The following is a 72,089-nucleotide window of genomic DNA, read 5'->3' as shown; positions in this document are numbered from 1 at the left end:
ACTTTCTTGTTAAGAAAGGTTCAATCTTTAAGTTCTAGAATCTTATCTTGTAGTTTCTTGTTAGTTAAGTCAATTTTAAATTTTAAATCTTTTATCTTTTATCTTATCTTTTTCAAAATTTTATCTTTTTCAAAATTTGATTTCAAAAATATCTTATCCAACTTCTTATCTTCTTACCTTTTCAAAATTTGATTTCAAATCTTTTTCAATCAACTAACTAACTTTTTGTTTATTTCTTATCTTTTTCAAAAACTACCTAACTACTTTTCCCTCTCTAATTTTCGAAAATTCTCCCTCTCTTTTTCAAAAATTCTTTTTGTTTTAAATTTTAATTTTAATTATATTTTGTCTTTGATTTTCGAAAATTACTAACCTCTTTTTCAAAAAAAAATTATTATTTTCGAAATCTCTCTTCTCTTCTCTTTTTCTATTTAATTAATTAATTACTAAACACTTCTCTTTACCTCTCTTCATCTACGAATCCGAACTTCTTATATCTCTTGTGTTTGGATTCTTCCACCCCTTTCTCTTTCTACTGACATAAGGAATCTCTATACTGTGACATAGAGATTCCTCTTCTTTTCTTGTTTTCTCCTCTTTCATATGAGCAGGAACAGGGAAAAAGGCACTCTTGTTGAAATTGATCCAGAACCTGAAAGGACTCTGAAGAGAAAATTAAGAGAAGCTAAATTACAACAATCCAGAAATAACCTTTCAGAAATTTTCGAACAAGAGAAGGAGATGGCAGCCGAAAATAATAATAATAATGCAAGGAGAATGCTTGGTGACTTCACAAAGCCAACGTCCAAGTTTGATGGAAGAAGCATCTCCATTCCTGCCATTGGAGCCAATAACTTTGAGCTTAAGCCTCAACTAGTTGCATTAATGCAACAAAACTGCAAGTTTTATGGACTTCCATCTGAAGATCCTTATCAGTTTTTAACTGAGTTCTTGCAGATCTGTGAGACTGTAAAGACGAATGGAGTTGATCCTGAAGTCTACAGACTCATGCTTTTCCCTTTTGCTGTAAGAGACAGAGCTAGAATATGGTTGGATTCACAACCTAAGGATAGCCTGGACTCATGGGATAAGTTGGTCACTGCCTTCTTGGATAAATTCTTTCCTCTTCAAAAGCTGAGCAAGCTGAGAGTGGATGTTCAAACCTTCAAACAAAAAGATGGTGAATCCATCTATGAAGCTTGGGAAAGATACAAGCAGTTGACTAAAAGATGTCCATCTGACATGTTTTCAGAATGGACCATATTAGATATATTCTATTATGGTCTCTCTGAATTTTCGAAAATGTCATTGGATCATTCTGCAGGTGGATCTATTCACCTGAAGAAAACGCCTGAAGAGGCTCAAGAACTCATTGACATGGTTGCAAACAACCAGTTCATGTATACCTCTGAGAGAAATTCGGTGAATAATGGGATACCTCAGAAGAAAAGAGTTCTTGAAATTGATGCTCTAAATGCCATATTGGCTCAGAACAAAGTGTTGACTCAACAGGTCAACATGATCTCTCAAAATTTGAATGGATTGCAACATGCATCCAACAGTACTAGAGAGGCAGCTTCTGAAGAAGCTTATGATCCTGAGAACCCTGCCATGGCAGAGGTTAATTACATGGGTGAACCATATGGAAACACCTATAACCCATCATGGAGAAATCATCCAAATTTCTCCTGGAAGGATCAACAAAAGCCTCAACAAGGCTTTAACAATGGTGGACGCAATAGGCAGAGCAATAGTAAGCCATATCCATCATCTTCTCAGCAACAGACAGAGAATTCAGAACAAAATACTTCTAATTTAGCCAATATTGTCTCTGATCTGTCAAAAGCCACTTTCAGTTTCATGAATGAAACAAGATCCTCCATCAGAAATTTGGAGGCACAAGTGGGCCAGCTGAGTAAGAAAGTTATTGAAACTCCTCCCAGTATTCTCCCAAGCAATACAGAAGAGAATCCAAAAGGAGAGTGCAAGGCCATTGATGTGATCAAAGTGGCCAAATGCACAAGGGAGGAGGAGGACGAAAATCCTAGTGAGGAAGACCTCCTGGGACGTCCCTCAAGCAAGAAGGAGTTTCCTATTAAGGATCCAAAGGAATCTGAGGCTCATATAGAGACCATAGAGATTCCATTAAATCTCCTTCTGCCATTCATGAGCTCTGAAGACTATTCTTCCTCTAAAGAGGATGAAGATGTGACTGGAGAGCAAGTTGCTCAATATTTAGGAGCTATCATGAAGCTGAACGCCAAGTTGTTTGGTAATGAGATTTGGGAAAGTGAACCTCCCTTGCTCATTAATGAACTGGATACTTGGATTCAGAAAACTCTACCTCAAAAGAAACAAGATCCTGGCAAATTCCTAATACCTTGTACCATAGGCACCATGAGCTTTGAAAAAGCTCTATGTGATCTGGGGTCAGGGATAAACCTTATGCCACTCTCTGTAATGGAGAAGCTGGGGATCATTGAGGTACAACCTGCCTTGTTCTCATTACAACTGGCAGATAAGTCATTGAGACAAGCTTATGGGATAGTAGAGGACGTGCTAGTAAAGGTTGAAGGCCTTTACATCCCTGCTGATTTCATAATCTTAGATACTAGGAAGGAAGAGGATGATTGCATCATCCTTGGAAGACCTTTCCTAGCCACAGCAGAAGCTGTGATAGATGTCAACAGAGGTGAGTTAATCCTTCAATTGAATGGGGGCTACCTTGTGTTTAAGGCACATGGCCATCCCTCTGTGACAAAAGAGAGTAAGCATGAAGAGCTTCTCTCAGTTCAAGGTCAAGAAGAGCCCACACAGTCAAACTCTAAGTTTGGTATTAAGACCCCATATCCAAACTCTAAGTTTGGTGTTGGGACTACACACTAACATTGACCTGATCACCTTGTGGCTCCTGAGAGCCACTGTCAAGCTATTGACATTAAAGAAGCGCTTGTTGGGAGGCAACCCAATTTTATTTATCTAATTTTTATTTTATTATTATTTTGTGTTTTATTAGGTACATGATCATGAGGAGTCACGAAAAAAATCAAAAAAATTAAAAACAGAGTCAAAAACAGAAGAAAAAAAATTTTCACCCTGGAGGACGCACAGGCTGGCGTTCAACGCTAGTAAGATGCATCTGGCTGGCGTTCAACGCCAGAACAGAGCACCATTCTGGCGCTGAACGCCAGAAACAAGCAACATCCTGGCGCTGAACGCCAGGAATGTGCCTAGAGGAGAAAAGTTGGCGCTGAACGCCAGTAACAAGCATGAAACTGGCGTTCAACACCAGAAACATGCATTACATGGGCGTTGAACGCCCAGAACGTGCACCAATGGGCGTTTAAACGCCAGAATGATGCACGAAGGCATTTTACATGCCTATTTGGTGCAGGGATGGAATTCCTTGACACCTCAGGATCTGTGGACCCCACAGGATCACCTCAGGATCTGTGGACCCCACAGGATCCCCACCTACCATATTCCCACCTTACCTCTTAATCCTATTTTTGTGATTTGTATCCCCCATGTCACAAATCCCAGCACTCCTCACATCAACCCACTCTTCCCCATAAACCCCACCTACCTTCATAAAATTCAAAACCTCTTTCCCACCCAATCCCACCCATATAGCCGAATCTATCTCCCCCCACTCACCTCCATTTTCTTCTTCTTCTTCTTCCTCTCTTCTTTCTTCTCTTGCTCGAGGGCGAGCAATATTTTAAGTTTGGTGTGGTAAAAGCATAGCTTTTTTACTTTTCCATTACCATTAATGGCACCTAAAGGCCAGAGAAACCTCAAAGGGAAGACAAAAAGCTTCCACCTCTGAGTCTTGGGAGATGGAAAGACTCATATAAAGCAGTCTTAGCTCAGTGGTAGAACTTGTGGCTGCAAATCAAGAGATCCCTGAGATACCTCAGGGGATAAGTTGTCCTCCACACAATTATTGGAACAATTAAGGGTGGAACATCATGAGCACTCCATCATTCTCCAAGAAATAAGAGAAGATCAAAGAGCAATGAGGGAGGAGCAACAAAGGCAAGGAAGGGACATAGAAGAGATTAAAGGACATTGTTGGTCCTTCAAGAAGAAGGCGCCACTAAAGGTGGATTCATTCCTTGTTCTTTATTTCTTTCTGTTTTCGGTTTTTAATATTGTGTTTATCTATATTTTGTGTCTCTACTTCATGATCATTAGTATGTAACCATGCCTTAAAGATATGAATAAAATCCATTAATCCTTCACCTCTCTTAAATGAAAAATGTTTTAATTCAAAAGAACAAGAAGTACATGAATTTCGAAATTATCACTGAATTTAATTTAATTCTATTGATGTGGTGACAATACTTTTTGTTTTCTGAATGAATGCTTGAACAGTGCATACTTTTGATCTTGTTGTTTATGAGTGTTAAAATTGTTGGCTCTTGAAAGAATGATGAACAAAGAGAAATGTTATTGATGATTTGAAAAAAATCATGAAATTGATTCTTGAAGCAAGAGAAAGCAGTGAAAAAGGAAGCTTGCGAAAAAAAAATGGCGAAAAAAAATATAGAAAGAAAAAGAAGGAGCAGTAGAAAAAGCCAATAGCCCTTAAAACCAAAAGGCAAGGGTAAAAAGGATCCAAGGCTTTGAGCATCAATGGATAGGAGGGCCTAAGGAAATAAAATCCAGGCCTAAGCGGCTAAATCAAGCTGTCCCTAACCATGTGCTTGTGTCATGAAGGTCCAAGTGAAAAGCTTGAGACTGGGTGGTTAAAGTCGTCATCCAAAGCAAAAGAGTGTGCTTAAGAGCTCTGGACACCACTAACTGGGGACCCTAGCAAAGCTGAGTCACAATCTGAAAAGGTTCACCCAGTTATGTGTCTGTGGCATTTGTGTATCCGGTGGTAATACTGGAAAACAAAATGCTTAGGGCCACGGCCAAGACTCATAAGTAGCTGTGTTCAAGAATCAAACATGCTTAACTAGGAAAGTCAATAACACTATCCAAAATTCTGAGTTCCCAGAGACGCCAATCACTCTGAACTACAAGGGAAAAAGTGAGATGCCAAAACTATTCAGAAGCAAAAAGCTACAAGCCCCACTCATCTAATTAAATTAATATTCATTGATATTCTGGACTTTATAGTATATTCTCTTCTTTTATCCTATTTGATTTTTAGTTGCTTGGGGACAAGCAACAATTTAAGTTTGGTGTTGTGATGAGCGGATAATTTATACGCTTTTTGGCATTGTTTTTAGGTAGTTTTTAGTAAGTTTGAGCTACTTTTAGGGATGTTTTTATTAGTTTTTATGTTAAATTTACATTTTTGGACTTTACTATGAGTTTGTGTGTTTTTCTGTGATTTCAGGTAAATTCTGGCTGAAATTGAGGGACTTGAGCAAAACTCTGAAGAAGGCTGACAAAAGGACTGCTGATGCTGTTGGAATCTGACGTCTCTGCACTCGAAATGGATTTTCTGGAGCTACAAAACTCCAATTGGCGCGCTCTCAACGGCGTTGAAAAGTAGACATCCAGGGCTTTCCAGCAATATATAATAGTCCATACTTTATTTGGAGATTGATGACGTAACATGGCGTTGAACGCCAAGTACATGCTGCTGTCTGGAGTTAAACGCCAGAAAAACGTCATGATCCGGAGTTGAACGCCCAAAACACATCATAACTCGGAGTTCAACTCCAAGAAAAGCCTCAGCTCGTGGATTGATCAAGCTCAACCCAAACATACACCAAGTGGGCCCCGGAAGTGGATTTATGCATCAATTACTTACTCATGTAAACCCTAGGAGCTAGTTTATTATAAATAGAACATTTATCTATTGTATTAGACATCTTTTGATCACTTTGAGTCTTTTGATCATTCGGTCACTTGATCATGGAGAGGGCTGGCCATTCGGCCATGCCTGAACCTTTTACTTATGTATTTTCAACGGTGGAGTTTCTGCACACCATAGATTAAGGGTGTGGAGCTCTGCTGTACCTCAAGTATTAATGCAATTCTATTGTCTTTTATTCAATTCTCTCTTATTCTTATTCCAAGATATTCATTCGTACCCAAGAACATGATGAATGTGATGATAAGTAACCCTCATTATCATTCTCACTTATGAACGCACGTGATTGACAACCACTTCCGTTCTACATGCAACAGAGCTTGAATGTGTATCTCTTGGATTCCCCAACAGAATCTTCGTGGTATAAGTTAGATAGATGGCGGCATTCATGAGGATCCGGAAAGTCTAAACCTTGTCTGTGGTATTCCGAGTAGGATCCTGGGATTGAATGACTGTGACGAGCTTCAAACTCCTGAAGGCTGGGCGTGATGACAAGCGCAAAAGAATCAAGGGATTCTATTCCAACCTGATTGAGAACCGACAGATGATTAGCCGTGCTGTGACAGAGCATAGGAACGTTTTCACTGAGAGGATGGGATGTAGCCATTGACAACGGTGATGCCCTACATACAGCTTGCCATGGAAAGGAGTAAGGAGGATTGAGTTGAAGCAGTGGGAGATCAGGCGTCCTTGAGCCATACAGTATCTTCATTTGCTTATCTGAAATTCCCACCAATGAAGCTGCATGAGTACTCTATCCCTTTTATTATATATTTTCTTATTTCTATTTTCAAAAACCCATAAACCAATTTAATCTGCCTAACTGAGATTTACAAGGTGACCATAGCTTGCTTCATACCAACAATCTCTGTGGGATCGACCCTTACTCACGTAAGGTTTATTACTTGGACGACCCAGTACACTTGCTGGTTAGTTGAACGGAGTTGTGAATTCAACTGGTGCCACAATAATAATTTCATACAAGTACAAAAGAATAGTGATCACAATTTCGTCCACCACAGAGCGCGTTGAACATTTTCACTGAGAGGACAGGACTGTAGCCATTGACAATGGTGATGCCCAACATACAGCTTGCCATGGAAAGGAGTAAGAAGGATTGGATGAAGATAGTAGGAAAGCAGAGAGACGGAAGGGACAAAGCATCTCCATACGCTTATCTAAAATTCTCACCAATGAATTGCATAAGTATCTCTATCTTTATTTTATGCTTTATTCATAAATCATTCATAACCATTTGAATCCTCCTGACTGAGATTTACAAGATGACCATAGCTTGCTTCATACCAACAATCTCCGTGGGATCGACCCTTACTCGCGTAAGGTTTATTACTTGGACGACTCAGTGCACTTACTGGTTAGTTGTGCGAAGTTGTGATAAAGAGTTGAGATTGCAATTGAGCGTACCATGTTGATGGCACTATTGATGCTCACAATTTCGTGCACCAGTGTGCTAGCGCCATCAATAAAATGACATTCCCATCATGTGCGTGCGCACAAGGTTGTGCGTATGCACAGCTTGCAAGACTTCCTTGGTCATGTGGGTGCATAGAGCGTGCTAGCGCTCCCAGCAGTAGCCCTGTTCCCGTGTGTGCATACGCACAATGCTGTGCATCCACATAGGTTCAAAATTCCACGAGTTGTGCGTGGGCACAAGGCTGTGCGTGCGCACACAAATCAGAAATCACAAATTCTGCAGAAGTTGCAGAATTCATATTTTTGTCCCAAACTTCCAATGATCATACCTACTTCCACAAAATTCAGATTTTCACCAATTTTAAACCATTTTAAAGCTTATGATATTATCTTTCATTTGATATAAAAATCTTCAAATTCGAAAAATAATAGCTCAAGATATGATCCGTCGAAGTTCATCAAAATTTTAGTTTTACCAAAACTCATAAACTCCCAAGTTTTAAAACATACACTCCCAATTCTCATTTAAAACCAATCAAAACTCACCCTTCTAACATCAATCATTTCCAAACCCTCGTTCAATCATCAACCCACCAATTCCACCAAATTTAACCAAATCTCAATTTAACAAATCTCACATCAAAATCAACATTTCATATCTCAATCTCCAAATAAATATTCAATTCATCAATCACCATATATATATATATATATAGCCTCAACCATATCATCAATCAAGTATATTAATCCATATCACATACAACATTACATGCTTTTCCAACCATTACAACCACTCACAATCATTTTCACCATCATTCATACATATTTAACTCAATCCAAATTATCCATCAACTACATCAACATTCCAAAATCCTATCATAGGGTCACTAGCCTACGTTTTTACAACCACATTACATTCTAAATACAAGAAATCGAAACTATACCTTGGCCGATTCCCGTTCCACCCGTAACACTCTCAAATTTCACTTTTCCTCAACTTCCAATGTCTCAAGCCCTCACCAACAGATTTCCATGCACAAAGCTCCTTTTCAAGCTTTCCAAAACCACCAATCAAGCTTCAATATGCATATACACACTTTCTAAACCACAATTATCATAGCCAAACACAATAACTGAATACCCAATACCTTAAATTCAATATTTTCACTAGGGTTTGAGATCTCTTACCTTAACTAAGGATCAAGAAAGAAAGACCAAGCCTTCTCTTCAAGTTAATTTGATCCTATAACACAAAAGAGCTCACAACTTCAATATTTTTGCCCAAAATTTTCGAAACTAAGGGCTGGGAATTCAAAGGAGAAAATGTGGCTTACCTCAAGATTGATTGTATGGGTTTTGTAGAGCTCGACCCCGCGGTTGCATGGCCATAAACAGTGCGTCAATCGAAACTCCGGATCAAAAGTTATGATCACTTGAAGTTGGAACAAGGGTTTATGTTAATCCCCCCTTCTCCCTTCTAATTTCCAGCGTGTGTGGTGTCTTAGTGGGGGAGGAAGGGCTGTTCCCTTCATTTAGTTTGGCATTGGGCTGAACCTAGGGCCCAATATGGGTCTGGTTGGCACGGTTTAGCCCGTTCGGTCCAATCTTGGACCGATTTCTTTAAAATTGGTGTCAAAATTCTCGTTTTAAGTTTCTCTATCACATTAAACCATAAAAAATTCATTTCTCATTTTCTAGAATATATTTTAATTTATGGGTTAATTGGTCATTAATTAACCAGGTTTTACATTTATCCTAAGAATTAGAGTATATTGGAAGATAACTCATTTTCTAATTGAATTTTCGTTGAATCTTGGAAAAGTTAAATCACTTGAATAACAGCTTGAAATCAATTCTTCATAATTCTCTAATTACTTGGACTTAACGTGATACGTGATATATAATAATCTTATCTTTGGGTTCCTAGGGTTTGTGTAGCTCATAAACTAGGATTGGACTTAAACTTCTAATTTAAATTAAGTGACCAAGAAATTGGCGGTTGGTTTGGTTAGAAGATATTAAATTGCTAAGGAATTAAGGTTTAATCAATTAGGGTTTGCCATGAATTGAACCTTTGCATAATTAAACTGAGTGATAAGAATTATTAATCCGAAAAGATAGCATCTCCAAATCTTTAACTATTTTCTTATAGTATTTTCACTAACTGTTTATTACTTGTTTTTTTGAATTCTTTGATTCATTGCTTTATGATACTTAGAACATAAAACACTCAATTTAGTTTGTCTGACTAGTCTAATCATTCAATCATTGTTGCTTAATCCATTAATCCTCATTGGATCGACACTCACTCACCTGAATTATTACTTGGTACGACCCAGTGCACTTGTCGGTAAGTTTGTCTTATTCGAAATTCGCCAATGTCCTACCACCTTTCCCACTCCCAACCAACAATCAAAAGAGCATGTGAGAGAATGCCCTACCACCTTCCTCACTTCCAACCAAAATTTCATTTCAATCAATAACAATCATTATCATCATCAAAAATTCATCATTAATATAATCCTAATCATCACTAATCAACCTCAATATTTCTCAATTTCAATCATATTCACAATCAAACATTAATTAGGATCAATTAAGTTTCCTTTTTCTTTAACCAAGTTCTTAACAAATTTCAACTTTATTCTTGAATTTCGGGTCTTTCCAAAGTCTCGAAAATCATTCCATTTCGCCAATCGAATCTAAATACTCCAAATTCACTAAATCTTTTCAAAATATAACCTCTTTAATTAGCATTAATAAAACGAAACGCATTTCCAAATTTACTAAGTTCCCAAAACTAATTTCACATCATTTTCAAGCTTAAAACTTTTTCTCAAAGACTCAAAAAATTATTTATTCTTAAATACACACTTACATTACTTTATTTTTCATTAAAATCCTCAAAATATTACTTTTAAATTCATATTAATTCAATAAAACTCAATTTGGTTCAATTAAATACCTAAGTCATAATTCTTTTTATAATTAACCAAACCAAAGTAAGTTAAATCTTTAATTCACTTCTATTACTTTAGTTTTCTCTAAAATTTCTAAAAAACACATTCCTTAAACCAAAATTAATAAAACAAAACTTATTTTTATTCAATCAAGTATCCAAAACTAATTTTAACTTCATTTCTTTCGTTCAATACTTCCCCCAAAAGAGACTAACAAATCATTTCATTTTACTAAATCAAATTCCAATGATTTAAATTTACTTAAATACTTATAAAATTTTTGGCAGCATCTCCTCTAAAATTCGGACCTTACCACCCTTCAAGGGTTCCAACCAAACCAACATCTCTCATCAACCGCCTCAATATCAAACAGTTTTTCAAATATACATATAAATAAGATCATCCAAAACACTCAACAATTTTCAATACAAACCAATCAAACAAATCAATAATCCAAACACTCAAAAAATCATGTCAATCACAAGCAACCTAATGTTTCATTTACTTCTTAATCCAAACTCAGTTAACCACTTCCATTCATCCAAACATCTCAAGGTAATCCATAAAATTCACTTAATCACAAAAATATAATTTTCATATCAATATCGAGTTATAACAATTCTTGGATATAAAACGGGTTTAAGAAAAAGTCCCTACCTCGAATAGTCGAAACTCCTAAGCCACAAAATGCGTCAAGACCCTTAGTCTTCTGACCTGCAACATCGCCAGCTACAACCACAGCTCCATACTACTTTCGCAACAACAGCAACAACTTTAATCGCGACATGCAATAACCAGAACTTGACCCTACCTGACCAAAACCTCAGAATTTTTAACAAACTTATAATGAAACACTCTTATACTATTGGTGAGGGTTTTAAGGCAAGAATGACTTACTGTGGCTAAAGAGAAATAAGACAATAGAGCGGCAGTAGTTCTGACTATGTTTTTCGGGGACCAAAATGGCAGCAAGGAGCCCCAACAGTGATAAAGCAACAACAACAATGGCATACCAACTCCTTTCACTGCCCTTTCACACATGCAGTAGTAACGACTTTCTCCGATGACAGCCCAAGCAGTGATGACGGCGACGGAAATAACAGCAACAACAGCAACTAGCGCGACGAGGAACAACGACGACAGCTTGGCAGCGGCCATGACAGTAGCAGTGGAGCTTCATCATGTTTCTCTCTCTTCACATGTTCTTCGATGTCCCTCTTAGTGACGGCAACACCCCTCGGACGGCGACGGACACGAACATAGGCGACTGGCTTTCTTCAACGACAACGACGGGCATGACAGTGGCACGAGCTCGCAGCAGTGACGTTCGGGCTCCCTATCTCTCTCCTCAATGTTGTGCTCTTTCTCCCTCTCCTCGATTCACATCGACGGTGATGGCTGATGACAAGTCATCATATACCCATTTTTCAAGCTAATTTCATTTGTTTTGTTAGTCTTTATGCACTTTCTTGCATCTTAAGTAAGTGATTTGGAGTGAAAATGCATAACTTCTTTAAATCAAGCAACCACCATGAAATTAATGTTAACTCATGAGGTTTAAGCTAATTTTAATTGAATTTTAATTGATTTATAAGCCTTATGAATTTAGTGATACTTGGAGTGGTTGTTTTGGTTTATTTTAGGTGAAGAAAAGAATAAAAGAGAAAAGCGTGGCCTAAAGAAAGCGTGACCCAAGGAGAAGGAAGCGTGGTCAAAGGAAGGAAAAGTGTGCCGCATGCAATGGGGGAGGCAAGCATTGCCCTCCACAAGGGCACACTGCCCTCTAGGAGGGCAACATAAGGGAACAAAGCAAAGAAGGCAACTCTGCCCTGCCCACTACAAGGGCAGAGCACAAATTTGTGCCTTGGAATCAAGAAGAAGAAAATGTTGCCCTGCCCTCCACAAGGGCAGTATCGGGCTCACCAAGGAAGAAAATCAAAGGAAAAATGCCTATGATGCTTGCCACAAGAGTTGAACACGGGACCATGAGGAAGCAAGGAACTAAGGTCCATTACCGTGCCAAGAAACCAAGGAAAATGATTGAGCGTGTGTTTCTGCCCGGATTCGAACGCGGGACTTCATTTTGGAAACACTGCCCTGCCCTCCGCGAGGGCAGGGCAGCATTTTGTTGGTGCATGAATCTGGCGCACCAAGGGACATTTCTGGCGCACCAAATCACTACCCTGGCAGCACCAGCGCGCACCACAGCACGATCCTGGCAGCACCATATTTTTCTGCCCTGCCCTCCGCGAGGGCAGGGCAGCATCTTGTGCACCAAGGCACCATTCTGGCGCACCATGGTATGAATCTGGCAGCACCAAGCAGCGCACCAAGCACCCATCTGGCGCACCAATTTTTCCTGCCCTGCCCTCCGCGCGGGCAGGGCAGCATTCTGCGCACCAGACCGCACCAAGCCGCACCAAGCAAGCACCAACACGCACCAAATCCTGCCCTGCCCTCCACAAGAGCAGGGCAGCCTCTTGGGAGCTATTATTTTTGGGCCGAAAATTCAATTAAAATTCCAATTCAATTCATTTCTTCACCAAATCAAAAGCCCATCCAAATCCCAAAATCCAAGAATAGAAAGTGTATAAATAGGAGCTAGTTTGATGTAATTAGAACCTTTTGCTTTGCTTTTGAATTTTGCACTTTCTTTGAGCTTTGAATTTTCTTTTTGCACTTTGGAACTTCTCTTGGTGTCTTCACTGAGATTTCAGAGAATTAGGGAGGAGAATTGATCTCTCTTCTTCCTCGTTCTTGCTTGGGTCTTTTTAATTTCTTTGTTTTGATTCTTGGGTGTTAAGAATTGAGGAAATTCTGTCTCAATCTCCACTCAAGAACTCTTTAGTTTCTTTTCTGCATAATTGAATCAATTTACATTCTCTTTACTGCTTCTTCTTCAATTCCTTGTCAATTGCTTTGTGAACTTGGATCTGGGAAGGCAAATAGAGATCTAGACTTTGCTTTCTAGTCTCTTGAGACCTGAGATCCCAATTTACTTTTGGTTCTTCTGTGAACCTTGCTGCACTTTAATTTCAATTTCTGTTTGAATTCTCATTGCTTCCAATTCAATTTTTGCTCTATTAATTGTGGCAATTCAATTTCTCTTTGTTTAGATTCTGCAATCTCAGTCCTCAAACCCCTTTTATATTCAAGCAATTTACATTTCTTGCCATTTAAGTTACTGCAATCTACATTTCTTGCACTTTAAGTTTCTGTCATTTACTTTCTTGTTCTTTAAGATTCAGCAAGTTTACTTTCCTGTTCTTTAATTTACTGCAATTTCCCCTTCTCCCTTTACATTCCAAGCAATTTATCTTCTGTTAAATATAACCCACTCAACCAAAACTTGATTCGCTTGACTAAATCAACCACTAAACTAAAATTGCTCAATCTTCAATCCCTGTGGGATCGACCTCACTCATGTGAGTTATTATTACTTGATGCGACCCGGTACACTTGCCGGTGAGTTTTGTGTTGGATCATTTTCCACACATCAAGTTTTTGGCGCCGTTGCCGGGGATTGAAATAGATTGACAACGATTAAGTGAAGTGGAGGTCTAGATTAAGCACTTTTTCTTTTCTGTTCTTTTAATTTTGACTAACACACTAACTGTTTGAATTTTTGCTTAAACTAACTAAAACTTCATTCTAACTATAGATTGAAGTTTCATTGGTTTTCTGGATCTGTGTGTTTATTGTTGTGTGTTTGTATGTCAGGTACAGGAAGATCTTCCCCTGTCCTCTCTGAAATTGACCAAAGAACTCTTCGAAGAATAAGAAGAGCTGAAAGAGGGAAGAATGTTATTGGAGAGGAAGAATCTGAGGAGGAATTCCAAGAAATGGAAGGAGATCTCAATCAACTAGGAGAAGGAGCCAACAATAACCAACAACAACGAAGAGTCTTGGCTTCATACACATTTGCAAATGCTAGACACTGTGGAAGTAGCATTCTCCCTCCGAATGTCAATGCTAACAATTTTGAACTAAAGCCACAACTCATCACTTTAGTTCAAAACAACTGCTCTTTTGGAGGAGGACCATTGGAGGACCCAAATCAACATTTATCTACCTTCTTGAGAATCTGTGACACGGTGAAAACCAATGGTGTACCTCCTGATAGCTACAAGTTGTTGCTCTTTCCATTTTCTCTCAGAGATAAAGCTACCCAATGGCTAGAGACCTTTCCAAAAGAAAGCATCAACACTTGGGATGACTTGGTAAGCAAGTTTCTTGCCAAATTTTATCCCCCTCAGAGAATCCTAAGATTGAAGACTGAGGTGCAGACATTCACTCAAATGGAGGCTGAAAACTTATATGAAGCATGGGAAAGATATAAGGCACTATTGAGGAAATGTCCACCAGAGATGTTCACTGAGTGGGACAAGTTGCAGAACTTCTATGAGGGACTCACTCTTAAAGCTCAAGAAGCACTTGATCATTTAGCTGGAGGCTCTTTGCAACTCATGAAAACCACAGAGGAAGCTCAAAACCTCATTGATATGGTGGCCAATAACCAATATTTCTTTGCTCATCAAAGACAACGCCAACCATCACAAAGAAGAGGAGTAATGGAGTTAGAAGGAGTGGATTCAATTCTAGCTCAGAACAAGATAATGCAGCAGCAGATTCAACAACAGTTTGAACAAATGGCCAAAAGAATTGATGGCTTGCAAGTTGCATCAGTGAGCGCCACAAGCCAACCACCAACTACTTGGGTGCAAAGTGAAGAAACTCAAGAGGAGCAACAGCAAGAGCAAGTCCAATACATGCACAACCAAAATCCTGGAACAAATGAAGTCTATGGTGATACTTACAATCCATCTTGGAAGAACCATCCCAACCTCAGATGGGGAGACAATCATAATCAAAACCAACAACCATGGCAAAGAAACACAAGTCAGAATAATTGGAAAAGCACAAACCACAACCCCCAGCCAAACACTAACCAAAATACATACAGAAAACCACAAAATAACTACCCCAACTCTAACCATTATCCACCCAATAACCACCCAACAAATCAAAACATCTATCATCATCCATCAACACCCCAAAGCCAACCAATCTCACAAGATTCCCAGAGGATCACCAATCTAGAGCTGCTCATGGAGAAAATGATGAAGAACCAAGAATTGACAACAAAGAACCAAGAAGCTTCCATGAAGAACTTAGAAAGGCAAATTGGGCAAATCTCCAAACAGTTTTCTGTTGAGAAACCATCAAGTTCACTACCTAGTGACACCATTCCCAACCCAAAGGAAGAATGCAAGGTCATGCAACTAAGAAGTGGAAAAGTGTTATTGGATGGTAACCAAGGAGCAACCAAGAACAATGACAATGAGCCAACAAAGAATAATGAAGCCATCAACAAGGACATGTTAAGCAAGAATGTCCCAGAAAAACTCACAGAGGAAGACAACAAACCACAAAATTTGAAGAAAGGGAAGCAAATCAAGGAAGAACCAATTCCAAGACAACATCAAGTGGAGAAGAGCTTAACACCACCACTGCCTTATCCACAGAGATTTCACAAAGAGACAAAGGATCAACATTTCCACAAATTTCTTGAGACTTTAAAGAAGCTGGAAATCAACATACCTCTAGCTGAGGCTTTGGAACAAATGCCTCTGTATGCCAAGTTCTTGAAAGAGCTCATCAACAAGAAAAGAAGTTGGAATGAAAAGGAAACTGTAATGCTTAGTGAAGAATGCAGTGCACTCACTAAAGAGGGACTCCCTCCCAAGCTTGAAGATCCTGGAGGTTTCTTCCTACCATGCACTATTGGAAATCTATTCATCAACAAGGGAATGTGTGATTTAGGAGCAAGCATAAATCTAATCCCATCTTCTTTAGTGAAAAAGCTTGGCATAGAGGAGGTGAAGCCAATACAGATGTCCTTGGAGTTGGTGGATCAATCAGTGGTATATCCTAAAGGGCTGATTGAGAACCTTTTAGTTAAGGTTGACAAGTTCATCTATCCTGCAGATTTTGTGGTCCTGGATTCTTCAGAAAATGGAAATGACTCCATAATACTTGGTCGACCATTTTTGGCCACTGCTAGAGCCATTGTGGATATAGAGCAGGGAGAGTTAACCCTCAGGATGCATGAGGAGAGCATCACTCTGAAAGTCTTTCCAGAATTACACAGGAATGAAGAAATAAGCAAAACAAGTGGTGACTTCCTTCCAAAGCAAGCAACCAACAAGGCAGTAGAACAGAAAAACAAGCTTGTACAAGGAGAAAAAGGAGTTCAAAAGGAAGCAGGAGTGATAAACAAGAAGGAAGGTATCACAACCCAAGTCACTGACAAGAAAGAAAGATCAACAAGAAAGAAAAAGATGAAGAGCAAGAACAAGGCTCACAAAGGGTGGAAGAACAAGAAAATTCCAACTGAGGGATTTTCCAAAGGTGACAAAGTACAATTAGTATACCAACAGCTAGGAACAGAAGATTATTACACTGTCAACCAAATACTTTCTCTTGAGCATATGGAAATTGAGCATCAAGGCACACAGAGAAAGCTTACAGTGAGAGGTGACAAGTTGAGACATCACCAACATCAACCACCCTAAAGGGAGTTCAATGTCAAGCTAGTGACAATAAAAGAGCGCTTCATGGGAGGCAACCCATGATCTAAGATTTCGGTCCTCTCTTTCATTTAATAAGCTATGATTCCTCTGAATATGATTTTGAACTTTCATGCCTGATAAATGCATACATTGTTTTGAAGCACATGTCAAACTTCTAAGTTTGGTGTACCTTAAGGCACACCCAAGTTCATTTTTCAAAAAAAAGGGATTATTCTTAAAACATATGCATAACTCTTTTGATGAAGCATGTGACCAAACACTAAGTTTGGTGTCTGCATGTGTAACAATGTTCAGAAGATCATTTCCCACTCATGGACTCAAAACCATACAAAAAAAGGGATCATACATCAAAATTTTTTTAAAATGCATCAATTGTGAAGAACGGTTTGCAATGTTAAGTCGTCCCCTCAATAAAAGATAAGTTTGGTGTTTAAATTTTCGCATTTTTTTATATAGGGACACAATTGATCACAAAAAAATTCAAATAACTATTAAACAAACCAAAACAATTTTTTTTTATTGCAAATAAATTGCCAACGACTATATTAATGTTCTAAGCTAGCTGTTTTGGTTCAGGTAGGAGAAAAAGATTAAGACAAAAGCTAGGAGGGGCCACGGCTAGGAGAAGCTATGTGAGGATGGTCACATGTGCCTAGAAGAATGCGCTCATGGGGAAGCAGAATTTGTATGCATGCATGCATCATTGAACGCCTAAATGCATGCAGCCAATGGGAGGAGGATCCTCGTCAAGCCTCAACAATGCATGCAGACCGTCCATTCCATGAATCCTCTAGATGAACAACTCAATCTCAACCCTTCATGAGCACTAACGAGTTCCTTCTTCATTCATTGTGGTTTTGTTGGAAAGCTTGAAGACTTTGCCTATTAATAGTCGTTGCACTAAACGGTTCACACACTCATTCAAGCTACTTTCATATGAAAACCATAATCCCCTCTACTTCCAAAACCAACATAATCTCCTTATCCCACACAACAGAACCGAACCAAAACTCATCCCAAACACAACACACACTTCCTCTATTCTCACTTTTCCTTTCTTTTCACCTCAATTCCAATGGCCTCCTCAAGTTCAAAAAGAAGGCCGGGAAAGGAACCTATAGTGGCCGAACCCCCATCCTTTGATGCAACCAAATTTAGATCCTAATTCCATGAAGGGAGATATCATAGGTTCATGGAGGCAAAGAATGTCATCTATGAGAAAGGTCTTGATTTGAAGGAAGGATAATACCCCATCATGAGGCAAATTACTAGAGAAAGAAGGTGGGAACTCTTGTGTGCTCCTCTTGTTGACATCAGTGCAGTCATGATCAGGGAGTTCTATGCAAATGCTGTAAAAGAAAACAAAGATAGTCCCCCCTACACAAGTTATGTCAGAGGAGTTGAAGTGAGCTTCAGTCCAGCAGCCATCACTAGGGCTCTAAAGTTGAGAACCATAACTTATGCAGAGCCTAGTTATGAGGCTAGATTGCAAATGGAAAACAATCCTGATGAGATCTTGCAAGGGTTATGTGTGGAAAATACAGATTGGGAAAGAGATTCAAAGGGAGTTCCAAGCCACTTGAGAAGGATAAATCTTACTCCTGTAGCCAAGGGATGGTATGAAATAGTGAGAAGATCTATCCTTCCTACTGGAAACGCCTCTTGGGTCACAATCAAACGGGCACTCTTGACGTACTGCATCTTACATGGAGGTGAAATCAACCTTGCACAACTCATAGCCGACAGTATTCAAGATATGGCCAATAGCACAAGCAAATCAAGTAGTCTTGGACATCCAAGTACCATCCTCAGACTATGTGAGAGAGCTAAAGTGATCTTTGAAGATGAGGACACGACAAAAGTGAAGAAAGGGAAAGGAATTACCAAGAAGAGCATGGAGGGAATGAATGAAGAAGAAGATCAAGAAGGGGTAGTAGCTCCTAGACAAAGGAGATCACAAAGAGAGGAAGGACGAAATCAAGCTCATGATGCCATAGACATGAGCCAATTACAAAGATCAATTGAAGAACTATCTCAGCAACTCATGCAGGCTCAACAAGGCCAAAATCAGGGGGGCCAAGAGAAATATCTAGAGCCCCATCCAGAATTTATGGAGCAATTTTTGAAAGAAAAAGAGGAACGAGAAGCTTGGCAGCATCAAATGGAGGAGAAACAAGAGAGATGGCAATAACAAATGATGACTCAGCAGCAAGAATTTCAAGCACAGATTCTTGAAGGACAAAAAGAGCAATACAAAGAATTCAAAGAATCATATGATAAGCTGTATTTTAGTCAAGCTAAAGCAGGGGAATATAGTCACAACCTGTATCAATGGAAGAATGTTCATCACAACATGGGAAAAGTTAGATACGCACAAAGAATGGAGAATGATGAAAACATGCAAGCAAGGTTGGAGTACTTGACCCACAATTTGCCAACACTCAATCCTGAGATCAAGCCATTTGAGCAATGCCCTGAATTTTTAGCCAAGCAACAAGCAAGATATCATCAATATACTGAGGCAACCTTTAAAAGATTGGAAGATGTTGGGCTCTCAGGACTCTTAGATTCTGTTTGGGGTAGAAGATGTCCTGGTGAAGAGATCCGAGATTATTCCAAGATAGGGAAGAGAAAGAAGAAGAAGGGAGAATCAAGCAGTAGCCATGACCATTAGAAGGTGGCAAAGTTCTTTCATATTTCCTCTTTCATGTCTTTAATAAGGAGATGCATGTCTGAAACATGATATGCCTCCATCATTTATTTCTTTTACTTCATGCAATTTTTGTTCTTTGTTTTTCATTTTAGTTAGTTAATAAATAGCTAGAAAAATGCTAAATCTGCATAATGCTTGTTATCCATCACTTAGCTTTAAATTTGTTTTGTTTCCCATATGCTTAAATAAAAGAGATTTGTTTGAATTGAAAAGTGAAATATCCAATGCTGCATAAGTAAGAATGGAAGTTAGTGGTGGTATATGTGTTTGATTAAATGCATAACTCATGAAATAATTGTTGCATAATATCATTCTCATTCAAGTGTGAGTTAGCTTGCTGTTACAAGGACTCTTATCAATAATGAAAAAGCCCTTGGTAACGAAAACAGAAAGAAAAGGAAGAAGAAAAAGCCAAAATGGCAAAGAAAAACAAATAATAAAGGTTGGACACCAATAGCTTGGACCCTAGGACATATGCTTGTGGTGTTCTTATACTAAGATATGCTTGGATGAGTAAATTCTAAGGGGTATTTTAAAACCCGGTCACTTAGATCAACTGATTTGGGATGGCCAATTGAAAATCCACAATAAAGAGCAACTTAGATACAGAACATTTAGTTATCCAAAGAGATGCTGGGCATCAATGATCCTAGGAAGAATTAGTGAGCAATGTGTCTGTGGTGGAAAGATGTTGAGCAAAAGAAAAGAAAATAAAGCCAAAGGCTAATACTGCAACATTTGACACCAAACCTCCAAAAGAATAATAAGCTTGTTAAGTATTGTGAGCCAAGAAAAGTTAGCAAGGGAGGAATTAAAAAGTGAGTCTTATAACAGCAAGTTTAGCAAGCCTTTGAGGAAAGATGTACATTATGTAACAGTAACAATAAGTGAGTTGTCATTGTCTGCATAAAGACTCCATAAATCAAGTTCTGCTATATGCCTAATAAGGATATGTGTTCTTTTCTTATTCATATCATTTACTCTTAGTTTTGATGCTTGCTTGGGGACAAGCAAGACTTAAGTTTGGTGTTGTGATGACAAGTCATCATATACCCATTTTTCAAGCTAATTTCATTTGTTTTGTTAGTCTTTATGCACTTTCTTGCATCTTAAGTAAGTGATTTGGAGTGAAAATGCATAACTTCTTTAAATCAAGCAACCACCATGAAATTAATGTTAACTCATGAGGTTTAAGCTAATTTTAATTGAATTTTAATTGATTTATAAGCCTTATGAATTTAGTGATACTTGGAGTGGTTGTTTTGGTTTATTTTAGGTGAAGAAAAGAATAAAAGAGAAAAGCGTGGCCTAAAGAAAGCGTGACCCAAGGAGAAGGAAGCGTGGTCAAAGGAAGGAAAAGTGTGCCGCATGCAATGGGGGAGGCAAGCATTGCCCTCCACAAGGGCACACTGCCCTCTAGGAGGGCAACATAAGGGAACAAATCAAAGAAGGCAACTCTGCCCTGCCCACTACAAGGGCAGAGCACAAATTTGTGCCTTGGAATCAAGAAGAAGAAAATGTTGCCCTGCCCTCCACAAGGGCAGTATCGGGCTCACCAAGGAAGAAAATCAAAGGAAAAATGCCTATGATGCTTGCCACAAGAGTTGAACACGGGACCATGAGGAAGCAAGGAACTAAGGTCCATTACCGTGCCAAGAAACCAAGGAAAATGATTGAGCGTGTGTTTCTGCCCGGATTCGAACGCGGGACTTCATTTTGGAAACACTGCCCTGCCCTCCGCGAGGGCAGGGCAGCATTTTGTTGGTGTATGAATCTGGCGCACCAAGGGACATTTCTGGCGCACCAAATCACTACCCTGGCAGCACCAGCGCGCACCACAGCACGATCCTAGCAGCACCATATTTTTCTGCCCTGCCCTCCGCGAGGGCAGGGCAGCATCTTGGGCACCAAGGCACCATTCTGGCGCACCATGGTATGAATCTGGCAGCACCAAGCAGCGCACCAAGCACCCATCTGGCGCACCAATTTTTCCTGCCCTGCCCTCCGCGCGGGCAGGGCAGCGTTCTGCGCACCAGACCGCACCAAGCCGCACCAAGCCGCACCAAGCAAGCACCAACACGCACCAAATCCTGCCCTGCCCTCCACAAGGGCAGGGCAGCCTCCTGGGAGCTATTATGTTTTGGCCGAAAATTCAATTAAAATTCCAATTCAATTCATTTCTTCACCAAATCAAAAGCCCATCCAAATCCCAAAATCCAAGAATAGAAAGTGTATAAATAGGAGCTAGTTTGATGTAATTAGAACCTTTTGCTTTGCTTTTGAATTTTGCACTTTCTTTGAGCTTTGAATTTTCTTTTTGCACTTTGGAACTTCTCTTGGTGTCTTCACTGAGATTTCAGAGAATTAGGGAGGAGAATTGATCTCTCTTCTTCCTCGTTCTTACTTGGGTCTTTTTAATTTCTTTGTTTTGATTCTTGGGTGTTAAGAATTGAGAAAATTCTGTCTCAATCTCCATTCAAGAACTCTTTAGTTTCTTTTCTGCATAATTGAATCAATTTACATTCTCTTTACTGCTTCTTCTTCAATTCCTTGTCAATTGCTTTGTGAACTTGGATCTGGGAAGGCAAATAGAGATCTAGACTTTGCTTTCTAGTCTCTTGAGACCTGAGATCCCAATTTACTTTTGGTTCTTCTGTGAACCTTGCTGCACTTTAATTTCAATTTCTGTTTGAATTCTCATTGCTTCCAATTCAATTTCTGCTCTATTAATTGTAACAATTCAATTTCTCTTTGTTTAGATTCTGCAATCCCAGTCCTCAAACCCCTTTTATATTCAAGCAATTTACATTTCTTGCCATTTAAGTTACTGCAATCTACATTTCTTGCACTTTAAGTTTCTGTCATTTGCTTTCTTGTTCTTTAAGATTCAGCAAGTTTACTTTCCTGTTCTTTAATTTACTGCAATTTCCCCTTCTCCCTTTACATTCCAAGCAATTTATCTTCTGTTAAATACAACCCACTCAACCAAAACTTGATTCGCTTGACTAAATTAACCACTAAACTAAAATTGCTCAATCCTTCAATCCCTGTGGGATCGACCTCACTCATGTGAGTTATTATTACTTGATGCGACCCGGTACACTTGCCGGTGAGTTTTGTGTTGGATCGTTTTCCACACATCAATGGTGGCACCCAACTCCACCAGTGCCATCCTTCCCCTCTCCTCCCCCTTTCTTCCCTCGCGGTCTCCCTCTTCTCTCTTTTCCTCTCTTTTCTTTCTTCTTTCTTTCTTTTCTTTTTCTTTCCGTGGGTGTGGGGGTGACGGTAGTAAGTCAGGGAGTATGTGTGAGGTAGTGTGTTGTGTAAATTAGAATTTTATTTTGGAAATTTTAGAGTTTAGTAAAGTAGGAATTTTAATGAAGTAATAATTTAAAACCAAATTTAACCCAATATAATAATTAGCTTTGAAAATACTACTTATTTTTCAACTTATTACAAATTATTTTTTTCATAAAATAAGGTTCAAAAATCTAAATATTCAAATTAAAGCATACAAAATTCTCATTATTTTTCAGTTACTAAAATTTTAAATTTTGAATACGAAAAATTGTCCAATTAATATAAAAATCTTTGAAAATATAATCTTGAGTAAATATAATAAATCGAAAATAACTTATTATTTAATTTCTAAAGATTTAGAGTCTTACACAGAAGATGGTTATTATAATGGATAATATGTATGAAATAAAGTGACATTATATCATGACATGCAATGCTAATATATATATTAAAAAATAAGATATGACATATAAAAAGGTAGTATAAAATCCGTACTTCCAGTGAAGTTTCTATATATATTCCAATGCAATCAGACATGATTCGTTAGCGCAAAAAGATGTGTTCCATGACTAGACTTTGTGTATGTTTTGATGTAGGTATGAATTTTTGACTGGATAGAAAGAAAATCTCCATATTCCATAGTTTGCATGGTTCAGAGAGGATATCTTTTTGAACAATATACGAGTTAAATTTGTGAATAGTTTGGCAAGGGGTTTAGAGTGAGAGTAAGAGATAATGGTTTTTCTTATAATGAAGTGGAAAAGTATATATATGAATGACAATTTATAAAGATAATAGAAGATAGAGAAGATAGATTACTTAAATATTTTGTATAAAAAAAGGAAATAGAATGATAAAGAAATGACTCAAATAGCTCTTAGTTATGTACAGACTATGTTAGAAAAATCTAACTCGTGTTTAGGTGAAATCTCCAATATGAATTGTCACTTTGCAAGTCTTATAGAGTTTTCTATATTTTGAATTTGGAAATAGCTATTAGACACAAATTTATAGATAATTGAGTTATCTTTAAAACGAATTTTGAACAAAGGCAATTGGATAACCACATCTTGAGATATTCGTAAAATACTATTAGTATATCAGGCTCGTTGGTTAGAGTACGATTTTCTACTATGAACTTGTAACAGATTTATCTACCTGTTTCGAGGGTTACCTAAAACTATAGGTCAATCTCGAATGAGATCTTTTGTACTAATCGAAGATGACGTGTCCGGCTTGTGCATGGTGGCCGAAGCTGTCGTGTCCGACTTGTTGGACTTGGTGGAGGTGTTGATCCTTTGTCACCGGAGGGTGGTGGTACCTGCAAGGGACTCTGATGCTTAAGTTAGAAAGGGTATTAAGCAGGGTTTTAGTAGGATCAGAGTATGAGTTATACTTGGGTGCTCCAGTGTATTTATAATGGCGCGGAGTGACCTTCTTAGATAAGATAAGTTAGTTATCTTATCTTATCTTTATCTTTTGAGTGAGGTCATCTTATCTTCAAGAGAACCACCTTTCTATCTGTAGGCTTGGGCTGCCTTAGGTTTTGGGGCGCGGTCCTCCATTTGGGCCCTTTTCGGACTTTTCTGGTGATTTGACCGACCTCTTTGAGAAGAGGTCGGATTTGTCCTTACCTGAAGAGGTCGGTCGACTTATCAGTAGAACATCCCGGGTCGGACAGCTCGACCCAGGGTATGAACACTACCTAATTTAATTTAAATTTGATTTTTCATTAAACTTAAAGAATAAAGCTAGTTTTAATATCTTTTCATGTAAATATAGAATTATTTATGACCATATCTTAAAAGGTTATTTATTGTCGGTTAGAAATTCACTAAAACTAGCATTTTTATATTTTTTAGATAGGTTAGTTTTGTAAGTGCATTATCTTCTAGTATTTTACTATAAAGTTAGAATTCAAATTATTATAAATTTAATTAATTAAATAATAAACATAACTAAAAAACAGAGACGTTACATTATTGATAAAATAGTCCCTAAATAATTTTAAAATACCACAAAAAGAATCAATAAACATTATATTTTTTGTAGGTAACAAAATTTTAATTTTTTTATCAAAATAAATATTAAGAAGGTGCAAAAAAAATTAGAAAAAAACTTGATCTCTAAATTTTTCTTTTTATTTTTTAATAAAAATGGTGATTCGCAATAAAAATTTTCTAAAACCATTTACTTGAAAAAAAATTATCAAATATTTAGGATGAATATATTTTATTTTTCTAATAATGGCTGCAAAAATTTGTATCAAACTTTGATCTCTAAAGTCTTTCTTAGAATATATATTTAATATCTAGTTCTTTTTGTCGTGTTTTTAAATCTTTCGAGACTGACTTATTTATCGTTAACATCTTTTAGAGTTCATTTTATCAGTGATACGAACTTTCGAATACTATTTTAATAGTTTACTCTAATTTATTATGTATAATAGTATTATGTAAAATTGTTTATGGTTTTATTATATATTAGTACATGTATAGTTATTATATTATTAGTATATATTTAATTGCACATGGATCAATTAGTTATACTTTGGTTGTATTATGACTGAAAAATGACAAATATTCTATTATTTGATTTGATAAAATTATTAGTTGTGTAATAATTGAAAAATGAGTGATGAATTACTTGTTTTCGATAAAAAAAAAAAGTAGAATGGTAGAAATATCTAAGTATTAGGAGATATTTTATATGCCAAAATTTTTTAACAATTTTGAATAAAGGTGGGTACATCTTGTGAAATTGTAATTAATGGTATATGTTGCTTTTAATTCTTATAGGGATGCCAAAACGATAACAACACGTTAATAACAAGACTTAAGAACATTTTCATATAGAGAAAGTATGAAGAATCAATAAATTTAGTGTACAATGTGTATAATAGGAGTAAAATTAAAATGAACATCAAATAATAATTAAGTTAATTAATTTCAAAATTCAAATTTTGAAAAAATAAAAAAAATCATCGTATAAAAGGAATCTGTTCTCCCTGTTTAGTATCCAATCCCTCTTCCTCAAACCCTAATCCCTTTCCGTCAAACCCCCAACGCCATGCCGCCTTACTCCTAACAACCCGACCGCCACAGCCACCGCCATTAACGCAGAAGGGGCGCGAAGGACAGCAACATGCCACCACGCCGCCACGCCATCATTCGGCAACTAGTCGCCCTTCTGCCATGATGGAAAAAACCGCAGCCACTGCCGTTCATGAACTCTTGTGTCCTTCCAATCGCGATTCGCGGAGCCGCCACCACTGCGTCGCCCTTCCACTCGCAATTCGCAATTCACCGCCGCAGCCGTCTTCCCCTTGCGATTGTATCTTCGTCAGTCACTGCCGCATTCAAAATGATCATCATTTCTCCCTTTTTTTCGTCATAATTTTATGAAATTTTATGAAGCACTAAATTGGATGTTCATTCTCTGTTTTTAAAGAAGATTTCAAAAAAAAAGCCACTTAGCAACTACTAATGAGTTATTTCCTTAAAAGAGCCTAGATGTTGTCCATCCTAATTCCAAGCGCTGTTGCTATTTTACAAAAAGTTATTACAGGTATGTGAAGGAAACAGGATCCCTTGTGGCGGTTTAATAGGTATTGATAAAGTAACAAATTTAACTCCCCTAGAACTAGTTGATGCCAATGACAGATCTTGTATTACAATTGCGTATAGAGAAGATTAGTGGCACCCTGCAAGGAATAGCTGAAAATCACCGGGTTCTAATGAGAGCCAGTATTTTAGTGATCATTTTTGACATTTGGAAGTACTTACAGTTTGTATGAGGATTCTTCTGATGCTTTCACGATCAAATGGATGATCTAGCTTAGACATGGATGCTAGCCTCAAAAAGTGATCAAGGTGTTGATGCTTTTTATTTATCTTAATATACCTCTGTTTTAAGTTTGATGCTTTTTATTTTGATTGCCTTATATTAGTCATTCTTGATTTACCTTAATAAAATTAGTTTCATAGGGCATTATACAAGGGATAAAGTCTGTGACATATATTTATATGTATTTTAAACGAAAGGCATATTAAGAGTAATATAGTTATGTAATTGTTATAAATCCTGGGTAGATAACTATATTTTTAATTCACTGCTCTTAAATCAAAACCTTATTAGCTTTCATTAAGGTGAATGTAAGTACAGATACCAGGAGAGCAACCTTGGATTTAAGTCAACGACTGGGAGGGACGTTGCATTGGTGAACAAGAACTGTGACTTTGTGAAAGACGAACACTCAATGCCGCCGGTGTGGTGGCAGGACATGAACAAGGGCTTGGTCAGGGGTTCGGATGGTCTATGGAGACGGCCGGAGCGCCCAAGGCATGTCGACCACCCGGATTATATTGATCACCATCTTAACTAACTAGGCCTTGTTCAATCCCAACCTTGAGTCAAGCTCTTCACTCCCTCTTTCTATGTCGGTTGAGACAATGACATAAATAGTAGTGTTAATGACATTTAGGTTTGTAAAACAAATACTAAATTGTATTTTTCTTTAGCCATTTAAACTAAGTCGGATGTTCATTTTACTATAATTGCAGATGGTTCTTTTCATTCTAAAGTAGATGGTTATTTTGGGTATACCATTTGTCTTTTACTTGATTTTTTGCATTTTGTTTGCACATGCCTCGCAAGTTTTTTTATTATATAGGTTGAATTAGATTTAGTTTAATTTGATTGAATTCAAGTTGGGTTTTAGTTACGCCATTTAAACATGATGCACGAGTGGTATTTTTGGTCAATTGCTTAGTTGTTTCTTATCAACTAATGTGGATGTTCATTTTACTGTGTATGCGAATTGTTCTTTTCTTTCTAAAGTGAATCTTTATTTTGGGTATATCGTTTGTCCTTTACTTAATTTTCTAGTTTTTGCATACCCATGCTCCACATGTTTCTTTTGTTTTATGGTTTGGGAATTAGAGATTAAAATACGATTCTTGTAAGCATTAATATTAACTTAATAGACAAATAAAGTCTTAATTTAAAATTAAAAGAAATTTTTTTTACATAAAATTTACACGAGATATATAATTTATAGTTTAGAGAAATACTAGAAAGTCAGCAGTTAGTCATCAATATTTAAAAGTGTGTGTTAAAATAAGAAGAATCTTCAAGAAATGCTGCATCTTGATGACAGTATTAAGCTCTTCAAGACTAAGCTAAGGAAGCTTGTCAGGAGCTCTCTACTTGTAATCTTTCTCCAATATTTTGGCTTCTAGAGATTATACCTATGATCCTTCTTTCTCTTCCTTTCTCTTTAATTTTGTAACCTATCCGATAGCTGATGTGCACTAGAAAATAGGAACACAGCTCAATTTTCAGGCATATCAATTACTAGTTGTAACAAGAGCTCATTAACCCAAAGCTTTAGAATATAATCAACAATCTATGGAGAAAATTTTTAACCTCAAAAAAGCATAACTAAATTATTACTTTCACTATAACCAATAACACAAAGTAAAACTCAATTCCAACGCAGAATAAAATGAACATCCGCATACATAGTAAAATGAACATCCTCTTTAGTTGATAATAAACATCTAACAAATTAGCCTAAATTTCATCCGTGCACCATGTTTAAATAGCCTAACTCAAACCTAATTTCAATTCAAGAAAACATAAACTAAGTTTAATCCAATTTTTCTCCATTATTCTAAAACCACTTAACAAAAGAAACTAGTGGAGCATGTACATGCAGAATTCAGCAAATCAAGCAAAAGATAAATACTATAAGTAAAATAAATATTCACTTTTTGAATAAACAAACTATCTGCATACATAGTAAAATGAACATCTGCTTTAATTGATACTAAATATCTAATAAAATTATTACATTCTTAATTAAAATCCAACACCACCATCAACAACAACAACTTATTCGCTACGTTCTAATACAGTCAAACTCCAACCATGCTATTCTCAGTTATGAACAAAGAACTAACTCAGCAACTACCTATTCAGCGGTCACAGCGTTGATGGGTTGGGAAGGTAGGGAGGCAGACGCAGGAACCGAACCCCGGGATGGGTATCGGCCTACGAGAGAGTGGGGACCAAGGTAGCTGCGATGCGAGACAGGGACGATGAAGAAGGCGTTCGGCGGATCACACAGGAGACCCGCTACCAAAAACGGGAGCCGTCCGAGCTGTTGGCTGCCAGCGACGGGGACGGACAGATGCCAGAGGGGGGTGAACTGAGGTCGAAGGTGTGGGTGGTTAGATGTGTCTTCGATGCTTCTGAGGTAGGAGGGTTAATGAAGAACGATAGGAGGGGGGAGGGATGCCCGCTGGAGAAGGAAAAGGATTTGTGTGAAAATCAATCTGAAAGGGTTTGGATGTTTGGTTTGGTAAAAAAACTGAACGGGTGTTTTTAAAATTAAGGATAATTTGTGGGGTTGATTTTTTTTATTGGGTTAAATAACTAGTCTATTGTACACATTGTTAAGATTCATTTCTCGTTGTCTTTTTAGCAAAATTCATTGATATATTGATGACATTAATTTATATAAAATTTGTAGAGTTAACTTGTGGTTGACTTTGTTAAAATAATATTCGTTAAAATATTAAATGTTTGAATTATTTATCTTATTATATATTATAAAATATATTTGGTCAATAAATTAATTAATATATTAATTAATAAAAAATAAATAAAATTTGACAAATTATATGTGTAATTTATATTAAAAAAAATTATTGTAAAATAAAGGTTATGTTTTTATAGCTATGAATAAAAAATATTACAAAATTAAGTTATATTCTATAACAAAATTTTATGACACAATAAATCATATTATTACAAAAAATAATTTACAAGTAAAAAATTATTATAAATTTACTTTACACTAATACACAAATGGTTTTTAATTTTTCAACTAAGAGTTTCTTATTTTTTTAAAGAAAAATCTATATGTGATGCTAGTGAAGATTTTAAACATAATTTAATTATAAATATAATTCACCATCTTAATTAGTTTTGATAATATGAACACCAAAAAATAATAATAATTTATATTTAACATGAATCTTGAACTGAAACTAAATATTTTATATTTGACATGGGAACAATCATAACATTTGCATTTCAATCTTAAGAAAAGAAATCAATTTATAACAATTTATACGCTTAACAACTCATACGGAAGACTAATAATAAGCAAACATAAAACCGTAATGACTATATATATTATGGTGGAGCGAAGTGCAAGGAGAACCAAGCACAACCTGGGAAGAAACCAATGGCAAGTATTCACCCCAAAAGGTGTATAAAAGGGAAGGGGCAAGGCACTAACCAAATCAGAAGAAGAAAAACATTCATCTATCTCTTAGCTTCTTCCCACTATCAATAAGGCAAGGAGGGAGATACTCACAAAAGAGTTGATCTTTCCTTGCCTGTAAGAGAATAATATATAATAAAAGAGGGGAAAAAATCACCAAAAGAGAGAAATATATATCTTTAGAAATGGCTCGTGCAGCTATTTCAGTGGTGATGCTTTGCCTCTTTGCAGCAACTGTGATTGCTGAAGATCCATATGTCTACTACACATGGAATGTCTCTTATGGCACCATTTCTCCATTCGGTGCTCCAAAACAAGCTATCCTCATCAACGACCAATTCCCTGGCCCTGAAATCAACTGCTCCAGCAACAACAACATCGTTGTCAATGTCTTCAACAACCTCGACGAGCCACTCCTCTTCACCTGGCACGGAATCCAACACAGGAAGAACTCATGGCAAGAAGGTACCCCAGGTACCATGTGCCCCATCCTTCCTGGCACCAACTTCACCTACAAGTTCCAGGTCAAGGACCAAATTGGTACCTACTTCTACTACCCAAGCCTTGGCCTCCACAGAACCGCTGGTGGTATTGGTGGTCTCAGAATCTTCAGCAGGTTGTTGATCCCAGTTCCGTACCCAGATCCCGAGGCTGAGCACTGGTTCCTCATTGGTGACTACTACGCCAAGAGCCACACGGCCTTGAAGCAGATCCTTGACAATGGCGGCTCCCTCGGAATGCCTAATGGTGTCCTTATCAACGGTGAAAATGTCAAACATTTGCATGGAGACAACAAACCACAATTCACAATGAAGCCTGGAAAGACCTACAAATTGAGAATCTGCAACGTTGGTAGCAAAGACTCATTGAACTTCAGAATCCAAGGTCATCCCATGACACTTGTTGAGACTGAAGGCTCACACACCGTCCAGAACGCCTACGAGTCTCTCGACGTCCACGTCGGACAGTGCTTCACCGTTCTCATCACCGCCAACCAGGAGCCAAGGGAATACGCCGTTATTGCCTCAACTCGCTTCACTCCTTACATCCTTGAGGGAAAAGCCATCATTAGCTACGAAGGAGCCAAGAAACACGCTTCATTGTTCCTTCCACTTGCTCCCATCACCTGGTTCTGGTCTCTCAACCAGTTCAGGACATTCAGGTGGAACCTTACCGCTAGCGCTGCCAGGCCTAACCCTCAGGGATCTTACCACTACGGTCAGATCAACATCACTCGCACTATCAAGATCGTTAACTCTGTTGCCAGGGATGATAGTGGCAAGCTCAGGTATGCCATCAATGGCGTTTCCCATGTTGATCCCGAGACTCCACTCAAGCTCGCTCAGTACTACGGTGTTGCTGACAAGGTCTTCCAGTACAACCTCATCAGCGACAGCCCCGATGAATACATCAACAAGATCACCGTCGCCCCTAATGTCCTCAACGCCACCTTCAGGGATTTCGTTGAGATCGTCTTTGAGAACCCCACCGTGTCCGTCCAGTCCTACAACCTTGACGGTTACTCATTCTTCCTTGTCGGGTAAGTATCACTCAATCGGCTAATAATACATGTATTTTATATACAAATACATCAAATTCAGATTTCCTGACGAATAAATTACATATTTCTTGTGTAGCATGGAGGAAGGAAGGTGGAGCCCAGACAAGAGGGAGAGCTACAATCTTCTTGATGCTGTGAGCAGGCACACCGTGCAAGTGTTCCCTAACTCATGGTCCGCCATTTTGTTGACATTCGACAACGCCGGAATGTGGAACTTGAGGTCTGAGAATGCCGAAAACCGCTACTTGGGACAACAGATGTACGTTAGCGTTTTGTCACCAGAAAAGTCCTTGAGGGATGAGTACAACCTTCCCCTCACCCAGCAAGTCTGCGGTATCGTAAAGGATATGCCAGTTCCAGCTCCAGTTTATCACTAAGCTATTATTTCTTACCATTACATTATACTAGGTGTACACTAAATTTTAGTGTACAAAATAAAATTTTTTGTATTTCTTTATTGTGCCAAAAAAAACTCTATTTGAATGAAATTTTAGTTGAAAATTCAACAAGTTCATGTGAATTTTTTAATATTGCACTGACAATGAAAATATTTAGACAGTATATGCATTTGAACATAATTTTTAAAGAGTTTTAGTAATTTTTAGAATTATCTATTAATTCAATATCCAAAAAATTCTGTCGTGCGCGAAAAAAATCTCTAAAAAATATTATCTGTAACATTCTAATATTTTAAAACTAGGTTTAACTCTTGTTTAAATTATATTTGTTGTTGATATTTAAAATTAATAAAAGTTTTTTTTTAAAGTAACTTTTATATAAAATAATATATAATAGTCGATAACTAGTTTTTATTAGAATCGTTGCATATTAGTTGAAAAATTGATAAAATTAATTTGTAGTTAAATTTGTGGAACTAACTTTGATATTTTTTATTTTAAAATAATATTCGCTAAAATATAAAATGTCTGAATTAGTTATATATATTATAAAATATTGATTTAGCTAATAAATTAATTAATATATCAATTAATCAAAAATAAATAAAATTTGACAAATTTATATATATATAATCCGTATTAAAAAAATTTGTTACAAAATAAACGTTATTTTTATAACTAAAGGAATAAAAAATATTATAAAATTACGTTATATTTTGTGATAAATTTCATGACATAATAAATTATATTATTATAAAAAAATATTTTACAACCAAAAAATTATTATAAATTTGTAATAAATTTTAGTTTTTATATTAATAAATATTATTGCATCGTAATAATTTTATTTTTTTATTATAATCACTTTTTGTATCGTCGTATACCGTAATTACTCCGTAATAATCTTAATTTTGTTATAAAATTGTCTTCGAGTGTATTAGAGTTACAAACTGTTACTTTAGAAGCGTGATATCATTCTTTTTGGTCTAAGCCCTTCTTCAGCTGTGAAAATTTTTCATTGCTTCATAGAAATTGCCAAAAGAAGTATCCATGGAGAGTTGGAGACATCAGAACCTATAACAGTTATTATAATAAAATAACCATTAAAAGGCTGCTATCCTGACATCAAATGCTTAGCTAAAATACCCTCAATAGTCAATATCATTGTCTACATAAATTTTCATCAATCTTGCCAATAACTTCCCAGCGTTCATACGATATTGACCTGTATTTCTTGCGTCAAAATTACATCTTCATCCATATAATTACTAGCATCATTTATATTTTAGTCCATTGTATGTCTTTGATCTCACTTAGATAGCTTTGGCTTGTAGAGTGTGAAATTAAAATTTGAGGATTGAAATTTATTATGTTTGGTAGTCAAGTATTATATTTAATAATTAAAAAATTTTAGTTTTGTAATACAAAATTTAGTTCTTTTAGTAAAAATATAAAAATAGAGAACTGAAATATTTTGAAACATAAACTAAAACTTTAATAATACTATAATTCAGTATTATGTTTAGTGGTCAAAGATTAAAATTAAAATTTCAATCTTGTGATACAAAATTTCAATTCTTTTAATAGCTTCAAAAAATGCAAACATAGAGGACTAAAATTTTTTAAGACGAAAACTAAAACTTTAATAATATCAGTATACGTTTTAGTGTACTGTATGAGATAATACATAAATATTAGGGGTGGACGAGTGGCAAACAGACTAGTCCGTCCTATTCCGTCCCGTTCTGCCAAAAGCCCTCCCTACGGCCCGCCTAATAAGGCGGTCCCAAATTTTTACCTCGTCCCACCTAATGGCGGATCGTCAGGCCAAGCCCGCCAATTTTTATGTTTTTTATTTTTTTAAACCATTAAATATTAAAAAATATATAATTTTTCAAATATTTCAATTAACTTATAATTTCTAAAAACAAAAAAAATTATAATTTTTAAATTCACAAATATTAAAATTTTTATAATTCTAAATATCTAATAAATATAAATATTAACCAAGTTTTTGGAAGCAAAATAATAGAATGGAGGGCCTGCTAGGTAAGTCTGCTCCGTCCCGCCGAAACCTGTCAAAATTTATGGGTTAGGCAGTGTTAGTTAGGCACACTTTTTTATTATGGCGGTATCAAATTTCTAAATTGACCTGCCTTTGGCTAATTGCACGGGCCGACTCAGCAGATTTTGGCCCGTTTGCCATACCTAACAAAAAATAATTGAAGTTTTTGTTTAAAGAAAATTAATCAGAAAATATATATAATAATTACCATTCTAAATATTTTACGAAGTTATAATTAAAATAAAAATTTGACGATTTTTAATGTTAAAAATATAAAAAAATAATTAGTATTTATCTTAACTAATTTGAGTTAGTTGAGTGGTTATTTCATTCCTCTGCTTAAATAAGTATTAAAGATTCGAATCCCACGTTGTGTATGTAGCAATTTATTGGCTAGCGACAGACCCTTAATAAATGGAGCTTCAATTTGTGGTGGATTAATTATCTTGACGATTTGAGTGGTTATTTCATTCCTCTTCTTCTCCATTTGTACAGAAGGAGATCCTTGAGTTTTAAACACAAGGTAGTCCTCATTCACTTGAAGGACCAACTCTCCTCTGTCAATATCAATCACAGCTTTTGCTGTGGCTAGGAAGGTCTGCCAAGGATGATGGATTCATCCTTATTCTTCCCAGTGTCCAGGATTATGAAGTCAGCAGGGATGTAAAGGCCTTCAACCTTCATTAAGACATCCTCTACAAGTCCATAAGCCTATTTCCTTAAATTGTCTGCCATTTTCAGTGAGATTCTTGCAGCTTGTACCTCGAAGATACCTAGTTTCTCCATTACAGAGAGTGGCATGAGGTTTACACTTGACCCTAGGTCACACAGAGCCTTCTCAAAGGTCATGGTGCCAATGGTGCAAGGTATTAAGAATCTTTTGAGATCTGGTTTCTTTTGAGGTATCTTTAGCTGAGCCAAGGTATTTAGTTCATTAATGAACAATGGAGGTTCATCCTCCCACATCTCATTGCCAAATAACTTAGCATTCAGCTTCATGATTGCTCCAAGGTACTTAGCAACTTGCTCTTCAGTAATATCTTCATCCTCTTCAGAGGAAGAATACTCATTAGAGCTCATGAATGGCAAAAGTAGGTTCAATGAAATCTCTATGGTCTCTGTATGAGTCTCAAATTCCTTTGGTTCCTCAGAGGGGAACTCCCTAGTGGTCAGTGGACGTCCCATGAGGTCTTCCTCACTGGGGATCACTACCTTTCCCTCCTCCACAGGTTCGGCCATGTTGGACGTGGTTATGGCCTTGCACTCTCTCTTGGAATTTTCTTCTATATTGCTTGGGAGAGTGCTAGGAGGAGTTTCTGTAACTCTCTTAATCAGCTAACCCACTTGTGCCTCCAAATTTCTAATGGAGGATCTTGTTTCATTTATGAAACTTAGTGTGGTCTTAGATAGATCAGAGACTATGGTTGCTAAGCTAGAGCGATTCTGCTCAGAGTTCTCTATTTGTTGCTGAGAATATGATGGAAAAGGCTTGCTATTGCTAAACCTATTTCTTCCACCATTATTGTTGTTGAAGCCTTGTTGAGGCTTCGGTTAATCCTTCCATGAGAAATTTGGGTGATTTCTCCATGAAGAATTGTAGGTGTTTCCATAGAGTTCTCCCATGTAATTCGCCTCTTCCATTGCAAGATTCTCAGGGTCATAAGCTTCTCCTTTAGAGGAGGCTTCTTTAGCACTGCCAGATGCAGCTTGTAATCTAGTCAAATTCTGAGAAATTATATTGACATGTTGAGCTAATATTTTGTTCTGAGCCAATATGGCATTTAGAGTATCAATCTCAAGAATTCCTTTCTTCTGAGTTGTCCCATTATTCACATGATTTCTTTCAGAAGTGTACATAAACTGGTTATTTGCAACCATTTCAATGAGTTTCTGAGCTTCTGCAGGCATTTTCTTCAGATAAATAGATCCACCTGCAGAATGGTCCAATGACATCTTGGATAACTTAGACAGACCATCATAGAAGATACCTATAATGCTCCATTCTGAAAGCATGTCAGAAGGACACCTTCTGATCAATTGCTTGTATCTTTCCCAAGCTTCATAGAGGGATTCACCTTCCTTCTGTTTGAAGGTTTGAACTTCCACTCTAAGCTTACTCATCTTTTGAAGTGGAAAGAATTTAGCTAAGAAGGCATTGACCAGCTTTTTCCAAGAGTTCAGGCTATCTCTAGGTTGTGAGTTCAACCATATACTAGCTCTGTCTCTTACAGCAAAGAGGAAAAGCATAAGTCTGTAGACCTCAGGATCAACTCCATTGGTCTTAACAGTGTCACAGATTTACAAAAATTCAGCCAAGAACTAATGAGGATCTTCCAATGGAAGTCCATGAAACTTGCAATTCTGTTGCATGAGAGAAACTAATTGAGGCTTAAGCTCAAAGTTGTTTGCTCCAATGGCAGGAATAGAGATGCTTCTCCCATGGAAGTTGGGAGTAGGTGCAGTAAAGTCACCAAGCACCTTCCTTGCATTATTGGCATTGTTGTTATTTTCGGCTGCCATGTCTTCTTCTTTTTCAAAAATTTCTGTCAGGTCCTCTCCAGAGAGTTGTGCTTTAGCTTCTCTTAGCTTCCTCTTCAGAGTCCTTTTAGGTTCCGGATCAGCTTTAACAAGAATACCTTTATCTTTGTTCCTACTCATATGAAAGAGAAGAAAACAAAGAAAGTATGGAATTATCTATGTCACATATAGAGATTCCTTGATATGTCAGAGGAAAAGAAGAATAGAAGGATGAGGTAGAGAATTCAAACTTATTAAGAGGGAGAGAGTCTGAATTGCTAATAGAGGAGAAGTGTTAGTCTTTAAATAGAAAGAGATGAGTGAGGGAGTTTCGAAAATTAAAAAGATTTTTGAAAAAGTGGTTAGTGATTTTTGAAAAAGATAAGAAATAGTGATTAGTTGAAAAAGATTTAAAAATAATTTTAAAAAGATAAGAAGTTAGAGAAAGAAAGTTTGAAATCAAATTAAAAGAGATATGATTGAAAAAATTTGATTTTAAAAAGATATGATTTTGAAAAGATGTGATTGAAAAGATATGATTGAAGAAAATTTGATTTTTAAAAAGATATGATTGAAAAGATATGGTTGAAAAAGATTTGATTTTTAAAATTGATGACTTGACTAACAAAAAATTAAAAGATATGATTCTAAAATTCAAATATGGAACCTTTCTTAATAAGAAAGTAACAAACTTGAAATTTTTGAATCACAACATGAATTGTTAGCAAGGATTTTTGAAAAAAATTAAAAAATGAAAAAGATTTGATTTTGAAAAAGATATGATTGATATGAGAAGATATGAAAAAGATAAGATTTTGAAAAATCAGTTTTAAAACTTGAAAAATTGAAAAAGATATGATTTGAAAACAAAATTTCCTCCTTGGTGCTATCCTGGCGTTAAACGCCCAGAATGGTATCCATTCTGGCGTTTAACGCCCACTTGTCTACCTTTTGGGCGTTAAACGCCCAGCCAGGTACCCTGGCTGGCGTTTAAACGCCAGAATTCCTTCTTCACTAGGCGTTTTGAACGCCCAGCTTTTTCTCTGTGATTCATCTGCTGTATGTTCTGGATCTTCAATTCTCTATATTATTGACTTGAAAAGACATAATTTTGAAATTTTTTTTGCATTTTTAATGATGAGAAAGGAAAACAACAAAATGAAACTAATCATGAAAAACTAAGATCAAATAAACAATGCATGCAAGAACACTTTGAATGTCAAGATGAACATCAAGAACGTATTTTTTTGAAAATTTTTAAGAAAAGAAAGACATGCAAGACACTAAACTTAGAAATTTTCATACTAGAGACACTAATAAATTCAGAATGCGCATGAGAAACAACAAGAGACACCAAATAAGAGAATTTAAAGATCAGACAAAGAAAATCATCAAGAACAACTTGAAGATCATGAGGAACACCATGCATAAGTTTTCAAAAATTTGCAAGAAAAAAGAAAACATGCAATTGACACCAAACTTAAAAATTGACACTAGACTCAAACAAGAAGCACAAAATATTTTTGATTTTATGATTTTTTTGTATTTTTTCGAAAATTATTTTTGGAAAAGAAAAATAAGAAACTAAAAATTTTTAATAAGAATTCCAGGAATCATGCAATGTTAGTCTAAATCTTCAGTCTAAAAAGATTAGACATGGTCAGCCAAGCTTCAGTAAGACATTGCATACAACAGCCAAATTGATGGGAATCAACTAGCTCCTGTGATGATAAAAGCATCATCTGAAACTCTAGAATTCATTCTTAAAAATTCTAAAGAAGAAAATAAAAAGAAAAATACCTAATCTAAGCAACAAGATGAACCGTCAGTTGTCTAAACTCGAACAATCCCCAGCAACGGCGCCAAAAACTTGGTACACAAAATCGTGATACAAAACTTCGTGCAGCTGACCAGCAAGTGCACTGGGTCGTCCAAGTAATACCTTACGTGAGTAAGGGTCGATCCCACGGAGATTGTCGGCTTGAAGCAAGCTATGGTCATCTTGTAAATCTCAGTCAGGCAGATTAAAATGGATGTGGGGTTTTGATAATTGAAAAATGAAATAGAACAGAAAATAGGATAGAAATACTTATGCAATCCATTGGTGGGAATTCCAGATAAGCGTATGAAGATGCTTTGTTCCCTCTGAGCCTCTGCTTTCCTATTGCCTTCATCCAATCATTCATACTCCTTTCCATGGAAAGTTGTATGTAGGTGGATCACCATTGTCAATGGCTACCATCCATCCTCTTAGTGAAAATGGTTCTCTACAGTTTCCCGCATGGCTAATCATCTGTCGGTTCTCGATCATGTCGAAATAAGATCCATTGATCATTTTGCACACTGTCGCTACGCCCAACACTCGTGAGTTTGAAGCTTGTCACAGTCATCCTATTCCAAATCCTACTCGGAATACCACAGATAAGGTTTAGACTTTCCGGATCTCAAGAATGCTGCCCATGTGATTCTAGCTTATACCACGAAGACTCTGATTGCACGGAATCGAAGCTCTATTGTAAGGAGAGGCAACCATGCATCGTGAACCAGGAGGCCAAGAGATACACGCTCAAGCTCTCGCAGATAGAACGGAGGTGGTTGTCAGGCACGCGTTCATAAGGGAGGATAATGATGAGTATCACGGATCATCACATTCACCAGGTTGAAGTACGAGTGAATATCTTAGAACAAGAATAAGCTTGAATTGAATAGAAAACAGTAGTAATTGCATTGATTCATGAGGAACATCAGAGCTCCACACCTTAATCTATGGTGTGTAGAAACTCCACCGTTAAAAATATATAAGAGCAAGGTCTAGGTCTGGCCGAGTGGCCATGCCTCCCAAATAACATGAAACAATAGAAAGGGTTCAAAGACCTGATCCCAAGATCAAAGATGATCAAAAGAATGAAAATACAATAGTAAAAGTAACCTAGGGTTTACAGAAATAAGTAAATGGTACAGAAATCCACTTCTGGGGCCCACTTGGTGTGTGCTTGGGCTTAGCATTGAAGCTTTCACGTGCATAGGCTTCTCTTGGAGTTAAACTCTAGCTCTGGTGCCAGTTTGGGCGTTTAACTCTAGCTTTTATGCCAGTTTGGGCGTTTTACTCTAGAATTTTTATGCTGACTTGGAATGCCAATTTGGGCCATCAAATCTCAGGCAAAGTATAAACTATTATATGTTGCTGGAAAACCCAAGATGTCTACTTTCCAACGCAATTGAAAATGCACAAATTGGGCTTCTAAAGCTCTAGAAAATCTATTTAAAGTGCAGGGAGGTCAGAATCTAACAACATCTGCAGTCCTTTTTCAACCTCTAAATAAGATTTTTGCTCAGGTCCCTCAATTTCAGCCAGAAAATACCTGAAATCACAGAAAAACACACAAACTCATAGTAAAGCCCAAAAATGAGTTTTCATAAAAAATAAAAATTATATACTAAAAACTAACTAAATCATACTAAAAACTACCTAAAAACAATGTCAAAAAGCGTATAAATTATCCGCTCATCACAAGCCCATGATGATGTTAAACTACAAGGGAGAGGAAAAGCAATTCTCTTCTGAGGAAATCTCCTCCATGGTTCTCATGAAGATGAAGGAGATTGTAGAAGATTACCTAGGCTCCACCATCAAGAATGCCATGGTCACTGTCCCTGCTTACTTCAATGACTCCCAACGTCAAGCTACAAAAGATGCCGACATCATCTCTGGCCTCAATGTCATGCATATCATCAATGAGCCTACTGCTACCGCCATTGCTTATGGCCTCGACAAGAAAGCTGAAAGCAGCGGCGAGAAGAATGTTTTAATCTAGTGTTGTAGTGGGTTCAGATTAAAGAGTGGTGTGGTAGTGGTGATGACTGATGATGCAGGGGATTACTGGTGAGGATGGGGAGAATTTTTTTGTTTAAGGGTAAAATTGTCCAAAAAAGGTTATTTATGGACAAAAGGATGATTTTATAACGTTTTATAACGTTGAGGATGATTTTAATAACAAAAAAAGGTCGGAGACGAATTTCATTTTCACCCCAAACTTTAGGGACGAAAAAATACTTAACCCTATTTTTTATTATTATTTAAGAAGTTATTCATAATTATTTTATTATGTAACTTACTTAATTATAACTTTTATTATTGCTTCTCTACCAAAAAAATCAGTTTATACTATTTATATATTTTTTAATACTAATAAATAAATAGATATTTTTACTTTTATATGTATTGTTTTAGATGATGGTTTAAGTTATTTATTTTGTATGTTAAATAATATAAATGATATTTTGTATATTAAATTCATATATTTACCCATATTAAGAGAAAAATTATGCAACAAATTATACATTATAAATAAAGATTCTACCTATGAATGAGTAGGGAAAGGCAAGACTCATGCAATGCAACCTATGAATGTGAATGCAACTACATGCTAAAATGATTCTACCTACTTGGTGAAAAAGTAAATAAATCTTTCAAGAATAAATATGAACTGGATTTCACTAATTCAAATAACAAAATACAATATAAATAACTTGCAAGAAGAAGATAGCTCATAAAAGTTGGAAACATAGAATTAAGCACTGGACCCTTATTAGTAGTGTATATCATTCTAACTCTCAAGTGTCTAGGGTCAATTCTCTCAATTCTCTACTAATCTTTCTTTCTATAGCTTGCTCTTCATCTAACAATCAACGAAAATTTAATGCACCAATACACAAATCAAGAGGTCTTCTAAGGGTTGTAATGGGATTAGGGTCAAGGTAGGATTGTATTTGGCCAAGTGGACTAAAATCTGAATCCTTAATTAACATAAACTTTTCACCTAACTCAAGACAATCCATTTAATTAAAATACAAAATCTAACTTCCCATCAACTGTGTTTACTACATATTTATGCATTCTAAGTTTTGAGTACAGCTCATATGCATTGGTTTCACTAATTTATTTTGGGGCATTTTGTCCCCTTTTATTACTTGCTTTTTTTTATTCTTCTCAATGCATATGATTAAGGTTTTGAATGCATAAACATGTTCTTAACATTTTTCATATTTTCACACAAAGTCTAACATACTCAATTCTCAAACCAAACGTTTCCAAACCCACTTTTCCCCACACTTAATTCATGAGCATTCTCACTAGTCTAAGCTAATCAAGGATTCAAATTAGGGACATTATTGTTTTTCGCTTAGAGTTAGTGATGAGCTAAAGTAAAGAACAAGGGGTAAAATAGGCTCAACATGGGTTTACAAAGGATAATAAAAGGTAAGGGCATAAGGGTATGTAAGCTCAGTGAAACAAGGCCTCAATCATATAAGTGCATGCATACATCAAATAGTGGAAATATAGAATTAAGCAAGACAAAGATCACAATTTTAGAGAGAGAAATACACACCAAAAATAAAATATTGGTTGATAAAATACAACCAATCAAATAGGCTCAAAATCTCACTGGTTTTATGTGTTCGAGCTCTAAACTATATTCCAAAATAATATTTCTTCAAACAAGTTTTTCAAAAAGTTTTATTCAAATTAGTGAAATACTATAAAAATTTCTTGAAAAAGAAAATATTACTTTAACCAAGTGGTAAAATATGCACAAAAAATAAACATGCAATTAAACATGCAAATGCAACAATGAAAAACAAAAATTGGTGTTGAGAAGGGACTAACTAACCCATGGAGATCGGTATCCACCTCCCCGCACTTAAAGATTGCACCATCCTCGGTGCATGCTGAGATGTACAGGTGGGCGGGTGCTGTGGTTCCTCAGCCGATGCTCGTTGTAGAGTCTTTCTCTTTACTCTTCCCGGTGGCCAGCCTAAAAAAGGGAGAAGAGAAAGGGACATGAAGTCAAAGGGATAGAGCAAAGAAGAGGGCGGTACGAGTGATAATCATGCCAAGTAAGGAAAATAGTGAATGAAAGATATGGTCGCGATTCCATGTGATCAGTTCATCAATGGAAATATAGCAAGGCATGGGGAGTATTGGATGCAAGATGTTTATTAGCATGCCGGCAAGGGCATGAGTAGCATAGATCAAACATCAAAAGTTTTAATGTATTGTTAGTCATGAGAAACTAACAATAACGTTTGTATTAACAATTATATTTAATTAATAAAATAGTAAAGGGAATTTGTAAAAAGCAAGCATTGAATAATAGAATAGAATAATGTAGAAAAGTGCATGATGCCATACGGGCTTTTTCACAAACATAAAGCATGCATATTAAATAAGGTATGAAAAGTATTAAATTGAACATGAAAGCACCCTTTAAAAAATTATATATAATTGTCAAATAATCCACAAAATATAGAAAAAACAATGACCCAAATAAAATTCCAACACCAATGAAAATAAGGCAATGAATGAAAGTATGCAGTTAAGTAAAAGAAAATGAAAGATAAGAAGAATGAGAAGGGAAAGAAGGGAAGAAGAAGTAAGTAAGAAAAGAGGGAGGAAAAATGAGGGCTGGGAAAGAAAAGATAAGATATTTGGCAAATTAGGATAATCTGTGCGGCCCAAGCGATGCAGACGCGTGGGGCATGCGGTCGTGTGACTTGTGCTTATACAGATTGAGGCGGTCGCGTCGGTCACGCGGTCGCGTGACCCGTTTTATGCCACTGGCGCGAGGGTAGCCTCGCGCTCGCACAACTCTCTGTTCAGAATCATTAATTGCCAAAAATTGGGTGACGCGATCGCGTGGGGCAGCGGTCGTGTGAGTGGCCATTATGAGGATATGACGCGGTCGCGTCGGTCACGCGGCCGCATGGGAAGAATTGTGCATTTAGCACCAATCCAACACCACTCTAGCACAACTTTCGGTCGTGCACCTTTTCTACGTCGAATTCCAGGGCACGCGACTGCGTGAGTGACGCGGTCGCGTGGGAGGCCAGTATTCCCACTCGACGCGGACGCGTGGGTCAATTTGTGCAAAAGGCACGCCTCCAGCCACGCTTTCGCGTGACTCTCTGTCCAACTTTCTTTTCATCATAACGCACTGATGACGCGGACGAGTCAGCGACGCTGCCGCGTCGCGTGCGTGTATATATATATATATATATATATATATATATATATATATATATATATATATATATATTAATGCAGTATGCAGAATGCAATGCTTAATATGAATGCTATGCAAGTATGCATGATTCCAGGTTCAATCAAAACTCGAAAACAAGCAAAACAAACTAAAATGGAAACTGAAAAAGGAACGTTCATACCATGGTGGGTTGTCTCCCACCTAGAACTTTTAGTTAAAGTCCTTAAGTTGGACATTTGAGGAGCTCCCTGTTATGGCGGCTTGTGCTTGAACTCATCCAGAAATCTCCACCAATGTTTGGAGTTCCAGTAGCCTCCGGGGTCCCATACTAGGCGCAGAAAGCCTTCAAGTAAGTTAAAGCAAGTGACAAGGCCCCAAGAGTGTTGATTTCTAGATTGAATTCCGGGGGTCCCAAATCTTGCTTTTGCACCCGTCTTCTTGTTGAGTAATATTGTTCCAGCCGGGTGGCAAACAGTCTGAATTCTCACTGAAGCAGCCAGACAACTTCCTAGACCCATTCAGTTGAGCTCTACACCAACCTTTGCATTTAAATGTTGAGCACACAACCATGTTGAACCTTGCAGGATAAATCTTATCACTGACCATCTTCTTCTTACTCTTAATGCCACAAAGAGCTCTAAGTTGACCATCCATCTCCAGTAGCCCGTATTCAAGTGGAATTAGAAAGCTAAAGGATATGAATTTTACCCACTTGAATGTTGTGAAGGATGATGGCAACTTAGGGGGAGGTGTTTTTAATGAACGTGCAAGCTCCACTCTCTTGTGCTCTTCTTTGACATCTTCCACCTCTTTGCAAGCCTTTTCCATTCCAGCCATGTCCTGGTCAAAGTCTTCCATGTCTTCCTCATCACTTGAGTCATAATTAGGAGGTTGAGAAAAGTTGACCTCTGCATCATCTTCCTATTCACTTGGGAAAGATTCTTCTGTCTCAAAGAATTCACTTGCGGATGCAAGTTCATCACTAGGAGGACTTGACTGGTGATCATCATCATCAAGGAAACATGTGTCTTGGGTAATTCCGTCTAGTTCTTCATAAGATATCTGCATTGGAGGCTGTGCAACATCCTCTTTAGCATCAATTGTAACATTCTTGACGGAGTTCTTCACAACTCTGGATTCAGGTGGCGGTTCGGCATCTCCTAAATCTTCTACCAACTCTTCTTCTTCTGCAATGACAGCGCCCTCTACTTGTTCCAGTATAAAGTCATGCTCTATGCTGTCCACTGGAGTTTCTAGTGTCTTCTTCGTGCTGCGTTCTTCATTAAATTCTCCACATGAAGCCTTGGGAGTCTGTCGAGTGTCTGAACGTCTGGAAGATAACTGATTTATTGCTTGCTCCAGTTGATGAAGGGTTGCATTGAACTGGTTTACTGATTCCTTGAAGCGAACCTGTGATTCTTGGCTTGATGGATATGGACATGGTGCATAAGGGAGTGGAAGTTCTTGGGAGTAATTAGATTGGCGTTGGGGTGGATAAGGATCCTATGGTAGTGAATGGTGAAAAGAAGCTTGTGAGTGTGGTGGTTCGAAATTATGTCGAGAGAATGGTCTCTGAGCACAGGGTGGGACTTGTTGGTAGCTACTAGGCGGTCCACCAAATCTTTCAATTGGGTATGAATTGTAGAATGGTCGTTGTCCATGATATCTTGAAGGGTGTTGTAGCCTAAAGGGTTGATTAGATCCTCTTGCCTCCATCCATCCTTGATTGGTCTGACCTTGATGCATATTCCTGCTGTGATTTCTATTTCCTTCAACAAAGTTAGAACCAAACTCAAAGCGAGAGGGGTGAGAATTCATAGTAGTTATCAGAAATAAGGGGAAGAAAGGAGAAACAAATAAACAAGTAAAAGAAAAAAAAATTTTGAAAAATATTTACAATAACCAATAATAAGGCACATGTTTGCAATTCCCCGGCAACGGCACCATTTTGACGTTAGGATTTTTGCTAGTAAAGAATTTATAAAAATAGTCGCATTGTAGATATAGCTTCTAAACTAACAGAAATCCCTTCGTACAAAAGTTTTGGTTGTCACAAGTAACAAACCCCTAAATAAATTGATAACCGAAGTATTTAAACCTTGGGTCGTCTTCTCAAGGAATTGCAGGGAGGTATGTTCTTATTATTGGTTATGAGTTTGTAAATTGGGGGTTTTAAGAATGAGGAACAATTATGATGAATGACAAGTAAAATAAATAATTGACTGTAAAATAAACTCTTGGCAAGGTATAAGAACTGGAAGTCCTATCCTAGTTATCCTTATCAATTGTGATGAGAATTGGATTTTTCTCCCACTTTGTTAACCTCTAACTATGAAGGTAAGTCAAGTGAATAAATTAATTCGAATCCTCAAGTCCCAGTCTTTCCTTAGGAAAAGTTAGAGTTATTGGATATCGAATCAATTCTTGAAGAATTCCAATTTTCAGTCAACAATGAGTTTGATAACTAAAGAGTTACCAATTAATCAACCAAATCCAAAAGGGAATAAAACCTACTTGAATGAAAATAATTTGGATGGAGCACAAGCATCAATAACATAAATTAGAGAAAACAATCATAAATCTGAAATACCTCAATTGCATTAATAAAATAAAATCAATCCAAATATGAAGAGTCATAAGCCAAATAAGCAACATCAATAATCAACAATTAAGAGGAGTCGAAATAAAAAGATATTGAACCTGATGAAGAGTTGAAATAAATCCTAATTTCTAAAAATCCTTCCTAAATCCTAAGAGAGAGGAGAGAACCTCTCTCTCTAAAAACTATATCTAAAACTAAAATTATGAATTATGAGAGCATGATGAGTCTCTGCAAGTTTCCTGACTTTAATCTGTGTTTCTGGGCCAAGAACTGGGTTGAAATGCGGCCCAAAATCTCTGCCAGCGACTTTTGTAATTCTGCAGATCGCGCACGTCACGCGATCGCGTTATCCATGCGGACGCGTCATTCGCGTTTTTTCCTGCCACGCGTTTGCGTCGACCACGCTTCCGCGTCACTTGTGCTTTTCCATTCCGCGTGGTCGTGTGAGCCATGCGACCGCGTCACTGCGGATTCCTTTCTTCCGTGCGGTCGTGTCGCTGACGCGTACGCGTCACTTCTCGCTGGTCATCTCCTCAATTTCTTGTGTTCCTTCCATTTTTGCAAGCTTTCTTCCCAATCTCTCACTCATTCATGCCCTATAAAAGCCTGAAACACTTAACACACAGATCAAGGCATCGAATGGTAATAAGAGAGGATTAAGAAAAGCTAAATTAAGACCAAAGAAGCATGTTTTCAATCATGTAATAATTTTAGGAAGGAAATTTAAATGCATGCTAATTATATGAATAAGAGGGTAAAGACCATGATAAAATCACACAATTAAACACATTGTGAAGCATAAAATAGTGGTTTATCAGAGACAGACGCAGTAACCGAACCCCGGGATGGGTATCGGCCTGCGAGAGAGTGGGGACCAAGGCAGCTGCGATGCGCGACAGGGACGATGAAGAAGGCGTTCGGCGGATCACACAGGAGACCCACGACCGAAAACGGGAGCCGTCTGAGCTGTTGGCTGCCGGCGACGGGGACGGACAGGCGCCAGAGGGGGGTGAACTGAGGTCGAAGGTGTTGGGTGGTCAGATGTGTCTTCGATGCTTCTGAGGTAGGAGGGTTAATGAAGAACAATGGGAGGGGGGAGGGATGCCCGCTGGAGAAGGAAAATGATTTGTGTGAAAATCAATCTGAAAGGGTTTGGATGTTTGGTTTGGTAAAAAAACTGAACGGGTGTTTTTAAAATTAAGGATAATTTGTGGGGTTGATTTTTTTTATTGGGTTAAATAACTAGTCTATTGTACACATTGTTAAGATTCATTTCTCGTTGTCTTTTTAGCAAAATTCATTGATATATTGATGACATTAATTTATATAAAATTTGTAGAGTTAACTTGTGGTTGACTTTGTTAAAATAATATTCGTTAAAATATTAAATGTTTGAATTATTTATCTTATTATATATTATAAAATATATTTGGTCAATAAATTAATTAATATATTAATTAATAAAAAATAAATAAAATTTGACAAATTATATGTGTAATTTATATTAAAAAAAATTATTGTAAAATAAAGGTTATGTTTTTATAGCTATGAATAAAAAATATTACAAAATTAAGTTATATTCTATAACAAAATTTTATGACACAATAAATCATATTATTACAAAAAATAATTTACAAGTAAAAAATTATTATAAATTTACTTTACACTAATACACAAATGGTTTTTAATTTTTCAACTAAGAGTTTCTTATTTTTTTAAAGAAAAATCTATATGTGATGCTAGTGAAGATTTTAAACATAATTTAATTATAAATATAATTCACCATCTTAATTAGTTTTGATAATATGAACACCAAAAAATAATAATAATTTATATTTAACATGAATCTTGAACTGAAACTAAATATTTTATATTTGACATGGGAACAATCATAACATTTGCATTTCAATCTTAAGAAAAGAAATCAATTTATAACAATTTATACGCTTAACAACTCATACGGAAGACTAATAATAAGCAAACATAAAACCGTAATGACTATATATATTATGGTGGAGCGAAGTGCAAGGAGAACCAAGCACAACCTGGGAAGAAACCAATGGCAAGTATTCACCCCAAAAGGTGTATAAAAGGGAAGGGGCAAGGCACTAACCAAATCAGAAGAAGAAAAACATTCATCTATCTCTTAGCTTCTTCCCACTATCAATAAGGCAAGGAGGGAGATACTCACAAAAGAGTTGATCTTTCCTTGCCTGTAAGAGAATAATATATAATAAAAGAGGGGAAAAAATCACCAAAAGAGAGAAATATATATCTTTAGAAATGGCTCGTGCAGCTATTTCAGTGGTGATGCTTTGCCTCTTTGCAGCAACTGTGATTGCTGAAGATCCATATGTCTACTACACATGGAATGTCTCTTATGGCACCATTTCTCCATTCGGTGCTCCAAAACAAGCTATCCTCATCAACGACCAATTCCCTGGCCCTGAAATCAACTGCTCCAGCAACAACAACATCGTTGTCAATGTCTTCAACAACCTCGACGAGCCACTCCTCTTCACCTGGCACGGAATCCAACACAGGAAGAACTCATGGCAAGAAGGTACCCCAGGTACCATGTGCCCCATCCTTCCTGGCACCAACTTCACCTACAAGTTCCAGGTCAAGGACCAAATTGGTACCTACTTCTACTACCCAAGCCTTGGCCTCCACAGAACCGCTGGTGGTATTGGTGGTCTCAGAATCTTCAGCAGGTTGTTGATCCCAGTTCCGTACCCAGATCCCGAGGCTGAGCACTGGTTCCTCATTGGTGACTACTACGCCAAGAGCCACACGGCCTTGAAGCAGATCCTTGACAATGGCGGCTCCCTCGGAATGCCTAATGGTGTCCTTATCAACGGTGAAAATGTCAAACATTTGCATGGAGACAACAAACCACAATTCACAATGAAGCCTGGAAAGACCTACAAATTGAGAATCTGCAACGTTGGTAGCAAAGACTCATTGAACTTCAGAATCCAAGGTCATCCCATGACACTTGTTGAGACTGAAGGCTCACACACCGTCCAGAACGCCTACGAGTCTCTCGACGTCCACGTCGGACAGTGCTTCACCGTTCTCATCACCGCCAACCAGGAGCCAAGGGAATACGCCGTTATTGCCTCAACTCGCTTCACTCCTTACATCCTTGAGGGAAAAGCCATCATTAGCTACGAAGGAGCCAAGAAACACGCTTCATTGTTCCTTCCACTTGCTCCCATCACCTGGTTCTGGTCTCTCAACCAGTTCAGGACATTCAGGTGGAACCTTACCGCTAGCGCTGCCAGGCCTAACCCTCAGGGATCTTACCACTACGGTCAGATCAACATCACTCGCACTATCAAGATCGTTAACTCTGTTGCCAGGGATGATAGTGGCAAGCTCAGGTATGCCATCAATGGCGTTTCCCATGTTGATCCCGAGACTCCACTCAAGCTCGCTCAGTACTACGGTGTTGCTGACAAGGTCTTCCAGTACAACCTCATCAGCGACAGCCCCGATGAATACATCAACAAGATCACCGTCGCCCCTAATGTCCTCAACGCCACCTTCAGGGATTTCGTTGAGATCGTCTTTGAGAACCCCACCGTGTCCGTCCAGTCCTACAACCTTGACGGTTACTCATTCTTCCTTGTCGGGTAAGTATCACTCAATCGGCTAATAATACATGTATTTTATATACAAATACATCAAATTCAGATTTCCTGACGAATAAATTACATATTTCTTGTGTAGCATGGAGGAAGGAAGGTGGAGCCCAGACAAGAGGGAGAGCTACAATCTTCTTGATGCTGTGAGCAGGCACACCGTGCAAGTGTTCCCTAACTCATGGTCCGCCATTTTGTTGACATTCGACAACGCCGGAATGTGGAACTTGAGGTCTGAGAATGCCGAAAACCGCTACTTGGGACAACAGATGTACGTTAGCGTTTTGTCACCAGAAAAGTCCTTGAGGGATGAGTACAACCTTCCCCTCACCCAGCAAGTCTGCGGTATCGTAAAGGATATGCCAGTTCCAGCTCCAGTTTATCACTAAGCTATTATTTCTTACCATTACATTATACTAGGTGTACACTAAATTTTAGTGTACAAAATAAAATTTTTTGTATTTCTTTATTGTGCCAAAAAAAACTCTATTTGAATGAAATTTTAGTTGAAAATTCAACAAGTTCATGTGAATTTTTTAATATTGCACTGACAATGAAAATATTTAGACAGTATATGCATTTGAACATAATTTTTAAAGAGTTTTAGTAATTTTTAGAATTATCTATTAATTCAATATCCAAAAAATTCTGTCGTGCGCGAAAAAAATCTCTAAAAAATATTATCTGTAACATTCTAATATTTTAAAACTAGGTTTAACTCTTGTTTAAATTATATTTGTTGTTGATATTTAAAATTAATAAAAGTTTTTTTTTAAAGTAACTTTTATATAAAATAATATATAATAGTCGATAACTAGTTTTTATTAGAATCGTTGCATATTAGTTGAAAAATTGATAAAATTAATTTGTAGTTAAATTTGTGGAACTAACTTTGATATTTTTTATTTTAAAATAATATTCGCTAAAATATAAAATGTCTGAATTAGTTATATATATTATAAAATATTGATTTAGCTAATAAATTAATTAATATATCAATTAATCAAAAATAAATAAAATTTGACAAATTTATATATATATAATCCGTATTAAAAAAATTTGTTACAAAATAAACGTTATTTTTATAACTAAAGGAATAAAAAATATTATAAAATTACGTTATATTTTGTGATAAATTTCATGACATAATAAATTATATTATTATAAAAAATATTTTACAACCAAAAAATTATTATAAATTTGTAATAAATTTTAGTTTTTATATTAATAAATATTATTGCATCGTAATAATTTTATTTTTTTATTATAATCACTTTTTGTATCGTCGTATACCGTAATTACTCCGTAATAATCTTAATTTTGTTATAAAATTGTCTTCGAGTGTATTAGAGTTACAAACTGTTACTTTAGAAGCGTGATATCATTCTTTTTGGTCTAAGCCCTTCTTCAGCTGTGAAAATTTTTCATTGCTTCATAGAAATTGCCAAAAGAAGTATCCATGGAGAGTTGGAGACATCAGAACCTATAACAGTTATTATAATAAAATAACCATTAAAAGGCTGCTATCCTGACATCAAATGCTTAGCTAAAATACCCTCAATAGTCAATATCATTGTCTACATAAATTTTCATCAATCTTGCCAATAACTTCCCAGCGTTCATACGATATTGACCTGTATTTCTTGCGTCAAAATTACATCTTCATCCATATAATTACTAGCATCATTTATATTTTAGTCCATTGTATGTCTTTGATCTCACTTAGATAGCTTTGGCTTGTAGAGTGTGAAATTAAAATTTGAGGATTGAAATTTATTATGTTTGGTAGTCAAGTATTATATTTAATAATTAAAAAATTTTAGTTTTGTAATACAAAATTTAGTTCTTTTAGTAAAAATATAAAAATAGAGAACTGAAATATTTTGAAACATAAACTAAAACTTTAATAATACTATAATTCAGTATTATGTTTAGTGGTCAAAGATTAAAATTAAAATTTCAATCTTGTGATACAAAATTTCAATTCTTTTAATAGCTTCAAAAAATGCAAACATAGAGGACTAAAATTTTTTAAGACGAAAACTAAAACTTTAATAATATCAGTATACGTTTTAGTGTACTGTATGAGATAATACATAAATATTAGGGGTGGACGAGTGGCAAACAGACTAGTCCGTCCTATTCCGTCCCGTTCTGCCAAAAGCCCTCCCTACGGCCCGCCTAATAAGGCGGTCCCAAATTTTTACCTCGTCCCACCTAATGGCGGATCGTCAGGCCAAGCCCGCCAATTTTTATGTTTTTTATTTTTTTAAACCATTAAATATTAAAAAATATATAATTTTTCAAATATTTCAATTAACTTATAATTTCTAAAAACAAAAAAAATTATAATTTTTAAATTCACAAATATTAAAATTTTTATAATTCTAAATATCTAATAAATATAAATATTAACCAAGTTTTTGGAAGCAAAATAATAGAATGGAGGGCCTGCTAGGTAAGTCTGCTCCGTCCCGCCGAAACCTGTCAAAATTTATGGGTTAGGCAGTGTTAGTTAGGCACACTTTTTTATTATGGCGGTATCAAATTTCTAAATTGACCTGCCTTTGGCTAATTGCACGGGCCGACTCAGCAGATTTTGGCCCGTTTGCCATACCTAACAAAAAATAATTGAAGTTTTTGTTTAAAGAAAATTAATCAGAAAATATATATAATAATTACCATTCTAAATATTTTACGAAGTTATAATTAAAATAAAAATTTGACGATTTTTAATGTTAAAAATATAAAAAAATAATTAGTATTTATCTTAACTAATTTGAGTTAGTTGAGTGGTTATTTCATTCCTCTGCTTAAATAAGTATTAAAGATTCGAATCCCACGTTGTGTATGTAGCAATTTATTGGCTAGCGACAGACCCTTAATAAATGGAGCTTCAATTTGTGGTGGATTAATTATCTTGACGATTTGAGTGGTTATTTCATTCCTCTTCTTCTCCATTTGTACAGAAGGAGATCCTTGAGTTTTAAACACAAGGTAGTCCTCATTCACTTGAAGGACCAACTCTCCTCTGTCAATATCAATCACAGCTTTTGCTGTGGCTAGGAAGGTCTGCCAAGGATGATGGATTCATCCTTATTCTTCCCAGTGTCCAGGATTATGAAGTCAGCAGGGATGTAAAGGCCTTCAACCTTCATTAAGACATCCTCTACAAGTCCATAAGCCTATTTCCTTAAATTGTCTGCCATCTTCAGTGAGATTCTTGCAGCTTGTACCTCGAAGATACCTAGTTTCTCCATTACAGAGAGTGGCATGAGGTTTACACTTGACCCTAGGTCACACAGAGCCTTCTCAAAGGTCATGGTGCCAATGGTGCAAGGTATTAAGAATCTTTTGAGATCTGGTTTCTTTTGAGGTATCTTTAGCTGAGCCAAGGTATTTAGTTCATTAATGAACAATGGAGGTTCATCCTCCCACATCTCATTGCCAAATAACTTAGCATTCAGCTTCATGATTGCTCCAAGGTACTTAGCAACTTGCTCTTCAGTAATATCTTCATCCTCTTCAGAGGAAGAATACTCATTAGAGCTCATGAATGGCAAAAGTAGGTTCAATGAAATCTCTATGGTCTCTGTATGAGTCTCAAATTCCTTTGGTTCCTCAGAGGGGAACTCCCTAGTGGTCAGTGGACGTCCCATGAGGTCTTCCTCACTGGGGATCACTACCTTTCCCTCCTCCACAGGTTCGGCCATGTTGGACGTGGTTATGGCCTTGCACTCTCTCTTGGAATTTTCTTCTATATTGCTTGGGAGAGTGCTAGGAGGAGTTTCTGTAACTCTCTTAATCAGCTAACCCACTTGTGCCTCCAAATTTCTAATGGAGGATCTTGTTTCATTTATGAAACTTAGTGTGGTCTTAGATAGATCAGAGACTATGGTTGCTAAGCTAGAGCGATTCTGCTCAGAGTTCTCTATTTGTTGCTGAGAATATGATGGAAAAGGCTTGCTATTGCTAAACCTATTTCTTCCACCATTATTGTTGTTGAAGCCTTGTTGAGGCTTCGGTTAATCCTTCCATGAGAAATTTGGGTGATTTCTCCATGAAGAATTGTAGGTGTTTCCATAGAGTTCTCCCATGTAATTCGCCTCTTCCATTGCAAGATTCTCAGGGTCATAAGCTTCTCCTTTAGAGGAGGCTTCTTTAGCACTGCCAGATGCAGCTTGTAATCTAGTCAAATTCTGAGAAATTATATTGACATGTTGAGCTAATATTTTGTTCTGAGCCAATATGGCATTTAGAGTATCAATCTCAAGAATTCCTTTCTTCTGAGTTGTCCCATTATTCACATGATTTCTTTCAGAAGTGTACATAAACTGGTTATTTGCAACCATTTCAATGAGTTTCTGAGCTTCTGCAGGCATTTTCTTCAGATAAATAGATCCACCTGCAGAATGGTCCAATGACATCTTGGATAACTTAGACAGACCATCATAGAAGATACCTATAATGCTCCATTCTGAAAGCATGTCAGAAGGACACCTTCTGATCAATTGCTTGTATCTTTCCCAAGCTTCATAGAGGGATTCACCTTCCTTCTGTTTGAAGGTTTGAACTTCCACTCTAAGCTTACTCATCTTTTGAAGTGGAAAGAATTTAGCTAAGAAGGCATTGACCAGCTTTTTCCAAGAGTTCAGGCTATCTCTAGGTTGTGAGTTCAACCATATACTAGCTCTGTCTCTTACAGCAAAGAGGAAAAGCATAAGTCTGTAGACCTCAGGATCAACTCCATTGGTCTTAACAGTGTCACAGATTTACAAAAATTCAGCCAAGAACTAATGAGGATCTTCCAATGGAAGTCCATGAAACTTGCAATTCTGTTGCATGAGAGAAACTAATTGAGGCTTAAGCTCAAAGTTGTTTGCTCCAATGGCAGGAATAGAGATGCTTCTCCCATGGAAGTTGGGAGTAGGTGCAGTAAAGTCACCAAGCACCTTCCTTGCATTATTGGCATTGTTGTTATTTTCGGCTGCCATGTCTTCTTCTTTTTCAAAAATTTCTGTCAGGTCCTCTCCAGAGAGTTGTGCTTTAGCTTCTCTTAGCTTCCTCTTCAGAGTCCTTTTAGGTTCCGGATCAGCTTTAACAAGAATACCTTTATCTTTGTTCCTACTCATATGAAAGAGAAGAAAACAAAGAAAGTATGGAATTATCTATGTCACATATAGAGATTCCTTGATATGTCAGAGGAAAAGAAGAATAGAAGGATGAGGTAGAGAATTCAAACTTATTAAGAGGGAGAGAGTCTGAATTGCTAATAGAGGAGAAGTGTTAGTCTTTAAATAGAAAGAGATGAGTGAGGGAGTTTCGAAAATTAAAAAGATTTTTGAAAAAGTGGTTAGTGATTTTTGAAAAAGATAAGAAATAGTGATTAGTTGAAAAAGATTTAAAAATAATTTTAAAAAGATAAGAAGTTAGAGAAAGAAAGTTTGAAATCAAATTAAAAGAGATATGATTGAAAAAATTTGATTTTAAAAAGATATGATTTTGAAAAGATGTGATTGAAAAGATATGATTGAAGAAAATTTGATTTTTAAAAAGATATGATTGAAAAGATATGGTTGAAAAAGATTTGATTTTTAAAATTGATGACTTGACTAACAAAAAATTAAAAGATATGATTCTAAAATTCAAATATGGAACCTTTCTTAATAAGAAAGTAACAAACTTGAAATTTTTGAATCACAACATGAATTGTTAGCAAGGATTTTTGAAAAAAATTAAAAAATGAAAAAGATTTGATTTTGAAAAAGATATGATTGATATGAGAAGATATGAAAAAGATAAGATTTTGAAAAATCAGTTTTAAAACTTGAAAAATTGAAAAAGATATGATTTGAAAACAAAATTTCCTCCTTGGTGCTATCCTGGCGTTAAACGCCCAGAATGGTATCCATTCTGGCGTTTAACGCCCACTTGTCTACCTTTTGGGCGTTAAACGCCCAGCCAGGTACCCTGGCTGGCGTTTAAACGCCAGAATTCCTTCTTCACTAGGCGTTTTGAACGCCCAGCTTTTTCTCTGTGATTCATCTGCTGTATGTTCTGGATCTTCAATTCTCTATATTATTGACTTGAAAAGACATAATTTTGAAATTTTTTTTGCATTTTTAATGATGAGAAAGGAAAACAACAAAATGAAACTAATCATGAAAAACTAAGATCAAATAAACAATGCATGCAAGAACACTTTGAATGTCAAGATGAACATCAAGAACGTATTTTTTTGAAAATTTTTAAGAAAAGAAAGACATGCAAGACACTAAACTTAGAAATTTTCATACTAGAGACACTAATAAATTCAGAATGCGCATGAGAAACAACAAGAGACACCAAATAAGAGAATTTAAAGATCAGACAAAGAAAATCATCAAGAACAACTTGAAGATCATGAGGAACACCATGCATAAGTTTTCAAAAATTTGCAAGAAAAAAGAAAACATGCAATTGACACCAAACTTAAAAATTGACACTAGACTCAAACAAGAAGCACAAAATATTTTTGATTTTATGATTTTTTTGTATTTTTTCGAAAATTATTTTTGGAAAAGAAAAATAAGAAACTAAAAATTTTTAATAAGAATTCCAGGAATCATGCAATGTTAGTCTAAATCTTCAGTCTAAAAAGATTAGACATGGTCAGCCAAGCTTCAGTAAGACATTGCATACAACAGCCAAATTGATGGGAATCAACTAGCTCCTGTGATGATAAAAGCATCATCTGAAACTCTAGAATTCATTCTTAAAAATTCTAAAGAAGAAAATAAAAAGAAAAATACCTAATCTAAGCAACAAGATGAACCGTCAGTTGTCTAAACTCGAACAATCCCCAGCAATGGCGCCAAAAACTTGGTACACAAAATCGTGATACAAAACTTCGTGCAGCTGACCAGCAAGTGCACTGGGTCGTCCAAGTAATACCTTACGTGAGTAAGGGTCGATCCCACGGAGATTGTCGGCTTGAAGCAAGCTATGGTCATCTTGTAAATCTCAGTCAGGCAGATTAAAATGGATGTGGGGTTTTGATAATTGAAAAATGAAATAGAACAGAAAATAGGATAGAAATACTTATGCAATCCATTGGTGGGAATTTCAGATAAGCGTATGAAGATGCTTTGTTCCCTCTGAGCCTCTGCTTTCCTATTGCCTTCATCCAATCATTCATACTCCTTTCCATGGAAAGTTGTATGTAGGTGGATCACCATTGTCAATGGCTACCATCCATCCTCTTAGTGAAAATGGTTCTCTACAGTTTCCCGCATGGCTAATCATCTGTCGGTTCTCGATCATGTCGAAATAAGATCCATTGATCATTTTGCACACTGTCGCTACGCCCAACACTCGTGAGTTTGAAGCTTGTCACAGTCATCCTATTCCAAATCCTACTCGGAATACCACAGATAAGGTTTAGACTTTCCGGATCTCAAGAATGCTGCCCATGTGATTCTAGCTTATACCACGAAGACTCTGATTGCACGGAATCGAAGCTCTATTGTAAGGAGAGGCAACCATGCATCGTGAACCAGGAGGCCAAGAGATACACGCTCAAGCTCTCGCAGATAGAACGGAGGTGGTTGTCAGGCACGCGTTCATAAGGGAGGATAATGATGAGTATCACGGATCATCACATTCACCAGGTTGAAGTACGAGTGAATATCTTAGAACAAGAATAAGCTTGAATTGAATAGAAAACAGTAGTAATTGCATTGATTCATGAGGAATATCAGAGCTCCACACCTTAATCTATGGTGTGTAGAAACTCCACCGTTAAAAATATATAAGAGCAAGGTCTAGGTCTGGCCGAGTGGCCATGCCTCCCAAATAACATGAAACAATAGAAAGGGTTCAAAGACCTGATCCCAAGATCAAAGATGATCAAAAGAATGAAAATACAATAGTAAAAGTAACCTAGGGTTTACAGAAATAAGTAAATGGTACAGAAATCCACTTCTGGGGCCCACTTGGTGTGTGCTTGGGCTTAGCATTGAAGCTTTCACGTGCATAGGCTTCTCTTGGAGTTAAACTCTAGCTCTGGTGCCAGTTTGGGCGTTTAACTCTAGCTTTTATGCCAGTTTGGGCGTTTTACTCTAGAATTTTTATGCTGACTTGGAATGCCAATTTGGGCCATCAAATCTCAGGCAAAGTATAAACTATTATATGTTGCTGGAAAACCCAAGATGTCTACTTTCCAACGCAATTGAAAATGCACAAATTGGGCTTCTAAAGCTCTAGAAAATCTATTTAAAGTGCAGGGAGGTCAGAATCTAACAACATCTGCAGTCCTTTTTCAACCTCTAAATAAGATTTTTGCTCAGGTCCCTCAATTTCAGCCAGAAAATACCTGAAATCACAGAAAAACACACAAACTCATAGTAAAGCCCAAAAATGAGTTTTCATAAAAAATAAAAATTATATACTAAAAACTAACTAAATCATACTAAAAACTACCTAAAAACAATGTCAAAAAGCGTATAAATTATCCGCTCATCACAAGCCCATGATGATGTTAAACTACAAGGGAGAGGAAAAGCAATTCTCTTCTGAGGAAATCTCCTCCATGGTTCTCATGAAGATGAAGGAGATTGTAGAAGATTACCTAGGCTCCACCATCAAGAATGCCATGGTCACTGTCCCTGCTTACTTCAATGACTCCCAACGTCAAGCTACAAAAGATGCCGACATCATCTCTGGCCTCAATGTCATGCATATCATCAATGAGCCTACTGCTACCGCCATTGCTTATGGCCTCGACAAGAAAGCTGAAAGCAGCGGCGAGAAGAATGTTTTAATCTAGTGTTGTAGTGGGTTCAGATTAAAGAGTGGTGTGGTAGTGGTGATGACTGATGATGCAGGGGATTACTGGTGAGGATGGGGAGAATTTTTTTGTTTAAGGGTAAAATTGTCCAAAAAAGGTTATTTATGGACAAAAGGATGATTTTATAACGTTTTATAACGTTGAGGATGATTTTAATAACAAAAAAAGGTCGGAGACGAATTTCATTTTCACCCCAAACTTTAGGGACGAAAAAATACTTAACCCTATTTTTTATTATTATTTAAGAAGTTATTCATAATTATTTTATTATGTAACTTACTTAATTATAACTTTTATTATTGCTTCTCTACCAAAAAAATCAGTTTATACTATTTATATATTTTTTAATACTAATAAATAAATAGATATTTTTACTTTTATATGTATTGTTTTAGATGATGGTTTAAGTTATTTATTTTGTATGTTAAATAATATAAATGATATTTTGTATATTAAATTCATATATTTACCCATATTAAGAGAAAAATTATGCAACAAATTATACATTATAAATAAAGATTCTACCTATGAATGAGTAGGGAAAGGCAAGACTCATGCAATGCAACCTATGAATGTGAATGCAACTACATGCTAAAATGATTCTACCTACTTGGTGAAAAAGTAAATAAATCTTTCAAGAATAAATATGAACTGGATTTCACTAATTCAAATAACAAAATACAATATAAATAACTTGCAAGAAGAAGATAGCTCATAAAAGTTGGAAACATAGAATTAAGCACTGGACCCTTATTAGTAGTGTATATCATTCTAACTCTCAAGTGTCTAGGGTCAATTCTCTCAATTCTCTACTAATCTTTCTTTCTATAGCTTGCTCTTCATCTAACAATCAACGAAAATTTAATGCACCAATACACAAATCAAGAGGTCTTCTAAGGGTTGTAATGGGATTAGGGTCAAGGTAGGATTGTATTTGGCCAAGTGGACTAAAATCTGAATCCTTAATTAACATAAACTTTTCACCTAACTCAAGACAATCCATTTAATTAAAATACAAAATCTAACTTCCCATCAACTGTGTTTACTACATATTTATGCATTCTAAGTTTTGAGTACAGCTCATATGCATTGGTTTCACTAATTTATTTTGGGGCATTTTGTCCCATTTTATTACTTGCTTTTTTTTATTCTTCTCAATGCATATGATTAAGGTTTTGAATGCATAAACATGTTCTTAACATTTTTCATATTTTCACACAAAGTCTAACATACTCAATTCTCAAACCAAACGTTTCCAAACCCACTTTTCCCCACACTTAATTCATGAGCATTCTCACTAGTCTAAGCTAATCAAGGATTCAAATTAGGGACATTATTGTTTTTCGCTTAGAGTTAGTGATGAGCTAAAGTAAAGAACAAGGGGTAAAATAGGCTCAACATGGGTTTGCAAAGGATAATAAAAGGTAAGGGCATAAGGGTATGTAAGCTCAGTGAAACAAGGCCTCAATCATATAAGTGCATGCATACATCAAATAGTGGAAATATAGAATTAAGCAAGACAAAGATCACAATTTTAGAGAGAGAAATACACACCAAAAATAAAATATTGGTTGATAAAATACAACCAATCAAATAGGCTCAAAATCTCACTGGTTTTATGTGTTCGAGCTCTAAACTATATTCCAAAATAATATTTCTTCAAACAAGTTTTTCAAAAAGTTTTATTCAAATTAGTGAAATACTATAAAAATTTCTTGAAAAAGAAAATATTACTTTAACCAAGTGGTAAAATATGCACAAAAAATAAACATGCAATTAAACATGCAAATGCAACAATGAAAAACAAAAATTGGTGTTGAGAAGGGACTAACTAACCCATGGAGATCGGTATCCACCTCCCCGCACTTAAAGATTGCACCATCCTCGGTGCATGCTGAGATGTACAGGTGGGCGGGTGCTGTGGTTCCTCAGCCGATGCTCGTTGTAGAGTCTTTCTCTTTACTCTTCCCGGTGGCCAGCCTAAAAAAGGGAGAAGAGAAAGGGACATGAAGTCAAAGGGATAGAGCAAAGAAGAGGGCGGTACGAGTGATAATCATGCCAAGTAAGGAAAATAGTGAATGAAAGATATGGTCGCGATTCCATGTGATCAGTTCATCAATGGAAATATAGCAAGGCATGGGGAGTATTGGATGCAAGATGTTTATTAGCATGCCGGCAAGGGCATGAGTAGCATAGATCAAACATCAAAAGTTTTAATGTATTGTTAGTCGTGAGAAACTAACAATAACGTTTGTATTAACAATTATATTTAATTAATAAAATAGTAAAGGGAATTTGTAAAAAGCAAGCATTGAATAATAGAATAGAATAATGTAGAAAAGTGCATGATGCCATACGGGCTTTTTCACAAACATAAAGCATGCATATTAAATAAGGTATGAAAAGTATTAAATTGAACATGAAAGCACCCTTTAAAAAATTATATATAATTGTCAAATAATCCACAAAATATAGAAAAAACAATGACCCAAATAAAATTCCAACACCAATGAAAATAAGGCAATGAATGAAAGTATGCAGTTAAGTAAAAGAAAATGAAAGATAAGAAGAATGAGAAGGGAAAGAAGGGAAGAAGAAGTAAGTAAGAAAAGAGGGAGGAAAAATGAGGGCTGGGAAAGAAAAGATAAGATATTTGGTAAATTAGGATAATCTGTGCGGCCCAAGCGATGCAGACGCGTGGGGCATGCGGTCGTGTGACTTGTGCTTATACAGATTGAGGCGGTCGCGTCGGTCACGCGGTCGCGTGACCCGTTTTATGCCACTGGCGCGAGGGTAGCCTCGCGCTCGCACAACTCTCTGTTCAGAATCATTAATTGCCAAAAATTGGGTGACGCGATCGCGTGGGGCAGCGGTCGTGTGAGTGGCCATTATGAGGATATGACGCGGTCGCGTCGGTCACGCGGCCGCATGGGAAGAATTGTGCATTTAGCACCAATCCAACACCACTCTAGCACAACTTTCGGTCGTGCACCTTTTCTACGTCGAATTCCAGGGCACGCGACTGCGTGAGTGACGCGGTCGCGTGGGAGGCCAGTATTCCCACTCGACGCGGACGCGTGGGTCAATTTGTGCAAAAGGCACGCCTCCAGCCACGCTTTCGCGTGACTCTCTGTCCAACTTTCTTTTCATCATAACGCACTGATGACGCGGACGAGTCAGCGACGCTGCCGCGTCGCGTGCGTGTGTATATATATATATATATATATATATTAATGCAGTATGCAGAATGCAATGCTTAATATGAATGCTATGCAAGTATGCATGATTCCAGGTTCAATCAAAACTCGAAAACAAGCAAAACAAACTAAAATGGAAACTGAAAAAGGAACGTTCATACCATGGTGGGTTGTCTCCCACCTAGAACTTTTAGTTAAAGTCCTTAAGTTGGACATTTGAGGAGCTCCCTGTTATGGCGGCTTGTGCTTGAACTCATCCAGAAATCTCCACCAATGTTTGGAGTTCCAGTAGCCTCCGGGGTCCCATACTAGGCGCAGAAAGCCTTCAAGTAAGTTAAAGCAAGTGACAAGGCCCCAAGAGTGTTGATTTCTAGATTGAATTCCGGGGGTCCCAAATCTTGCTTTTGCACCCGTCTTCTTGTTGAGTAATATTGTTCCAGCCGGGTGGCAAACAGTATGAATTCTCACTGAAGCAGCCAGACAACTTCCTAGACCCATTCAGTTGAGCTCTACACCAACCTTTGCATTTAAATGTTGAGCACACAACCATGTTGAACCTTGCAGGATAAATCTTATCACTGACCATCTTCTTCTTACTCTTAATGCCACAAAGAGCTCTAAGTTGACCATCCATCTCCAGTAGCCCGTATTCAAGTGGAATTAGAAAGCTAAAGGATATGAATTTTACCCACTTGAATGTTGTGAAGGATGATGGCAACTTAGGGGGAGGTGTTTTTAATGAACGTGCAAGCTCCACTCTCTTGTGCTCTTCTTTGACATCTTCCACCTCTTTGCAAGCCTTTTCCATTCCAGCCATGTCCTGGTCAAAGTCTTCCATGTCTTCCTCATCACTTGAGTCATAATTAGGAGGTTGAGAAAAGTTGACCTCTGCATCATCTTCCTATTCACTTGGGAAAGATTCTTCTGTCTCAAAGAATTCACTTGCGGATGCAAGTTCATCACTAGGAGGACTTGACTGGTGATCATCATCATCAAGGAAACATGTGTCTTGGGTAATTCCGTCTAGTTCTTCATAAGATATCTGCATTGGAGGCTGTGCAACATCCTCTTTAGCATCAATTGTAACATTCTTGACGGAGTTCTTCACAACTCTGGATTCAGGTGGCGGTTCGGCATCTCCTAAATCTTCTACCAACTCTTCTTCTTCTGCAATGACAGCGCCCTCTACTTGTTCCAGTATAAAGTCATGCTCTATGCTGTCCACTGGAGTTTCTAGTGTCTTCTTCGTGCTGCGTTCTTCATTAAATTCTCCACATGAAGCCTTGGGAGTCTGTCGAGTGTCTGAACGTCTGGAAGATAACTGATTTATTGCTTGCTCCAGTTGATGAAGGGTTGCATTGAACTGGTTTACTGATTCCTTGAAGCGAACCTGTGATTCTTGGCTTGATGGATATGGACATGGTGCATAAGGGAGTGGAAGTTCTTGGGAGTAATTAGATTGGCGTTGGGGTGGATAAGGATCCTATGGTAGTGAATGGTGAAAAGAAGCTTGTGAGTGTGGTGGTTCGAAATTATGTCGAGAGAATGGTCTCTGAGCACAGGGTGGGACTTGTTGGTAGCTACTAGGCGGTCCACCAAATCTTTCAATTGGGTATGAATTGTAGAATGGTCGTTGTCCATGATATCTTGAAGGGTGTTGTAGCCTAAAGGGTTGATTAGATCCTCTTGCCTCCATCCATCCTTGATTGGTCTGACCTTGATGCATATTCCTGCTGTGATTTCTATTTCCTTCAACAAAGTTAGAACCAAACTCAAAGCGAGAGGGGTGAGAATTCATAGTAGTTATCAGAAATAAGGGGAAGAAAGGAGAAACAAATAAACAAGTAAAAGAAAAAAAAAATTTTGAAAAATATTTACAATAACCAATAATAAGGCACATGTTTGCAATTCCCCGGCAACGGCACCATTTTGACGTTAGGATTTTTGCTAGTAAAGAATTTATAAAAATAGTCGCATTGTAGATATAGCTTCTAAACTAACAGAAATCCCTTCGTACAAAAGTATAACAGTTATTATAATAAAATAACCATTAAAAAGCTGCTATCCTGACATCAAATGCTTAGCTAAAATACCCTACTCCTTAGTCAATATCATTGTCTACATAAATTTTCATCAATCTTGCCAATAACTTCCCAGCGTTCATACGATATTGACCTATATTTCTTGCGTCAAAATTACATCTTCTTCCATATATAATTACTAACATCATTTATATTGTAGTCCATTGTATGTCTTTGATCTCACTTAGACAGCTTTTGCTTATAGAGTATGAAATTAAAATTTAAAAATTAAAATTTAATATCATGTTTAGTGGTCAAGTATTATATTTCGCAGTTAGAGAATTTCAGTTTTATAATACAAAATTCCGTATCATGTTTATTGATTAAAGAAAGATCTGAAATCTTTTGAAATATAAACTAAAACTTTAATAATATAAAAATTCTGTATCATGTTTAGTGATTAAAAATTAGAAATAAAATTTTAGTTTTGTAACACAACATTTCAATTATTTCAATATCTTTAGAGAGTGCAAATATAGAGGACTGAAATTTTTTAAAACGAAAACTAAAACTTTAATAATATCAGTGTACGTTTTAGTGTACTGCATGATATAATACATAAAAATCAAGGATGGGCGAGTCACAACCAGAAAATTGCTTATTACATATAGATTTAAAGACAGATTTTGTCTTATTTACCGATGAATTTTTGGTTATCGACGAAATTATCGACGGATTTTGTCCCTCTATAAAAGCTTCGTTAGAAATTATTTACCGATGAATCTTTTTCCGTCAGTAATTTACCGACAGATTTTTCTCAGTTACCGACAGAATTTTCCTCAGTAATGGTCCCCTTTTGCCAAAAAACCATCAGTTTTTTCGACAGATTTTTTCCATTATCAACAGATATTTCCTCGGTAATCGTCACTTCATTTTCGCTTAGACTGTCCGATTTTTCGACAAATTTTTCGTCGGTAACTAGCGTCAGATTTTTCGACATATTTTCTATCGATAATTAGAGTCTGAAAAAGCATTTCCAACTCTAAATACAGACATTTTTTCATTACAAAATAAACCTGATTTCATACAAAATAAATATAAATTTAAACAAGTTCATCGTATTATCAAACTAAAAGAAAAGTACTATAAACATGCAAGTCAATATAATTTAAAATATAAAAAAAATGTATTAATACATCAACTATAATAATAAGTAACAACCATACATCAACAAAGTGTATTGATACATCAACTATAATTCAAAATCTGAATTCAATGTATTGTTCAACCATACTAAATTTATCAACTATAGTCCTAATGTCATCTTCATTCCCATCATCATCATAGTCCTCATTCGATACGGTCAACTTGCCAAGCTTGTTAGTGTTACTTAATTCTGTTCTTTCTTTGATTGGTACATAATGCCTCAGCCATTCCTCAACATAAACTTGGACATGAAATTGATTAAGGTGACATTAGGAGAACACTAGGGACAATCCAAAATCATCCACAACAGATATCACTGTTAGTACTGGTGGTAATGAGATGATAGAAAACGTAGAAGAAACTAATTCATATACTAATGGGATACTAACAACTGGGCCAATTTGATTCTTACCCTCAACCATGGCTCTACTATATTTTAAATATTTCAATGTCTAAGAAAATCATAATTGGAGAAATGAGTTAAAGAAAGTAAACAACCTGTTGAGGCCTCATAATCTTCGTATCAGGATCATCCAAAGACTCTCGTCAATGCGCCAAGTAACCAGCCATTTGAGGGATAGCAAATAAAATAGTGAAATACTCAGGTGAAAATCCCATGGCGCTGATCACATAAAGGCATTAGCGAAAACCTAGTATCATATATTAGGAGGGATAACCTTATCTTATGCTCCCTAGAAAGAAAAACCTAGTGTAATAATAGCTTTACTTATAAATTAGTCCAAAGTAGAAGACAACATTTGGATATAGCTTTCTTCTGACGAAAAATTCAACAGATAGTGCAAGCTTCTCCAAGGCAACTGCAACCTGCACAATAAAAAATTGTATATTGTATTAATAACTTTTGATTTTAGATTGAAACCTTTTGAAGTGTTTTAAATTTGAATAACATTCAGATATAGATACAAACAGCTAGAATAGTTTGGAGCAAAATCTTCGAAATGTAGAATTTGATATTGTATTAATATCCCCAGATCAAACCATCTCCTGTTCAAACCATCGCAACGTTTTTTGTTCATTTAATTACAGACAGATTTTTTGTCGGTAACCATTTTTTACAAAAAAAAATAATTTTTCTGACAGAATTATCAACGGGTTCTCTTTTCTCTTTTTAATTTATGCTAATTCATTTTTGAAAAATCCCTTGCAAAATCTATCTGTATTTCCATGGGATAAAATCTATTGAAAATATTCGTCTGTAATAACTAGTTTTCTAGTAGTAGAGTGGCAAACAGACTAGCCTGCCCTATCCCGTCCCGCGCTGCCAAAAGCTCATCCCGACTAGTGAGACGATCCCAAATTTCTACCCCACCTCACCTAATGGCGGATCAGCAGGCCAAGCCTACCAATTTGTTTTTGAACCATTAAATATTAAAAAATATATATATAATTTTACAAATTACAATAAACTTATAATTTCTAAAGACAAAAAATTATAATTTTTAAATTCACAAACATTAAAGTCTTTATAATTCTAAATATCTAATAAATATAATCATTAGCCAAGTTTTTTGAAGCAAAATAATAGATTGGAGGGCCTGCCAGGTAAGTTTGTCCCGCCCCGATGAAACCCGCCAAAATCCGTGGGTTAGGCGGTAGGAGTTAAGCGCACTTTTTTATTATGGCGGTCTCAAATTTTTAGCCCGACCTGCCTTTTGGCTAGTAACATTGGTCGGCCTGGAGGATTTCGGCCAGTTTGCCACACCTAATAAAAATATATGAAGTTTTTGTTTAAAGAAAATCAAACACAAAATATATAATAATTATCACTATAAATATTTTACAAAGTTATAATTAAAATAAAAATTCAATGATTTTTAATGTTGAAAATATAAAAAAGAATTCATATTTGTTTTAACTAATTTGAGTTGATTAAGTGATCATTTCACTCGTCTGTTTAAGGAAGTATTTAGGATTCGAATTCCACGTTGTGTATGTAGCAACTTATTAGCTAGTGACAGACCCTTAATAAATAGAGTTTCAATTTGTGGTGGATTAATCCTCGACCTGCAAAGTAGAATAATTTCTCATTGATAATAGTACTTGTGGAGATTTGTCTTTGTGATGCCAGGGCATCTTAGCTAGTTTTACAGGCCATTTTTAGTATGTTTTAGGTTAGTTTCATGCATTTTCTTAGGCAATAAACAAAAATTTGGATGAGTTATGCATACATGTCTTGATTCAATCAAACATTGTGAATTATGAACATTTTCATGAGAATAATGTAAGAATTAATTGATGCAATGAATGATGCATTATCTTGTGATTAGAGCAAGGCTTTGATGTAATTGTTTGGTTGATTTCAGGCAAGGAAGAAGCAGAGACAAAGTGGTGTTAGTGGCCAAGTTAGTGCCACTAACGCCAGCACCAACGAGGCTAAGGGAAGGCCTGGTGGCGTTAGTGGCAATGTTGGTGCCACTAACGCCAGCATTAACGTTGGGAAGCAGGGGCAAAGTGGCGTTAGTGGTGGCGTTATCCACCCACTAATGCCGGCGATGGTTCAATTGCAAGGGAAGAGTGGCATTAGTGGCAACGTTAGTGCCATTAACGCCAGTGCTAACGTGGAGAAGGCAAGCTTCTGGCGCTAATAGTGGCATTAACGCCACTAACGCCAGCGATGGTGATCAAAGGCAAGATTTGGTGGCGTTAGTGGCCACGTCAATGCCACTAATGCCAGGAGCAACGTTGGCTGAGGCAAGGTGTGGTGTTAGTGGCCACGTTAGTGCCACTAATGCCAGGAGTAATGTGGATTCAAGAGGTTTGCAACATTAGTGATCACATTGGTATCACTAAAATCTTCGAACCATGCAACTAAACATGACGTTACTCACACTAACGGCCTAACTAATGTCACTACTGCCTCAACTATACCCTTCCAGAAAGCTGAGCAAAGCCAAAGGAGTTTGCTAACTGCTTCAGCTAAGGCCAAGGGCCCACATCTAGATACTTGAAGACTCAACTGAGGATCAGAGAAGCAGTATATATAGGAGTATTTTTGAACTAGAAAGGGGATTGGGAATCTTGGGGATCCAAAATTGTAAACACTTACTACTTTTCCTTTTTCTTTGTACTTAGCTTTAATTTTCATGCACTTTTCTTTTCCTTTTGATCTTCCCAGAGCTATGATCAACTAAAACCCCACTTCATTAGGGGAGGGAGCTCTGTTGTAATTCAATAGATCAATAATAGTTCTTATTGTTCTTCTTCTGTTCATTCTCTTTGATTTGGTTGAAAGATTTCGATCTTCATCCAATTGTACAATTGTCTCGGAAGAGAAATTGTTCATACTTGTATTCCCTCGGAACCTTGGAAGAGGAATGAGGAAATCTTGCTAGAAATGCTTTCTCATGTTGGACTAGATTGGGGATTGGACAGATATAGTGACATATAATCCTCCTTATGCTTTTAACTAGAAAAACATGTGGTATAATTAGTGATCGTACTTCATCTCTTTTCCTGAGCAATTAGATCAAGGAATTGGGTAATTATTCAAGCTTAAAGAGATTAAATTGCCAAGGAATTAAGATTCAATCACCTAAGATTGCCAAGAGATCAATGAGTTGCATGGATTGAGGAAGAGATGAGAATGAACTTGATCCGAAGAATGCAACATCTCCTGAACCCAATGAGCTTCCCCATTCTTATCTTCCCATTCTCTATATTCTTTTTACTTTGATGTTCATCACCCCCATTCCCATTTAATTTCTTGCTATTTACTTTCTGCACTTTACATTCAGCAATTTACATTTCAGTAGTTTAATTTAGCTATTTACCTTTCTGTCATTTACATTTCTTGCTATTTACGTTTCCTGCTATTTAATTTTCTGCAATCTCAACACAATTATGTTTAGTTCAACTAGACTATCCCTCTGATTAAAGTTGATCAACCAATCAATCCCTGTGGAATTTGACCTCACTCTATTGTGAGTTTTTCCTTGATGACAAATTCGGTATACTTGCCGAAGGGAGTTTGCAGAGATATAGACTTCTACGTATGAAGTTTTTGGCGCCGTTGCCAGGGATTGATTTTGCATTGACAATGATTAAATCAAGGGATAACTAAATTGAACATTGTTCTTTTTTGTTGATTAGTTTAGTTTTAGTTTGTTTTCTTTCAATTTTAGCAAATTTCAATTGCTTTTCATTGTGCATTTACATACTTGCACACTAATCCACTAACTGTTTAACAATTTGCATCAATCACTCTAACCACACTCTGTTCACAAGGGTGGATTCCTTCACCGTGCTTCTTTGTTTGTTACTATCTTGTGTATCACAGGTAGAAGAAGAGGAGTTTCAACCTCTTTTGATACTGAACCTGAGAGGACCTTTTTTAGACTAAGGAGGAAAGTAAGAGGTAAAGGAATAGTTGGTGAAAAAGAGGTAGAAGAAGATCTAGATGTTACCATGGAGGAAGAGGTACACAATCATGTTGGAGAGGGTGCTGGTAATCATGTTGTGCAGGAAAGAAGAGTTCTAGGCTCGTTCATTAACCCAAATCTAGAGAATTGTGGAAGCAGCATTCTAAAACCAACCATTCATGCCAACAACTTTGAGCTAAAACCTCAGCTCATCACTCTGGTTCAAAACAATTGCTCATTTGGAGAAAGCGCCCATGAAGACCCCAACCAACATCTATCTACATTTCTGAGAATCTGTGACACTGTGAAAGCCAATGGTGTTCATCCTGACAGCTATAGATTGCTTTTGTTTCCCTTTTCTCTTAGGGACAAAGCATCTAAGTGGCTTGAATCCTTTCCCAAGGAAAGTCTTACCACTTGGGAGGATGTTGTCAACAAGTGTCTAACAAAGTTTTACCCTCTACAGAGGAAAATCAAGTTGAAAACGGAGGTGCAAACCTTAAGACAGCTAGATGGAGAAACTTTATATGAAGCCTGGGAAAGATATAAGGAGATAACAAGAAGATGCGCCCCTGATATATTCAACGAATGGGTGCAACTGCACATTTTCTATGAAGCCCTTTATAGAGAAGCAAAGAAGGCCCTGGATCACTCTTCAGGAGACTCTCTCAATACTAAAAAGACCATAGAAGAGGCCATAGATATCATTGAAACTGTGGTTAATAATGATTACTTCTATGCCTACGATCGGAGCATTAATAGAAGAGTGATGGAGTTAAGCCATATGGATGTATTTCTAGCTTAGAACAAACTAATTACCAACCAATTGGCAGAACTCACCAAGCAGATGGAGAAAACTCAGGTTGTAGCAGTTAACACTCAACCACCAGCTCAAGAAGGGGTGAACACAGAGGAATGATGTGATTGGAAACAGGCCAATTATGTTGAAAACTCATCAAGACAACCCTATGATCCCCACTCCAAAACCTATAATCTTAGTTGGAAGAACCACCCATACTTTGGGTGGGAAAGGCAGCAAGGCCAACCCCAAGACCAGAGGACTCAAAACTCCAACCATTACGACAATTTCAATTATCAACCCTCCAACCAAAGACCATATTAAGCCCCACACAACACTTCCTTCCAACCAACCTATCAAGCATAGAATGGCCATCCTCAACCTCCAATTTCTAACCCAATTTCACATCCTCCTCGTGAGGACAAGCTATCAAGAATAGAGAACCTACAAGGAAAGCTTTTGGAGGAGTATAAGGACAACAACGCTTTAAAGGAGAAAGTAAGATCCAATTTGCAAAACCAAGGAGCTGCCATCAAGAAGCTTGAATCCCAAGTGGGATATCTCTCTCAGAAAATTCCTAAACCCACAGATAGCTTCCCAAGTGAGACTGAGAAGAATACAAGAGGAGAAACAAAAAACCTGAAATGGGAAGAATGTAAGGTAATCACTCTGAGGAGTGAGAAGACCTTGGAAGAAGAAGCTATCAAGCCAACAGAGCACAACAAAAGACCCCCAAAGGAGAAATTGGAAGAGCCAAAACAAAGAAATAACCCTTCACAATGGAAGGATCTAATGGAGAAGGAAGTCTTGAAACTTTACGTGCCACAAGCACCATATCATCAAAGGCTCAAGGGTGGTGACAACGAGAAGAAGTACTCTAAGTTTCTAGAGATATTCAAATCTCTCCATATCAACATTCTCTTCATTGAAGGCCTCCAACAAATGCCTTCATATATGAAATTCATGAAAGAGCTACTAACCAAGAAGAATTCCTTGAAAGGGGACAGACAATAGTGATGACTAAAGAGTGTAGTGCCATTATCCAGAAAGACTTACCCACGAAGAAGAAGGACCCAGGGAGTTTTCATATCCCTTGTGCTATATGAGATATAATTATTGACAGAGGTTTTGTGATCTTAGAGCGAGTATAAACTTGATGCCCTTGTCTCTCATGAGGAAGCTGGAAATTAATGAGTTGAAACCCACAAAAATAGTCTGTCTTCTGGCTGACAAGACCTATAAACAAGAACTAGGAGTGGTGGAAAATATGCTGGTAAAAGTAGGGAAGTACTTCCTTCCTACAGACTTTGTTATTCTTAAGATGGAAGAAAGCTATCTTCATCCAATCATTCTGGGGAGACCATTTTTAGCTACAGCCAAAGCAGTCATAGATGTTGAGAAAGGGAAGCTGATATTGAGAATACATGACGAACAACTGACCTTTCATGTCTTTAAACCCTCACATGATTCTGAACAAGAGAACAGAGGCCTGAAGGATGATCATGAGGAATCAATTTTGGAAGAAGCAAGCAATGAATCACAAGCAGAACCTCTGAAGGCACCTTTGGTGGAAAAACAGGAAATATAAGTGGTACAACAATCTAAAAGATCCAAGGAAGAACTAGAACTACAAGATTCAAAAGGCACAATCATCAAGAATCCTCCTGAAACCAAAATCACTGAAGCACCACTTGAAGGAG

General features: G+C 36.8%; 2 protein-coding genes and 3 non-coding genes across 5 annotated transcripts; 4 read left to right on the top strand and 1 right to left on the bottom strand.

Moving 5' to 3' along the window:
* Positions 1 to 1,140: 1,140 nt before the first annotated feature.
* Positions 1,141 to 1,244, bottom strand: LOC112798357 (small nucleolar RNA R71). Its single transcript, XR_003199972.1, has one exon. It is a non-coding gene; the product is annotated as a small nucleolar RNA R71 (small nucleolar RNA).
* Positions 1,245 to 30,154: 28,910 nt separating this feature from the next.
* On the top strand, positions 30,155 to 32,197 carry LOC112796634 (L-ascorbate oxidase homolog). The gene is made up of 2 exons (XM_025839186.2): positions 30,155 to 31,667; positions 31,765 to 32,197. Exons 1-2 carry the CDS (start codon positions 30,313 to 30,315, stop codon positions 32,063 to 32,065), a joined length of 1,656 nt encoding a protein of 551 aa, XP_025694971.1. The 5' UTR covers positions 30,155 to 30,312; the 3' UTR covers positions 32,066 to 32,197.
* Positions 32,198 to 36,158: 3,961 nt separating this feature from the next.
* Positions 36,159 to 36,266, top strand: LOC112799256 (small nucleolar RNA R71). Its single transcript, XR_003200830.1, has one exon. It is a non-coding gene; the product is annotated as a small nucleolar RNA R71 (small nucleolar RNA).
* A 12,172-nt stretch (positions 36,267 to 48,438) lies between these two features.
* Positions 48,439 to 50,481, top strand: LOC112796633 (L-ascorbate oxidase homolog). The gene is made up of 2 exons (XM_025839183.2): positions 48,439 to 49,951; positions 50,049 to 50,481. The coding sequence occupies exons 1-2, from the start codon at positions 48,597 to 48,599 to the stop codon at positions 50,347 to 50,349; spliced, it is 1,656 nt and encodes a 551-aa protein (XP_025694968.1). The 5' UTR covers positions 48,439 to 48,596; the 3' UTR covers positions 50,350 to 50,481.
* Positions 50,482 to 54,441: 3,960 nt separating this feature from the next.
* LOC112799254 (small nucleolar RNA R71) lies at positions 54,442 to 54,549 on the top strand. The gene has a single exon (XR_003200829.1). It is a non-coding gene; the product is annotated as a small nucleolar RNA R71 (small nucleolar RNA).
* Positions 54,550 to 72,089: the final 17,540 nt, after the last annotated feature.

The sequence above is a fragment of the Arachis hypogaea genome, chromosome 4 (assembly GCF_003086295.3).
Source record: "Arachis hypogaea cultivar Tifrunner chromosome 4, arahy.Tifrunner.gnm2.J5K5, whole genome shotgun sequence".
Lineage (NCBI taxonomy): Eukaryota > Viridiplantae > Streptophyta > Magnoliopsida > Fabales > Fabaceae > Arachis > Arachis hypogaea.
Note: the sequence above shows the minus strand (reverse complement) of the source record. Positions and strands in the feature narration are given on the sequence as shown.

Excerpts from the sequence above, each read along its gene's own strand:
- LOC112796634 (XM_025839186.2), top strand. The coding sequence starts at position 30,313 with ATGGCTCGTGCAGCTATTTCAGTGGTGATGCTTTGCCTCTTTGCAGCA. Across the intron at positions 31,668-31,764 it reads TACTCATTCTTCCTTGTCGG|CATGGAGGAAGGAAGGTGGA; the intron begins GTAAGTATCACT and ends TTTCTTGTGTAG.
- LOC112796633 (XM_025839183.2), top strand. The coding sequence starts at position 48,597 with ATGGCTCGTGCAGCTATTTCAGTGGTGATGCTTTGCCTCTTTGCAGCA. Across the intron at positions 49,952-50,048 it reads TACTCATTCTTCCTTGTCGG|CATGGAGGAAGGAAGGTGGA; the intron begins GTAAGTATCACT and ends TTTCTTGTGTAG.